Genomic DNA, 72,089 nt, shown 5'->3' with positions numbered 1-72,089 from the left:
ATTACATAAATTGTATTGCCTGGTTCAAAAGTTTACACAGATTACTATATTTTCAGGCTGCACAGTAAAAGTGACCCCATTAGACTTGGACGCTCACATAGCCTCCTGCGAGCACAATCAACCGGAGACATCCACCCAGAAAGTACCGTGCGCCTTCCAACCTGTTGGCTGCAAGGAACAGTTTAGCAGCCGAGAGGAGGCACAAGAGCATATTGATAAGGAGACTATAACGCATTTGAGCGTGAGTATACCCTGCTATTTTTAGCTAGCCCATTTCGTGTTACCAAGTTGCAGAGCAAAAGTGACTATACTATGTTACGCAAAAATAGCTTTTTAAGTAAAGTCACTATCAGATATATCGGAGCAACCTGGGTGTTCAAAATGCACCTGTCCCGCTCCGATATATCGGATGGAAACTTTAAGTATGATTTCACATTTGAGCGCAAGTACCTTTATGTACGGTCAGCCAAGAAAGTGGTTTACCACTTTTCGACTCTATTTTTAAACCCAAAAGGTCGAAAAGTGGCAAACCACTTTTTTGGCTGACTGTACTCCCTTGCTGGACTCTAGAATTTGACACATTTGAATGTGCAGTAGGCCTAGCACATGATGGCCGCGGGAGTATGTCGCCGCGAGATAGACTACCCGTCCTTATGTCATTAATACAGTTAGAAGAAGACGTGGCATCTATCTCGCGGCGACATACTCCCGCGGCCATCATGTGCTAGGCCTACTGGGGAATAGATTTTAATGTCCTTCAATAATTCTTGCATGCAGCTACAAAGGGTCATTTGCTGTCGAACTTGAAACCACCATATTTTTGACTAAGTACGTACCTAAACACTAACTAGTTTTTTTTTTTTCAATTCCAGTACCTCGTGAACGCCTATTCGGAGATGAAGATATCCAACGACATGTCGAATGCCAACATCGACCCGAAAGAGCAGGAAGCCATGACATTGTGGGCTGCGCCAGACAAGGACGGCGAGAGCAAGCCGCCGCCGCTCACCAACACAAGCGCGCTTATACGGTAAGATATGAGGTGTATTCTTTCCTGCCGTGACTGGCGGTAGAATTCGACAGGATAGTTTCCTATGCTTAAAATAAAATATTTTATGCAGTGCACGAAATAAAGCACCACATAATTAGGAGAAAAATATGGACAGCAGTTATTTTTAAACGTAATTTCTATTTAATAAGTCAAAGAGAAAGATGTAAAGTAAATGAATTGACCGTGACGTTACTCCTCAGTATTCCATAGTAATTCCATATTAGCAAATCGTTTTGACAGTTCATAAAAAGAAGCTGATTTGACTAGAGTAGAAACTAGCCTATTGTGATGTAGACAATGAGCTAGCAACCTGCAATATCAAAATTTCAATTTCTTTCAACTCCTTATTTTCAAAGAGTGACATTGAAACATGAGCCGTTTCATGTGCTCTATTTTTCTATGTATAAATATTATAGGATGTTCCAGGCTGCGAACAGCGCCATCTAGTTTTAAGCCATAGGGGCATATATTTCAAGGGTACGCTTTCTTGTATGGGCTTTGTCAATCCAGTATTAAATAAATCGTTCTTGCCTTATACTTAACCAATATCTTTAAAAGGCCTTACTATTCGGTATTACCTATTAATTAAACAAAACTAACCATTTTCTATTTCAGTGCATTATACGAACGAGTAGTGGTATTAGAACAAAGAAATCGCGAGCAAGACATTGTAATAGGCAACATGTCGAAACAGCTCTCCGCTTTGACCGTCGCCAAAGGCAAGCAGAACAACGAAATGCTCCTACGATACTGTATGGGCAACTTTATATGGAGGATCGACAATTTCAAAGCGAGATTGGACGCTATGGTGAATCAGTCGAAAATGGTGTACAGTCCAGGGTTTTATACGTCGCCTAATGGTTACAGGTAATTTGATCACATCATATAAGTTTACTTAGTTGTCATTTACTAACTTGACATGGCAATAGAGGCAGGGGCGGCTCACTCCGCGATTGAATCGCCGCGCTAAAGACTGTATCGTTAAGTATGAAGACAACTTTGAGTAGCCGTATTTATTTGCTATTAGATTTTTTTCTTATAACAAGACATGGGCTTAATAAGGCACATAATAAGGTACACATTTTGTCCTAGAAGCTCGACGTAAAGCATATGGTTTAGACAGTATTGACTTAATCCTCCCGAGTACCAATTACGATTCCGGACAAATGCTACTAGAAAATTCACAAAGTGCGTAAAAGACGATACGATTGCGAAAAAAAATTGTACGGTGCGAACCTCAACGACACATGATCCATAAAGCAGAATATCTGGACATAGTCTAGCCACTGTTATTAAAAAAAGTTCAGGATCTGTGTATGGCGGCCATTTAGAGAATGTGGCATGGTGCTTACTCTAACTCCGACTTTGATGTCGAATTTGACTATCATACACTGTTTATATTGAAAATGAAAATGAAAATGAAATATTTATTTTTCAAGTAGGCATATTACAATGCGCATATGAACGTCAAATAAAGCTACGCCGGCTCTAACCCTACGCCTCAGCCTCGAGAAGATTTCAGTCCCCCCTCAGTTGGGAGGGGGGTATCCACTATGGGACCGGCAAGAAACTCGGCGGGCAACTTCTTTTCAAAACATTACATCTTATAATTAACATGCATTAAATAACAACATACAATTTAACATGCAAAAGTATTCATCAAAGAATATGAACAGACTAGGTACTCTATGGAAATCAATTTCAATAAATTATATTATTGCTTAATAATACGTCGTTCTTCTTCAGAGAAAACATATCAAATTGTCATAGAAGAAAAAGATAATATGAATCTCAATATCATTAAATATGTAATTTACCTACACAACATAAAATATAAAATATTTGACGTGCTTTCTTATCTGAACTGTGTCCTCTACACCGTGTTTCACTTAACACTAAAAACCTGAAAACAGTTTGTTCAGAATCGAGAGTAGAATCGATTGAGCTATATCTTGATGGGGGTAATATTTTTATTTAAATTAGTATTATTAGTTATTTTTTACGTGCCCATTCTATTGTACTCGTAATACAACATTGTGTATATCGCATTGCTAGAGGTTGTTTACCTTTTTTCAGTATTTAGGGGTATTAATACTGGCCGGTTACTTGGACGATTATTTTTTCCACTACTAGTTTGACGTTGTTTGTCAGTTTAATCTTAATGTTTATCATAAGTCATAACAAATTGAACTCGTACCTAATTACAACCTTGTCATTTTGAATATTGAGTTTATTTGCTTACTGCGATTACCTGTCCAATTTGAAGTTTACTGTGACAAAGCTTTAAAGTGTTTTACAGTGACATCTTAGCTGTCTATTGGTAAACCTTATGTCGTTGCAGTAACGTACACAAATAAATAGTCTTATGGTTTATGATGGTAGTTAGCAATTATTTTATTGAGTGTAGAGCTAAAAGTCAAGTAGAGCTGTACAGAAAATTAAAAATTCAATTTAAAAAAAAGTAACGATCAGATTAAAAGATGAATACTCTAGATGAGTTTAAAAAAATAAAAATCAGTTAGGGTGTCTGAGGTTTTGAGTGATACCGGAAACACCGTGTATACATAATACAATTATTTTAATTGCTATTCGTTTTTTGTAGTTTCTGGTTCGGGCCATGCATGTTTGTCTGTCAAATAGTCCTCGACTCTGTAATAAGCCTTTAACATCAATGATTTTTTTAAGTAGTTCTTAAGAGCTGGGAGAGGTAATCTCAAAGCAGTGTCAGGTAACTTATTATAAAAATGAATGCATTGCCCAACAAATGACTTCTGTACTTTACGGACACGAAACTTCTTTATGGCAAGCTTATTTTTGTTTCTAGTGTTATAATTATGGATATCAGAATTCTTAGTGAAACAGTCTAAATTCTTAACAACATAAATTATACTATCATAAATGTATTGGGAAGCTACAGTTAAGATATTAATTTCTTTGAAGAGTTCTCTTACTGATTCACGTGTTCCTAAGTTGTAAATAGAACGAATGGCTCTCTTTTGTAATACAAAGATAGTCTGTATGTCAGCTGCTTTGCCCCAAACCAGAATACCGTATGACATTACACTGTGAAAATAACTATGATACACTAGGCGAGCTGTCTCAACATTAGTCAGTTGCCTGATTCTCCTAACGGCGTATGCGGCTGAACTTAATTTGCTTGCTAGTTTCTTTATATGAGGACTCCATTGTAGATTTTTGTCCAATGTTAAACCAAGAAACAGTGTTGTATCTACCATCTCTAAGCATTCATCATTCAAAAGTATTTTTGTATCGATTGGTTTAACATTCGGCAGAGAAAATCGAATACATTTGGTTTTCTTAGAATTAAGAAGTAAATTGTTGACAGTAAACCACTGCAGTACATCAGCTAACGTGCTATTAATTACATTGTAATCCGTAGATTTTCGGTCAACATTAAAAAGCAGTGATGTATCATCAGCAAAAAGTACTATTTCACAAAAGTTTTTCACTATACATGGCAAATCATTTATATAAACCAAAAACAGGAATGGACCTAAAATTGAGCCTTGTGGCACTCCTAATTGGACTACAGTCCCGCTAGAGCGAGTTTTGTTAACAACTACTGTTTGTGTTCTATTGCTAAGGTAAGAAGACATAAAGTTTAGGGCATTTATAGACAAACCATAATGTTCTAATTTCAAAATGAGCGTTCCATGATCCACACAATCAAAGGCTTTTGAAAGATCACAAAATATGCCAATTGCATCACAAGAATTTTCCCAAAAATTATATATATGTTTAATGAGTACCGAAGCAGCATCGGTCGTGGAACGGCCCCTTGTGAAACCGAACTGTTTGCTTGTAAGTAATCTATGTCTGTTGAAGTGTCCCAGTAGATCATTTAACATTAGCTTCTCAAAGACTTTACTTAGTACAGGAAGTATTGATATGGGACGGAAATTGGTTATATCACTCGAATCACCCGATTTAAAAAGCGGTATGACTTTGCTACATTTCATAAGATCTGGAAAGGTGCCTTGTGAAATTGAAATATTATATATTACGGCCAAGTAAGGTGCTATTATATCTATGACATGACTAATTACTTTAACTGATGTTCCCCATAAGTCTTCCGTTTTCTTTAAATTGAGTGACTTGAATGTTTTAACAATATTTACAGAGTCTACTTGACTAAATTCAAATGAATTATTACATTTCTTAACATTAGCACAAAGTAATGAATGGGCTTGAGCCGCAGAAGAATGTAAACATTTTGTGGTGTTAACGGCTATATTTGAGAAATAATCTTCGAATGCCGAGGCAACATCGCTGTTCGACACTATTTGTTGATTATCTGATACAATGTTGACTTGACAATCGCGTGATTTACATTTACCAGCTTCTTTATTTATAATACTCCAAGTTGTTTTCACTTTGTTGTCCGACACTTTCAATTTAGAACTAATAAAGTTTTTCTTGGCAGTTAAACACACTTTCTTGAAGATTCTTGAGTAGTTTCTTACATAGTCCAGGAATTCTGAATTCTTGTTCAGCTCTCTCTCACCATAAAGTTCATAAAGTCTTTTTCTACTTTTGTGAATACCTACAGTAGCCCATTCACTAAACTTTGTTTTAACTTTTGACCCACTAATAGATTTCACTTTGAAATTGTTATTAAATTGATTAAGAATTACATTGAAAACATCTTGATACAAATGATTACAGTCATAATGCGAAAATGGTATTATAGACAAACTATGTAGAATTTCATTTTTGAATGATTCCAAGCGAGATCCAGTAATGGGTCTATATGTTATTGTTTGTGGAGTATCATGAATAACGTTTAAGAAAGCTGCCCTTTGGCCGCTGTGATCGGAATGAAAACAGTTAAATAATTTCTTATCTATACATTCACAGTTACAAAAAATATTATCTAGGCATGTTGCACTAGTCACACCTACCCGGGTAGGTTCAAGAAATAAATTAAATAAATTAAATGATTTAAACAAACAGAACATTTTAACAGTATTACTAGATGACTCGAGCAAGTTAACATTAAAATCTCCACATACAATAACATGTTTTTGGCCCTTGCATACTAAATTCAGAACATTTTCCATTGTAGATTCAAATATGCTGAAGTCAGCTGATGGTGGTCTATAAACACATACAATAATATATCTGTCTAATTCAACACATGAAATTTCTATAGTTCTTTCTATGGAATATTTTACAACATCTTTGCGCTCTTTACACTTCATACAATTTTTAACAATAATAAGGGAGCCACCATGAGCAGCAGATTTTCTGGCAAAAAAACTAGCTAATTTAAAATTAACATAATCAAATATCAACTGTTCTTGTTTCAACCAATGTTCAGTAATACACATAACTTCAACATTATTACTATCTAAAAATAATCCTACTTCTAATTCTTTGCTGGAAAAACCCTGAATATTCTGGTGAACAACGTTCATATTCAGGTGTTTTTCCGCTGTCTTACAATCTAGTTTAAATGAGGCATGGGGTCCTTGGCTTTGTCAGCTGACTGAGATTGATCTGGTTTAGGCACTGTTCAAACACCATGAATGTCAATTAGACTTTGGCATATAGCTAATTTTTTTATCTGTTTCTCTCATCCTGCTCGCATCAAAAATTTACGGCAATCCGGAACGTTGCTCAAAATTGCGTTTTATTAATTTATATAAATTCACCGCATTTATTCTACAAGTACCCAATTGGAAAACCATGAAGAGGACTCATGAAATAAAACTATGGAAACGGATTAAATCGCGTATAATGAATTTAAAATACATCCCGACGTTTCGAACTCTTTACAGCGTTCGTGGTCAACGGGTGACTGAGGAAAAATTAAAATGTGCAAAAGCTACCCACTTACAAGAAATATTAACGAACCATGACCACAAATAATATAGATTTCTAAGGCAGGTTCACACACTATTAATAAAGCCAGTTATACAATATTCAAAAATTTTTTACCATTACTCTGTTAAAAAATAATTAATCAATTAATCTACACAAAATTGACAAAGAAACAAACTGTACCAAGGACGATTATAAAGGACCAGCAGAGTCCATACTAAACACCGTACCCCGTTGGCAGCCGTAAATCTATGTCGCTAGATGTCACTAAGAGTGTCATTTGAATAAAAATGTCGTTTTTTTTTTAAAGTACGCACGCGGTAGTTCAACGGCATTACAAGTGATACAGTGAAAAGTACATAGATGACGCTAGGGGCCCGTGTCATGTTTCGGTCCCTGTTTACAACGCAAGCCATCGTTCTTATTTTGAATTATGACAATCATGCAAAAGAGTACCATACTGTCAAATTTTCTATCTCTTTCATTTCAGCGTGACGTCAATGATTAGTAATATTACTTTCAATATATTTAAAATTTAGATTTTAATGAGGCCATTTCGAACGGTGTTTATGATAGATATCATGTTGACAATCAATCTCCTGACCGTCTCGCTCACACCAATCCTATCCTATATTTGAACAAGTGCGACCGAAACAGTCGAGTATTATTGAAGATTTTTGAATGTCTAAAATCTTATTGGTAGTTGTCGAAAACCCGCTTTTTCCATAAAGTGTTGGCGCGACGTCAAGTGGGTGATAGGCGTACGAGCAAGTACGCGTTGGATGGTCGACTACTATGCGCGGCGGTTTTTACGCGTACTTAGACCGTTTTCACATTATCCGATCCGATATCGGATGTCGGAAGGATTTCAATAGAAACAATCCAAGATGGCGCCTGTAATGTATGGATTATCGGTCCGATATCCGATATCGGATCGGATAATGTGAAAACGCACTTACGGTGACACATAATCGAAAAAGGTCGTCGAGCCATAAGTACGCATACTTGCTCGTATCGTACGTCTATCGCCCACTTCAGACTGCGTTTCGATCGGCGTTTAGCGTCAATGATTATCAGCTCGGCTTCATGGCTTTACGAACCTTAAGCTCGGACCATCGAATATGAAACTTATAAACTTCTTTGTACACAAGGATATAAAGAAGTTTATAACCAGGTGCTCCATGACACCATTGCACCAATCTGTCGCCAGCACCGCTACACTTCAACGGCCAAGTCACGTCAAGTATAAATGGGAAAGTGTGTGTGTCTGTTTGTTTGTCCATCTTTCACGGCAAAACGGAGCGACGTATTGACGTGATTTTTTAAGTGGAGATAGTTGAAGGGATGGAAAGTGACATAGGCTACTTTTTGTCTCTTTTTATATCCCCCACTTCCTTATAATGGAGGATGGAAGTTTGTGGAGAGATTTTCGAATTTAACGCGATCGAAGCCGCGGGCAAAGGCTAGTTAACTATAATAATAAAGAAATCGCAGTAAGGAACTTTATGTAGATTTCATTACTTTTTAGAGATAAACAAGCAGCTCCATCGAGACGGCTATTTTTTACAGAATGTTTTTGGTGGGATATACATAGGCATAGGTATATAACACTAACAAGGTATCTATTGTCTTAGTCCGTTTTCACATTATCCGATCCGATATCGGATGTCGGAAGGATTTCATTGGAAAAAATCCAAGATAGCGCCTGTAATGTATGGGGTATCAGTCCTACATCCGATATCGGATCGGATAATGTGAAAACGCATTAAATTTAGTCTCATTAATTATTAATTATGTCAGAGTTTAGGTTTATACGAGTACCAAACGAGTAGTATACGAGTAGAAAATATATTACCAAAACAATACAAACTATCATTAATTTATTATAAAAACGTAATCCAAAGTGCCACACCTAGTCGGCCAGTGCATGGCCTACGCTGCCGATGGTCAGGGTGCTCGGAGTGACATACAAGAAACGCTGAACTATCCGCGTTGTGTCCAAGACGAAGCCTGACCGACGAAGCTAGCAAGTCTCTCTACATGTTAGCTGAAATACTGTCAAACCGTTCACTGTGATTACTCAGATTATTATAAGCAAAATGATCTTCGAATGAACTTTCTGGACAATTGAGATGCATGGGCGCAGTCGAAACCAGCTCGCCCCTTCAGCCGTGTCCCGTTGAAAATCGGAAAGATTCTTTTCCTTAGCACATTTAATGTTTACAAATTGGATTCGCCTTCTGTCACCTAAACTGGTAAATTTATGTATGAGGTCATTGGTCATACAATTATTAATTTATACCGTTATTAATTCTGTATCTCTACTCGCATTGCTACTGCGATTCTAAAATATTTAATATCCATATTATGAATATTCAATAAATCATACAATGACATTTGTGATGTGACATGGATGTCAGATGTAACATCTGTTGGCACAATGATTGCGTTTTGTTGAACGTATTTGAGCTCAACATATAGGTTTATTATCACTAAGTATATTATATTAATGAACAACGAAACGGATGTGACATTTTCCTAGTCCACCAACGTCATCTAGTCATTTTATTTGGCAATAATTAGACAACATGCGAACAAACTTAGCCAGCGAAGCGATCACAACTACGTCGAGGCCGACCAAAAAATATAATTTGTAAAAATTGTGTTTTGAGCCAATATTTTGATATTAAAATAAAGTTTTTTGATAGTTATTCATAGTATAATATAAAAACAAGTAAAAATATGTGTGAAAATATGTTTTTTTCCACTCCCGGGTTACGAAACAACGCCATCTAGTTTTAAAGCAAAAACTAAGCTTTTTTCAGGGGTACGCTTTTTTGTATGGGCTATATCAGTCTAGTATTAAATGGTCCTTGCCAATACCTTCAGATCATACTCTCGGAACATAATAATACAAAATTATGCACATGTCAACATTTAGACGAGTTTTGTTTTGTCCTTATACTTAACGATACAGTCCTTACAAGTACATGCTGGCGGCCGCGAGTTCGCGGCCTAATCAGGGGTGGCGCGCGTTCTCACGGAACGCACGTTCGCACTTTCTATTGTTACTTTACGTCGCGAGTTTTTTTTAAGGTTCATATGCGATTTCCACATGTGGAATGGCTAATAATGCATAGCTAAGTAGACATAATGAATAAAATAGGACCATCTTACACAGATCTTATTGATTAAGTCCCACGGAAAAGTTCAATAAGGCTTGTGATGCTGAAGGCTTAAACAAAAATATATAAATACTGTATATATACCTAGAAAGTACCCAAGACGAAAATATATTATAACATTTTATCTGAGAATTAATTCGTTTTAAACCATAGGCAACCCTATCATCCGACGCTGCGCACGTGTGGCTCGTTTCTTTGTTAGAATTTTGTAGGCATTTAAAAAGGCGGCATATCGTGAACATCAAAGCAGTGCGCCTTCTGTACTTGTACTATTATATATTCTGTGGTAGAGGGTTAAAAAATTGTATGAAGCATTTCCTCTTGACAGGGCATCAACTGGTAATAGTTTCCAACTCAAAGCTTTGGGGGCAATTTTTAAAAGGCTTATCCTGCTACGCCCTTTTGAAAATGCCCATATATTATAATTCTTAATGGATGTTGAGATGAGTTTCTGTTTTTTTAGGTTCTGCGTCCGCCTCAACATATCCCCTCAGAATCCGCTTTGCTTCGCCCTCCACGTGCACCTAGTGAAAACAGAGCATGACGAGTGCCTCGAATGGCCCTTCAACGGTCGCATCACCTTCGCCATGGTCAACCAATACGACCCAGAGCAAACCCAACGCGATACCATGATGTCTAACTCTAACCTTATAGCATTCCAGCGGCCGACGGCTGACATTTGCTTACGCGGCTTCGGATACTCTGAGTATGCCGTGGTCAGCGACGTCGTTAGGAATGGATTCGTTAAGGATGACTCGCTGGTATTTAAAGTGCATATCAAGTGTGTATGACATGAGGATTGACTTTTTGTTTTGTTCGTTTTTTTTTTGCTACGTCTAGACGTAGGGGGGTCCCTAGGGATTCGGAGAGTATTTGTGATGGCGTCTTTTTCAATACCTTTCGCCATGGTCAAACAGTATGACGCAGAGCAAACCCAACGCGATACTATGATGTCTATCTCTAACCTTATAGCGTACGTACGGCCTACTGTAGACATTTGCTTACGCGGCTTCGGATATTCAGAGTATGCTGTAGTGAGCGATGTTAAAAATGGATTTGTTAAGGATGACTCGCTGGTATTTAAAGTACATATCAAGTGTGTATGACATGAGGATTGACTTTTTGGTTCTTTCTGTTATGTGTCTATGTCTACGGATTCAGAGAATGTTTGTGATGGCGCAACTCTCTTAGCGACATCGATAGCGAGCGATTGGAGTTGCAGGCTATGGAGAAAGCCTACCACCAGGCGGGTCGCCCATATGCTTGTTTGCTACCGACGTATTAATAAAAAAAAGGTAGCATCACTAATATTCGCCGAATCCCAATACTGTGTATGAAGACTGTAGTTGCAGTCACAGCATAAGAATATGCATTACATGAAAGTATTCATGAAGTTAAAAAAAATATGGCGTGCCTTTTACGGATAGTCTACATTAAGTGATCTGTATACGTATTATCAAATTTACATTATTCATGTTTATCATTCGGACTGAAAGAGAACTTTTAAATTCTTATTTTATAACATTCCGAGACTATTACGTTATGTATCATATACACCTGCCAGTGTAATAACGTGTATAAGGGGAAAATCTACAAGACGATTGTGAGGCCTGTTGTATTGTATGGATCTGAATGCTGGGCGACAAAGGTGGAGGATGAAAGGAGAGTGCACGTAGCGGAAATGAGAATGTTGAGATGGATGTGTGGAGTGACCAGAATGGATCGGATCAGGAATGAGTATATTAGGGGAAGTTTGAAAGTTGCGCCTATAACGGAAAAGATGAGGAGTGGCAGGTTGGCGTGGTTCGGTCATGTAATGAGGAGGGATGAATGTCATATAGGCAAAAGAATGTTGGAGATGAAGGTTGATGGATGGAGAGGGAGGGGTAAACCCAAACAACGCTGGATAGGTTGTGTGAAAGAGGATATGAGGAAGAAAGATGTGAGTGTTGAGATGACGAAAGATAGAGGAGAATGGAAGAGGAAGACGTGTTGTACCGACCCCACATAACGTGGGATAAGGGTAGGAGGAAGAAGAAGAAGAGTCAGTACATATTAAGAATTAATACTATGTACTTATTGAATTGTGCTTATCAAGTATTAAACTCGTACATTCCTTGTAACTTGTCCGTCCAAATACTGAATTTAATATTTATAATTGAACAAATGTACTTATTTTATAGCTGTATAACATAGAATCTCTGAGTAATTATTATATATTGGGTGTCCGGTAATTCATAGAAAACTATCTAACCACTGCCATCGTGTCCTAGACTGGTTCAGAAAAACAACTTACTATGTAGGTTACTGTTTGCTGCTCTCACTATTCTAAGATGTTAATCTTATGTAGTCAAATTAGTTCTAACGGCCGCCAATAGTGTTAATATTTCTTCACCTGCTCATAATATTACGTCGTATTTGTGATAATCAGCCCCACCCCTTCACGGACGTTACGAAACTTACGAATAGGAATTACTTACCTTGACACTTAACACTTCCGCAACCAAGAAGTGCCCGGTGGGCACTCCTATACTTCAGATGCCAGAGAACCCACCTGGCGGGTTCAAGGCGGCGGTGCAGGGCGGTGATAACAAACGACCGGTTTCTGACGTAGTGAGCCGTTTTTGTCTGGTAGTATTTAAATGTGTTAAGCAGTTCCTATTTCCTAGGCTAGCCTAAGATGACAGTTAGTGGATATAAACTAGAAAGTTGTCCGTTAATTACAGGATACCCAGTAAATTGTTTATTTTATTTATGATTACTTATTTTATCACATTGTTAATGCATAAATGTACTTATTTAAGTTATTGAAAGTCATGATTATGAAAGTAATAAAATAAAACATTAACAATAGGTTTATAGTTTTATTGGTATGATGGTATGAATGTCTTACAAAATAACAAAGTTCACCTTAGGATACTCTTCATAGTAAAATACAGCTTATCATGTATAAAAATACATCTACACTTATTGTTACTTATCTAGTCTTACATAAATTATGTTTTGGTTAACGCAAACCTGTCCAAAATATAATTTACTACACCAAAGTTAAGCAACATCAATTTTCAAAATGTGCTATTTTTTTCCTGTGTGAATTATGGTCTCTCACATACAGGGTGAAATAAAAAGGACCAGCCATACTTTGCACAGCAACTTTTGAGGTCATAATGAGTTAATGAGCAACTTTTTAGTATGGGACCATTTGATAAAATCGCGAAAAAAAATGCAGTTCTATAGAAATGAACGACATCACGTCAGTCGGAATGCGATTTCAGCATTGGTTTCATAATAAAAGTTGTTCTTCATGGCCTGTAAAGTCACCATGCAAAGTATGGCTGGGGCCCGTTTCTCGAAAGGTACAAGCCTTCTATTACAAGTGCGCGAACTGTCAAACCGTATGGGTTTTCATGGAAACACACTTGTAATACAAGGCTTGTACCTTTCGAGAAACGGGCCACTGGTTTCTATTGTATTTCACCGTGCATATCGACGTTGATACGGCAAAAGGCAATCGAAAAAAAACTTTGTCTTCGCGAAAAATTGACGCCGAGGAAGTTTTCTAAAGACTATTGCAGATTTGACGTCGATATAACATGTGGGAAACCCTAACAACAGAACCTTTATGCCGCTTTTCCAATGGATCCGATAACATAACATTTGAAAAATAATTTACAATATCTATAAATATAATGCGTAAAGCATTTATGTATTGTTTCCACCGTATCACATCCAATCATCACATAATTGCAATCCGTTACAATGACTACCTCTTTATGGCTTCACATTCCGCAAATGCAATAAAACAGCTATTAAAAATAAATAATGTACAAATTGGTATAATAACAATAATTCCGCGAGGTTACAATTGAACAAAGTAAAATACATATTTTACTTGATAATATACGATAAGTATAGGCATTATCTATATGTGATAGTAGGTATAAAAATTGTAAAAAACTTTTTGATTTTGGTCATAAGTCAAAGATATTCGTAATTAGCCAGGTCTACACAGAGCGAGGCTCCATGCCTCGGCTCAGGCAGGTTGCACGGCCGAGCAAAACGCGCGCATTGCATCAGGGAAGGGACGTCTACAAAATTGAAAATTGCATAGGGACGTGCCTCGCTTTGTGTGGGCCCGGCTACTGAAAAGTAAATAAGCATAAACGCTACATAGTATGATTTATAAGTATGTATATGATTAAAAATTATGGTAACCAAACATTTTTATCGATTATATCAGTGATCAATGTGTACAAATTACATAACAACACATTTTTTCATTCACGCCATACACGTAATAAAAGAGAAAGATTCAAAAACGGAATCCACACTTGTCTTGTATCACAATATCCATTTCAATGCTCAAAATGATTGCGGTGATTTGCCCATGACGTCACACGCTAGTGTTTAGACTCCTTAGCTGTCAGTTCTAAAAAAGCCATCTATGAGACATATTTTAAAACCTAATTTCTTAATAACAAAAACTTTGGCCTCAAAAAAAATCCCTCGGGGTTTTGATATTGAAAAACAAAAAGATATCTATTGTGGTAAGAAACCGTTGATAGCGGTACACATTTACTTGACGCTGGATGCTGACGCTAGACGTATTTGAGGACTTCATTCGTATAGTATTCGGGTAGTTCCACGAAAGTTTTTTTTTGCAATCAGTAGTTAATGGAACAGTGTCTTCACCTCAACTCCCGTGGAACTACCTATACATATTCGTTAATTTTTATTAACACTTTCGCTACCAAGAACCCGACTGTCGGGCACACCGCTCGTAGAAGCGTAGCCGATTACATGGGTTTCCCCGTATGTAGCGAAAATGTCGTAGCGCCGCGTAGAGCCCGGTTTCGAAAGTGTTAATATATATTTAATTAGATAATTTAGAACCTAAGCTATAACGTCATAATACCTATTCAAATAAACCTAACCCTTTATAAAAGTTAAACAATAGATAGGTTACAATCTTCGTAGTTTATTGAAAATATAGTCACAATGAAAGCATAAACTTATATTAAAGTACAGAGCCATCATCTAGCTTTTAAATATACAGATGCCACTAGATGCTGATAGAGCGTGTGATTTATAATGATATAAATATTTTTAAATTTCATTACACATTTGACAAGCACAAATATTATATTCCTTGAACACCAATTAAAACATGTACCAATTCAACTAATACTTACTAACATTTACTAGAATTCTAATTTTAAATGCTTACTTCCTAAAGCTTATATCTCATAGTATAGCAAGATAAGTACAAAAATGTTGTTTTGGGGTTAAGTCGAAGAGCTAAGGATTCTAGAAGAGTTGTGAGTTTTCCCGCAGGCCGGCTTTCACAAGCAATATAGACGGCGATATAAGTAGCACTTGCAGTATGATTTAAGTATTTAGTTTAGTAGTATGTTGAAAGGTTCACACAAACCATAATTATAAATATGTGTGAACCTTTCAACATACTACAATTTTGTTATAAGCTAGCCTCTCCATAGCTATAACTATAACATTCATGACTCTTTTAAGTTTTGTAACTCTTCTACGATGAATAGCTCTGCGAATAATAATACCCCCATAGCACAAGGTGTATGAAATATAAGCCTTACAAATAAGTAGTCCTTTTCATAATTAAAACAAATAAATTACTTATACATATTGATATCGTTTGATGATCCAATTGGAAAGTTTTAGTTGTGAAAGGAATCATTAATAAGGAAGACTTTTGGCGGAAGATATTTTTTACAAGTATGACTTACAAGTTACATCGTACCTAGGTACAGTCAGCAAGATATATATTTATATGCATGAGTGCTAAGCTAATGGTTCTGCTAACTGTAGATGAACATGAATACGATATAGTAAAAAATGTACCTAATGTACGTAGTAATACATATCAACGTTTATCATACGAGTAATTTATCCGAAACCATCCGATAATCTGAACGTACTTCCTGCATTTATTGCTAATGAAGGAACTGTCTGATACCACGCTAGACAACACCGACAATGCATGGGTACAGTAAGTATCAAATATACTAAAGTAGCTAAGGTGGCACAAATAATTTGGCTGCCTAGTACATACAATTCCTATATTTGATTCTGACTGAAAATAGATACAGACACCGGCAATAATATCGCATAAAGAGGAGGCTGCAAAAGTATCCAACATAAATATATTTCAAGAGTCATAAGAGCGTGTCAGATACTTATGCAGTATTCTTTTCGTACGATGATTTGTCGGTGACTGTGTACCATCACTTAAGAAATTTACGTTATAATCCCAAAAACTGTATTAACCAAGTCGTGGTTATATCAATATTAGTATATTCCGTCAATGAATTTGAGTAGCTTGGAATGTATAAAATATAAAAATGATGTGATATAATTTGGTATGCTTGAATTAATTTAGCCGAGTCCTAACCTACAAAAGCTCTAATTTTACTTACATATCACAGTTGCAGTAAAACAAATGCATACAATTTGTTAACTCTTTCAGAGCCGAAACACTATCTCACGTGATATTTAGACATTGACATTTTACATGTGTAAAATGTTCACTTATAATTATATTGTAAGTGCGCAAGCATCTTTAGAAATTATTCGTATATTTTACTATTTGGACCACGCTTTCCCATGCGCCAACAAAGTGGGGAGAAGCGGGAGCGATGAACTTCAATCAATGCGGTTCTCCGCGATTTACCTACATTTATTCTTCAATGAATATAAGGTAATATTATAAAAACGCATTAAACCCATATAAAAAACTGAACTTATTAAAACTAAATGTAAAAATGTATGATATCAAACCAGTGAACTACTTAATTTTATCCGACGAGTCTGAAAGGGTTACACATGTGATGATAACAAATATAAATATCATGTTTCTAAAAGTATTTTAGCAAAACAATTAAAAACTACAGCCCTGTTTTAAGTAATAATTGTAATCTGTAGAGCAAACATGTTAAAAGCAATTAATTCATTACAGGTGTCAGAATGGGAAATCAGATATCCTTGAAACTGGGAGTAGGTTTGAATCCTACCGGCTGCGCCATGTAGGGAGATGTTCTGAGATGACCATTTTCGAGCACCAAACTGCTTTATTTATATATTGTGATTATCAAGATACAGATGTATTATGAAATGTTTCCTTTCACATTTTCACGCAAACTCACGAACGTGTCATGCGTCATGCCATTTCAGTCAGACTCAGTACATAGTACCAACGTTGACGAAGCTAGCACGACAAATACGAACGTACTTGTGAGATATATAGACATACTTTTAGAAACATAGATAACTTATATATTTTTTACCCCGAGTAACTAAGAAGCATTTACAAAAAATATATGTTTCTTAAATGACTATTTTCTATGCTCCCATATATTTTTTAATGTAAGACAAATTTCATTTGTTATCTGTGTAAAGGCCAAAATGTCATGTTGGGTAACCCATTATTTTTTTTAATATTACTTATTTAATAGCATTATATTTAATGAAACAAAGTCAGTTAATTGATTACCTAGATTATTATAGGACTAATAGGACTATGTGTAACATATTGAAGATCTTCATTTATATAAAAACTACTAGAGTCAGACCAAGCTAAGTTGGCAGTGATTTTGATAGCTAAGCCAGTCCAAGTGTTATTTAAAACCTCAAAATTCTAAAAATTAACACTTTCAACACCAAGAACCCGCCCGGTAAACACTAACTTTGCTCAGAAGCCAGATAACCCGCTCAGCGGGTTCTCGCCAAACAAGCCGTTTTTTGTATGGAAGTGAATGTGTTAAGACGTTTACTTAAGAATTGCAGTCAGTGCTATTAATATCGCTGCCAGCGTAGATTGATCTAATTATACAATTTTAAAACTAGGACTACTTATAATTAAATAAGATGCAACAGAAAAATCGGATGTTACGCAAAATTTCATCGCTCTTGCTCGAAAACCTTATCCTGCACAGCTGCATTGAAAAACAAAGCCATATATTTAGGACTGTTTAAGAAGCTATAACCCTCTCGGAAGTTATAGTTTGTCATACGCGCCTAGTTGGCAAAGTTTTAAAACCAATGGTTTGAAAACTTTGAAATATAAAATGAATTTATGATTTTTTTCGCTTTTTTCTTCGCAATTGTGGTAAAAACATTGTGCGTAACATCAGGGGTAAGAATATTGTAACTCGGCTCGAATATTTATTACCCCTTTTTACTATATTTCTCTTACCGCCTCGTAGCTCAATGTAGCATAGTTTTATGAGCACTTTGAGCACTTCGATTTTACCACGATTAACTATACTAGGTGAAACTGGTGAAAGGGCCTAACGCGACAGGCATTATGTAGTAAAATGGAGTCAATTCAAATATTTATAAATTGTATATTAAAGCTTGTTTGATTTTGACAACATGAAATTAATGTCCATTATCCAATCCATTCAATCCATACTAATATTATAAACGGGAAAGTGTGTGTGTCTGTTTGTCCGTCGAGAGTGTAAGGCCACTTTTTGTCTCTTTCTAACGCGAGCGAAGCCGCGGGCAAAAGCTAGTTTACGATACAGAACCTTCTTACAGAATCTTCTTTGTGACAAATAGACGATTCACCCAGTATAATCAAGCGAGTAAAGATATCTCACGATTATACCCTATTTCGTAATTACGTTGTACAGTCAACAACACAGCTGTGTATACAGACAAAGTGCCAAAAATATGTATACACACCTTTATGTACAGGTAATAAAGTTCTGTATACATATTTTTGGCACTTTGTCTGTATACACAGCTGTGTTATTGACTGTACATACAATGTGTATACCTAAGTGTAAGGCCTGAGTGAACGCTCAGAGCGGAGCGTTTGGTGAGGCGTGCAGCGGGGCGGGCGAGCGTGCGTCCACCCTATGCGGCGTCGACTTAGGACACTCGAATGAGCTTCAATTGTTTGACATGCATGCCGCACAGTACACGTCCAATATGAGCGTGCCAAGCCTTACACTAATGAATACCTATTCGATATTTTACACTGATAAACTTATTATTCTCTCTAAACGGTTTATGCAATCTAAAAACCTTCGGTTATTTCCTATTGGTTGATTTCTTCTTTTAAACTTTTAGGTACCTGGGTACTAGGTACCTTTAGTCCTTGGCAAGGCGTAGGATGACCTGTAAAGGAAGTTGTTATAAGTCGCAACCAAAAAATTGAGTGAGCACCTTCCGAAAAAAAATTTTTAATTTATATGTTAAATGAATATATTCATAGTTTGTGAAACTGAGTAGCACATGTTAATATATTTATCTTTTTATTAGAGATTCGAAATTGTTTTAGAACTTTTACTAAATGTCAGCATATTTTTTTTTATTTTCGGAAGGTGCTCACTCAATCCACACACACACGGTTTTTTTCATAGAATTAAATATAAATTATGAATTAAATTGTGGTGTAGGCGAGAGGCTGGCAACCTGTCACTGCAATGCCACAGTTTCGTTTTCTTTTAACCCCTTATTTGCCAAGAGTGGCCCTGAAGCTTAAGTAGTTTCATGTGCATACTCCTTTATGGAATACAGGCGTGATTGTATGTATGTATGTATTAAATATGTCAGAAACCAATTTAAACAATGTCGGTACTAACTTTAAAAGACAAATTCCAAAAAAAAAACATTTTAGGATAATAAATGTGGTAAAGAATACACATTTGAAGGTTGTTAAAAAATAGAACGTTGCTAAGGAATCGAGATCTCCTTTCTCAGGCTCGGTGTACCCTTCCTGGGGTCTAGGCTTTAACCATATATTTTGCGGAAAAATATTAAGTGACCCCACACTGACTATAGAGCAGGATCCACCCTTGATCTTATGAGTTATTAAGTTCGTTCTGTGCACTATCTTTAAGAATAATTCATTGAAAAAAACCTTATTGTTGTGGTAATGCTTTAAAAGCACATTAAAATACCTCAAGCTACATGGAGCTGCTGGAGTCTCCAGGGAAGTGCAGCAGGTTGTCGCCGCTGCAAGACGGCGTGGGCGATGAAGGCGGGTCCAGGGAGGCGCGAGATGCTGAGCTGAAGCTGCTGGAACTTAGTTCCTCTGGCTCGGCTTCGAAACGCGTGGCGGCTATAGCTGGAATACAATAGCGACAAATTCTAACCTCCTTATTCATAAACTAGTTATCAAGCCGATAAAGTTCGTGTGTCTCTTTCCGACGTATTGGTGTGTGTGGAAGGGGACAAACAAACTTTTATGGGCTTGATAACTTTAGTAAACGTTTATGAATAAGGAGGTAAGAATATTGACGATAAAATGTGCCATTTTCAATCAATAGAGTACTTGTGTACCAACAATAAGGCGCTATTTCCTAGTAACTTCAATATCCGATCTTATCGACAGCCAGTGTTCGTCTTTTCATTGAAAACGTCGCTAAATAACAACGCAGTGCGCTGCGATTTCATTCAGTTATATTACAAATAACATTGCATCTTCTATGTTATATTCTCATCTGTACTCGCTGCTCGCCCGCTACACGTGATTAAGGGCAGACACAAATAGGAATTTTCATAATTTTAGAACAAATTGGGACTTCTTGTTCTAAAATTATGAGTGCAAATCGTGTAGTTTAAAGGAATTTTCATTCCGATCTGTCACCGCCGATCACAAAAGGGAAAGTTGCTCATTAGCCTCATTACCTATGACAAGGATATTCGGTATATTCAACCCATTATTGCAGGTAGACTAGTTCAAATATCTTATAGGTATACTTACTTACTCAGCTGTATGTTATTTCTGATATATGGGGTTCTAAAATCACAAGACAGTTTAGTGGTTTTTGAATTCTCATTTTTATTTATCACTATTTAATTTTCTTAAACACTCCATAACATTATCAACAAAATCATAGTGATACAAGGCAGCCGAATTTACAAATATCAATTTGATAACACGCGAAAACACTGACTACAGCAAATTCGAGTTTTATTATTAGAGTTCTTCTATATTTATGTACAATAAAAACGCAAAAATATTTTAGAAATAGTAGATGCCTAATTTTTGAATCAATATTATATCAGTGTTTTAAGTTTTCCAGCTCAGACATCCAAATGGAGGGGTGTGAATGAGCATAAACATAATATATTGTATCGACGACAATTTTTGTACTTGTGGTATTCCTCCGTTTTCTTTTCTGACATAATATAACTATTTTTTTAACTGATATAACAATATAAATAAGTGAATAAAGAGAAATAAATAATGTAAATATTACAATGTCAAGTTCATCAATACTACATAGAATAAGCTTAGTTCAGTAAGTTGCAACTTCCGACTTAAAATGATATTCAAGCACCACTATATTAGGTGTCTCATTTGCAATGATCGAAAAAATGACCGCCATTTTGAAAAAAAAAACGAGTCTTAAAGCGTCCAACAGATATTACCTAATTCTCAATGTAAAGGATAAAATATGTCTCTATGATATACATAGGATTAGGACATAATCAAACATTTTAAAGACTCATTTCGTTTTCTAAATGGCGGGCGGTTTTCTTAGTCTTGCCCATTTGATAAGAGGGACAACCGCGATTGTATATCGCTCAAACAAGTAAGAGCAATAGATATACCCTCAGTATTTTTAGAGTAAGTACCAATTTGGCGACCACTGTATTTTGAAATACATATTCTCTTGCTATGAACTACAATAGTTTTTTTAGTGTATGTACAATAATATCTTTTTGAATTTTGATCCCGCTGAAGTATATTTGGAGATGTTATATGAGCTGTCGGAAATTTACGACGCACGAGATCAAAAGGTAACTCTACTTTAGCAGTGATCTTATAAATTTATGTATCTATGGCCGATAGTCAACTATCATGTTGGTCATCAGGCAACATCCCATTCCTTTTCTTCACGTTGGAGAAAAAGGGAGGCATACAGTACAGACCTATGATCATATTTCTATGATAAACATATGATAGTGGACTCTCGGCCTACGTATTAGTAATAACTGTTACAATTGCAACTTACTTAGCAATACATTGGTCAAACTATGGTAGGTACATCTGTTTCTTTATGTACATAAATCTATATTGTACTTGCAAAAAGCCAAAGTGATATAAATAATAATATTTTATAACTTTTATCTTGCCTACGTTGGAATTTACACACTAAAATAATACTAACATAGTTGTAATTATTAATTCAAACGGGTCTAATGACAACATTTAGAACATTTTGTGTAGATCGGCCGAGTTAGTAAAAACTCACTAAAATATCAAAAGCATTGCTGTAGCAATGAAGTCAAATTTTAAATTAATTTAAGAAAATACACATATCAAAAATAGTCCAAAAAGCGCTGCCTTAAAATTATACCTAATTCGAATTCGTTACGGGTTAATACCTCTTGGCAAAGGAAATGTTATTTCGAGTAGTGTTATATTTATCATTCACATCGGGACATTGTGAATGGACATGACTGTCGTATGAGGTTACGTGTTGGTTTCATGTAGGTTACCAGAAAACGTCTAACGAATCATATTATATTCGTGAAAATCGTGAATCTTGTGTTGTATTACAATAGTTAAACCAGTCATTATTGGTCAAAAATTATAACATTTTAAAGTTTTAACAATAACTACAAATGAATTTACAATACGTTTTTATTAAATTAATAAGAGATTAGACGTTTAGTGATAGGTCTTCCTATCAAATTATTACTTTAATTCTATTTAACTTGATTTTTATTACAACTATTGGAACCTAAGTAGCCGGTTGGCAAAGGACTTGATAAAACGGCATTACGTCAAGTTGTAAACCTACTTTAAATGATGCTGTTGTATTCAGTTGGTCACATAATTAAAATCTTACTTTTATAACCAAATTTTAAGCTAATGAGTAATACAACTGTTATGTTAGTCTGTGCAAAAACAGCTCGCTGCCCGCTCCTCTTTCCGCGGAGACTTTCCAATACTATTTTTTACACACTTGGTGATTTTTTTTTAAGTTCGTTCGTTCGACATAAGATACCATATTGTCAACAAAACAACAAAAGTTTAATCGATATCTCAGTTCAAAATGGTACACACATTATACTAAGCACACACCCACTGCTTTTATATTTCCTATTAAATTAGGTCACTTAAGACTTACTAACGTGTAAACATGTCATCACAACTTCATACATTGCTCGTCGCCGAAGGCCGCCAAAGATTCACTATATGCGAACCTTGTTGTCGTTTACACATGATTATTTTGCGAAATTTTATTTCAAAAACGATGAGATTGAAATGTTTTGTTTTTTATCCCGCTGCACAACATAAGAAATATTAACTTTTATTTTTCACAAGTTCAGCTTGTTCAAAGAATTGGCCTCAAGTCAGTAAAATACTAGTAGTTGCAGCGCTATTTATTTTTTCTTTTTATATTATGCCTTTTATTTCATCACTTCCAAAATAAATGAGCAAAATGTAAATAATTTCATTTAAGAAAGTGATCATGATTATAAATATTATGCACTAAAATTATTTACTAAATATCATTAAGTTAATTAAAAATCTACACGAAATAAAAGCTAAGATAGAAAAAATAAATATTTGTCATGATTCAACATAAAACTTAATATAAAAACAAAACCTCTAGATTAATACTTGCTGGATAGTTAAAAGTATTTGTACATAAAGACAGCCGTGTTTATGTGAAGGTATTTCATACCGAGCGGCTTGGTCACAAGCAAGTCGTGACTATGGCTGGCTTTAGTGTCACGCGGACCAATTTGTATTAGGTTGATGTTGTCGTCCGCGCCACTCTAAAACGCTCCCTGAAGTTAACACATATTAGTGTGCGGATCACTCCTCGCGGTCGGTCCGCGTGACACTAAAACCAGCCTATGAGGGCGAGTGGCCACAGTGGACAGATTTCAATAGCTAACTAGCTAGCGGGCCATCATACTCATATATATTATTAGCTTTAGAATATATTACTTTCAAATAACTGATATCTTTAGCAGCCATATTTGCTTCAAACGGCATAGCCTGTTTTACTTGGACCTAATCTGTTTTAGAATATAATTTGAAGATTGATTAATCCGGACATTGTGGAAACACCATTCATTGTGAAAACAATATATTATTATGCTACGGCAAGTTTTCAGAACTGATACATGTTAATATATAAGATTACTTGAACTCAATTTCAGAAGAGAATCAGGATTAGGCCATCAGTGAGTACGAGTAGATGGAGAGTTAACACTATCCCTCATATCAGCATTTATTGCAACGAATTAATAGTTGGGCAATACCCATGTCGCTCTCACACAGTCAACGCATTTTGAGGTAATAAAATACAATAAAGTATATCGAAATAGCGGAAAAAGCACACATTCGAGATTCTATTAGATACCAAAAAATAGTTTTTAAAATGGTAAATGATGAGGTACTTTCCATGTCGTACTGGCCGAACAGACACTAAACTGTGGCAGAACCAAGGTTACGTCATTTATATGCGTTGATGATGAAAGCAAAATAGTATCTAACGTAGTGTTCATTATTGAAGTTTACTACAACACTATGTACAAAGTAATTAAATAATCTACAAAATAAGTACTGTAGCAGCACTATTGCAATGCTTAACTAAATTTTCATGAAGATAGTTCGAAGCTGTTCAAATGTTTTTATCAAAAACTATGAACAAAACGCAGGATCGATCGCTATTTCAACTATCTTCATAAAGAAAACGTTAACAATATTTTTGTCATTTTCAATGATTTTTTATTTATTTTTATTTATTTATTTTTTTAATTATTGTGGCATAAGTAGATTTTTTGAAAATATTATGTTAAAAGTAAGCTCGAATATTTATGAGTTTTTGAACAGTTTATATTACAATTAGGTAGTAACTATGTACTTAGCATCAAACATTGATGTTTACGAAGTAACATTGTGACACTAATATGATATAAATGAAGCTAATATGGTTTTGAACACATACTTTAGAGTTACTTCTTCTTTCTACGCGACTTCTTACATTTTGATGGTTGCTTCGCGGAAGGGAGGAGCACGCTCGCCGGCCCGGTGGTACGTTTGTCCTCTTTGTCGCTGTCGGTAGACGCTAGGGGCGACACGTTGTCGTCGTCCGACGACTTCTCCATCGTTGAACTCTCCCCTTCTTTGCTTTCATCATCTATTTTCACCTCTTGAGTCGTAATCTTATGACTCTCGATAACACTAAAACCTTTTTCTTTCCTGGCAGGTACCTTCTCCAAGTCAACTAAATTAAAAGTACTGGATTCTATAACTTTGCTTGTAGTTTCTTTAATAGACGATAGAATATCGTCTATGTTTATTTTGCATATTGGGCTAGTGATTTTTGTATCGTTTACTTCCAAAAGACTGTCTCTCATGACTTCAAGTTTGTAGTCGTCCAAGCCAAAATCCAAGGGCTCTAACGGCGGCAGATCGTGTAGATCTGTATGGTGTTCTTCAACAAAATTAAGCTCGTTTGGAGCGTCGCACTCTGCAACCATGATGTCAGTTCTCTTGCAGAGTTCGATAAGTTTATCCTGCAAGGACACGCGATCGTCTTTGTGAGACTTCGGATAATCTAAACTAGTACCTACGTGAGGTTCTTCCCAAGAATCACGTCTTTCATATTTTTTCAAAGCCATGGTAGGTTCATCTCTTTTGTCATTTTTCGTAGCAGCTATGGAACTCCAGGATTTTATTGGCCTATCTTGAAGGATCTCTTTTTCTGCGCATTTTCTTTCAATTGGCTGAGGTGACTTCCGGGTTTTGGTGCCTCTTGTAATTTGAATTTCAGGAAATTCGTCTTTTGAAGAATCAATAATGTAGACATCTTTTTTCTCAGATTCAAACGCTTTGTCACCATGTTTCCTACTGGCATCAGAATATGGAGACAATGATTTGCTCTTCTTCGTTTTTGGGACATCTTTAGGCGAAGTGCATAAATTTTCACTAGTACTTAAAACATCCTGTTTTACTTTCAGGTGACTCGATGGTGGTTTTTCTATCGGCAATGGAGTAGATTTTTTGACAGGACTCGGTTCGGGCCAACCCTCTATGTAAGATGACACGGAGGAATTCTTTCTACTTTTCAATTTAAGAGAAGCAAGTTCATAATCGTCTTCAGGGAAGCATTCTATTGGCTTAACCTCTGTTTCATCATCTTTTTCAGAAGTGACACTCTTGGATGAAAGTTTCTTTAATTTTGCCAAATAAGAATTAGTTGCATCAATGTCCTCAAATGGTGTGGAGATAGATACCAACTCGCCACAGGAAGGAGTTTTAGCTTCATCGATCGCGTGAATCTCTATAAAACTATCTTCATCGTCTTTAGCTTGCTGATCTTCTTGCCCTTTTCTACCTTTACGAGTTTTCTTGGATTTCGGTTTCTCATCGAATTTGTCCGTTACAATAGTTTGTTGCGTTACGTTCAGCACTGCAGGCCTTTCGGTTTCGCTGAAAAGTAAATCCCATGCTTGTTCTTCTGCTTTTGCTACATCGGTGTGTTCAACCTTGATCAACTTTTCAGAAAATTCTTTTGTAACTGGTTTTATGTTTTCAACTTTTTTGATCTTTTCACGGCCTTCGTCAATACCTGACTTTACAGGATCAATTTGATTACCTTTTTTAACTTTATCGTAAATAACTTCTGTTGCCCCTTTTATATTATCTGCTTTGTCACTTTTTTTAGACCTATCACGACTATCTTTAGGCGGCGTTTCATTTTTATCCTCTTTTTTAGATTTATCACGATTGTCTTCAGTTACTTTTGATTTTTCACTTTTATCCAGATGTTTAGATTTTGTACGAGTATCCTCGACATCAACCGCAAAAGCATTCGTGACTGGAGCTTCCTCTTTAACAACCGACACGGCTCGTTTATCTTTTTCATTGTCAACGACAACAACTTCGGGCTCGACCTCCATCTTCCTAGGAACTCTCGGCTCCTTAGGCTTGCACTCGTTCCTAGTATCCCTACTAGCACCTTCGATATTCTTCTCCCGCTCTTTAATATCTCTAGGTTTTTCCTTAATTACTTCACTATCTCTATCACTAACTGACTTTGGGGTGGGAGATTTCTTAACTCTAGCTCGGGCGATCGGTTGAATATCATCCGAGGCCCGATTCGATTTTGGCAGTGATTCCTTATCGCTCTCGCGCTCGGCCGGGGCCGAGCTCACACGCGGGTCCTCACGCTTCCATACATCATTCTCTCGCTCGAGACCTATATCTACGTCGGGTTTAACGTGGACCGCGTCCGCGGGGACGAGGTCGCGGCGCCGGGCGGGCTCGACGGGCACGAAGCCGGCGTCCCGCACAGGCGCGCTCGCGTGAGCGCCGCGGGGATGAACGACGGCGGTGTTGAGCGGCACGGGCTCGTCGTCGGGCGTGAGGTGGGCGCGCGGCGCCACGGTCTGCACGGGGATGGTGGTGTCGCGCGGCAGCGGGCGCGCGATGACGTGCGCGGGCAGGGAGAGCGCGGCGGGCGCGCGCACGACGGGCCGGAAGCGGCCCTCGTCGGCGTTGGCCTGCGTGTAGAGGTCGGGGTCGGCGGGCTCGGGGCCGGGCTCGGGCTCGGCGCGCGGCACCACGGTGCCGAGCGGGTCCACGGCGCGCCGCACGCCCGCGCCCGCGCTCGCGCAACCCGAGCGCCGCGCCGCCCGCGCCTCCTCTCGCTCCCGCTCCCGCTCCCGCTCGCGCGGCCACCCTATACGAACCAAAGGCAACCACGTTATTCCACGCTTGGAGGAGATTTAGAAAAAAGCATTAGGGCCGGAAAACTATCGTCGACTTATCTGTTCGGGGTCAAAGTTAGTCCCAATCCTGCGAGCGATGGCGGAGCGAACTGAGTCAGTGGTAGTTAAGTCAGGTGTACGTTTTAGGTTCATCGCGCTTGCCCGAGTTGGTGGGATTAGTCTATTAATAGTGACGTGTGAAAGAGTAATAACGAGGGAACGGGGGTTGATAGCACACATGTAAATAGGGATAAAATAAAGTGTTATTAGTCACCGTCAAAGAAAATATTCCGACTCAAAAAAACTTGAACCGGGAATTGACAAAGGAAAACAAAATTTCAACTTGACTTCCATGATACACTGCAATTTAATAAACCAAATTTGATAACGTACGTTCCACACATCACAACTACAGTAAAAAGCTTAATTCTTTTCTTTGATGGTGACCACACAAGAGAGATTTTATTAGTTGAACAGATAAATCGTAGCCGATAGGATATCTTTCAGAGTCGTGAAGCCAATAAGGGATAAGATGGATGCCTTTGGCTGTATAGTTCATGCGTGCGACGCAATGCTTTCTTCTCTCCTCCGCTCTTGGCACTTATCACTTAGACACGATCAACTTTTGAACGCGATTGAAGGCTGAAGTTAGCGCGATTCCAAATTATAATAAAATAAACATTCATTTTATTTAACTTGTTTCCGGTTTCATCAATAACTTAATTTGACGAATTGAATAAAAAACGGAAACATTCAACCATTGCCAATTTAAAGTAATTGAAAGCACTTTTTTTTTTTTTTAAATGGGCTTACTCTTGACCACAGACTAGCCAAAGGCAAAGACGTGGCCTACGATGGAGTGAGCTCGCCCAGAAGATGCCTGTTCACTCTTGATTTGAAGGTTGCCGGGTTATATGAGCTTTTCAAAAATATTTAAAAATATTGCAATTCAATAAATTTAATAAATCAGAATGCCGATGCTAACATTTCCGGCTCCTAATTACTTCAGTAGGGTGAATATCAGAGTCGTATGTATGTTTTCCAAAAATTACTAGTAGCTGTAGTACTAGTAGTGTACTTTTATTTAAAAGTAACGCATCAAAATTTATTGAAAAAAAAAACTCATAAATGTGCAGAAAGAGTCTCTTTCAAAATCCATCTTTACTCAATACAATGTCTATCCAACGCCTGTTATGGGTATGTGAAGGGTACTTACCCTGGTTCCCCTTTATACCTTCGGTTTTCGCAGTCAACAAGCAGTGAGGCCAGTAAGTGGCCACATACTTCCCACGGAAGTACAAAGACAGAGTGAGGAATGTACGTACCGTGGTCCTCCTTCATGGCCTCGGCGAGGTCCTCACGTAGCTGTACGTCACAGACAGACGCGCGGCCGCTGTCGGCCAGCAAAGACTTGCGACGGAAACTGTCCGATGGGGAGTGCTCCAAGGAACCTGCAACAATTGATATCTTTCAGTTTGACAGTAAATTAATTGGTATGGGGATTAGTTGACGAAATAAGGGTGTATGTTAACACATTCCAAAGTATACAATTTGCTGGTAGAAATTACTAAATTCTCATTCCTATGCCACTGGCATATGTCTTCTTTATGCCAGCGGTATGGAAAAATGAACGTTTTGCACACAACTGCTGTGTCACCGGCATAGGCTGGTAAATTTGTGTGTCATTGGCATAGGAGTTCGATTGTTTTGATCACAGACCTTGTGTCACCGGCATGGGCGAAGGTTTATTTTTATCACAAACTTTGTGTATCCGGCACCAAATGTTTAAAATGTGTTAAAATGTTGATCAGACTAGCTAGACTAAGGGTCAGTTGCACCAAATCGTCTGTCACTGTTGAAGCATTCGTTAAATTTTATTGTATGGAAAGTTCCATAGACGTCTGCTGCGTGACGATGATGTTTCTGTCAAATGTGGTTGATGCAACTGGCCCTAAGTTATCTCTAGGTGTACTCTCTGGCGGAGCCGGAGTCGACCATCACGGGCACCACGGGCCGCACGCCCGGCATGTTGACGGGGTTAGAGCGCGCCACGCTGCCCGCTGCGCTTGTGTACTCTCTGCTAGACTAGATTATATCTGGGCAGTAAGGTGTACTCACTGGCGGAGCCGGAGTCGACCATCACGGGCACCACGGGCCGCACGCCCGGCATGTTGACGGGGTTAGAGCGCGCCACGCTGCCCGCTGCGCTTGTGTACTCTCTGCTAGACTAGATTATATCTGAGCAGTAAGGTGTACTCACTGGCGGAGCCGGAGTCGACCATCACGGGCACCACGGGCCGCACGCCCGGCATGTTGGCGTTAGAGCGCGCCACGCTGCCCGCTGCGCTTGTGTACTCTCTGCTAGACTAGATTATATCTGGGCAGTAAGGTGTACTCACTGGCGGAGCCGGAGTCGACCATCACGGGCACCACGGGCCGCACGCCCGGCATGTTGGCGGGGTTAGAGCGCGCCACGCTGCCCGCTGCGCTTGTGTACTCTCTGCTAGACTAGATTATCTCTGGGCAGTAAGGTGTACTCACTGGCGGAGCCGGAGTCGACCATCACGGGCACCACGGGCCGCACGCCCGGCATGTTGACGGGGTTAGAGCGCGCCACGCTGCCCGCTGCGCTTGTGTACTCTCTGCTAGACTAGATTATCTCTGGGCAGTAAGGTGTACTCACTGGCGGAGCCGGAGTCGACCATCACGGGCACCACAGGCCGCACGCCCGGCATGTTGACGGGGTTAGAGCGCGCCACGCTGCCCGCTGCGCTTGTGTACTCTCTGCTAGACTAGATTATCTCTGGGCAGTAAGGTGTACTCACTGGCGGAGCCGGAGTCGACCATCACAGGCACCACGGGCCGCACGCCCGGCATGTTGACGGGGTTGGAGCGCGCCACGCTGCCCGCTGCGCTTGTGTACTCTCTGCTAGACTAGATTATCTCTGGGCAGTAAGGTGTACTCACTGGCGGAGCCGGAGTCGACCATCACAGGCACCACGGGCCGCACGCCCGGCATGTTGACGGGGTTGGAGCGCGCCACGCTGCCCGCTGCGCTTGTGTACTCTCTGCTAGACTAGATTATCTCTGGGCAGTAAGGTGTACTCACTGGCGGAGCCGGAGTCGACCATCACAGGCACCACGGGCCGCACGCCCGGCATGTTGACGGGGTTGGAGCGCGCCACGCTGCCCGCTGCGCTTGTGTACTCTCTGCTAGACTAGATTATCTCTGGGCAGTAAGGTGTACTCACTGGCGGAGCCGGAGTCGACCATCACAGGCACCACGGGCCGCACGCCCGGCATGTTGACGGGGTTGGAGCGCGCCACGCTGCCCGCTGCGCTTGTGTACTCTCTGCTAGACTAGATTATCTCTGGGCAGTAAGGTGTACTCACTGGCGGAGCCGGAGTCGACCATCACAGGCACCACGGGCCGCACGCCCGGCATGTTGACGGGGTTGGAGCGCGCCACGCTGCCCGCTGCGCTTGTGTCCACTTCTACTGCTTCCGCTTCGGAGAGAGATGAGTTCGACCTAGAAGTGTGGATACGTTTAGCGATTTCATGAATAAAATTGTAGTTACCGCGTTAGAATTTAAAAATAAAACGTTCAAAGGTAGACAAGATTATATTTAGCATTGAGAATATTGAGATAGTGTCGCTAAAATGAGCATATGTAAATATGTGCGTGTGGTTCGTACGGTTCGTCAATCGTCATGTTTAGTCGAATAAAATGTACTAGTCCTAGTCAAAATACATTGTATTGAACCTTCGACCTTGTTCTTTCGTCGTTTGTTTTTCGACCGATACAGATTTTATGTAATGTTTTGTTATGTTCACGACATGTGTTTAGGCAGAATATTTTTGGCGATTTTGTGGTTAATTCATTTATATCTGCTAAATATTGTCTTCTTGTTAACATATATGACATTGACTAACTTTCAAAGAGTTTCCTTACCAGAAAAATAAATTAGTCACCACTGAAAATCCTCAGCATGGCAAATGTTGCGGCACATTGCCCGTACTTGGCTTTATTTATGAGTAACTTACCCAGTGGTGTTATACGTCTTGAAGATAAACTGGGGCCCCATCCACAATCTCCTGTGGGGCCCGGCATGGGTCACTATCTCCACTTGCGACAGCCAGCGCTCCTCTTCGCTCATGCACATGTCCGCACAGATTAACTGTGAAAAAATGACACTATGAAAATGTATTTCCAACAACAGACAGATCTATAATGATAATAAAATGGAAGCAAGTGCCTACACAGTACAAACATCAATTTGGTTTGATGAGTCGTCGTCACTTAACCAGAGTTCACATCAGGGGGGTTACCATGAAGTGCTAAAGCCGTTCAGTTTAGGTTGAAAGAAAGGGACGAAGCTATAGCAGTTCCATAGCTCCGTCCCTCTCTCTCAACCTAAACTGAACGGCTTTAGCACTTCATGGTAGCCACCCAGTACTGTTTATTACAGTTGGGTAAGTTTATCGAATAATAAAGTGCGGATCTCGAATAAAAACAGGTGACGACGCGATCGTCCTAAGTTTTCGGGGCGCACAGACTAATGTGTTCAATATTCTAGGTCTAAAGGTCAGATCTGAAAGGCACCTTCCGTGCACCTTGCAGGACGCACTGATCTTGTTCCCTATGGGCTACAGCAGCGGACTGGTGGGTGGCAGAGCCAACTCGCATACGACCAATATAAACAGGTTTTCAAATGAAGCATCCTGGTGGCACCTCGCGCGCGAGCAATTGAGTCCGAGATTTTGAATTTCGAACGTGAATGATTCGAAGTGAAACTACTGGGTCTAGTAGACATCTTCTTTATACTGTGTGTTCCGGACACACTGACCTTGTTCCCTATGGGCTGCAGCAGCGGGCTGGTAGGAGGCAGCGGCGCCAGCAGGTCGGGCGCGGGCGGCGGCGGCCGCGCTAGCGCCCACTGCGCCACGTGTTCCACTTCTACCTCTATTGGAGACTCGTCGCATACTTTTTCTTTGGGGATACCTGGAAATAATGCGAGTTGGAAAATATTTGAAAGGATTGTGATGTTAGCGGAACCCTGTAAGGGTTTAGTTAATAACATTTACAACGAAAATTACAGTGTCGGAATAGCGTGTTTTCTAAATTAAATACTAACCAGATTCTCAAAGATTCTGGTATTTTGGGCTGATACTACTCAAAATCAATCCTGGACTTTCCATTTTTGAAAAAGTATGTCCCAAAATTATTTTTTTAGGGCTTTTAATCATCTGAATAAAATCTGCTAGTGGGTTCGAGCTCAAAAAACTGAGTGAGAATCTTGAAAATTATTCGTCTTTTATTTTACAAAAAGTCCAAATAAGCAAATAATCTTACTTTTAGCAGGGCGGGCATGCAGTACTAAGTGCAACAAGCCGCCTGTGTGCGTGACGAGGTACAGCGCCGGCATGGCGGGCGCGCGCGGCGTTGCCGCACTGCACACCGACAGCCCGAAGCGCGCGCGAGCTGGCAATGGCGCGCTGTTGCAATCCTCGGACTGAGAGGACAAGCGTTGCCGGCCTGCAAGAGGAACATAATGAAATTGTGAAAGAAAAACTGACGACCGGTCTGACCTTGTCGGTGATGACTTCATAGTCCCAGGACTATGACCCAGGTCAGATGTCAGAATCCCGCTAAGGGGTTTTGTTTAAGTGATAGGCACAGGTATTAATTTTTTGGGGCATGGGTGTTTTCAGCTCCGAATATTGGAATCAATTTGGAGACCTTTATTATTAAGTTGTTATGAGCTGACCTGAGCTGGTGCGGGTGATGGTCCGCGTAGGCAGGTTGGCCGTAGGGCGCAGCTGGGCCAGCGGAGAGCACAGACACGGCAACGGATACGGCGGCAAGCGCGGGTTAGGGAACCATGCGCCTTGGCCGAGGCATTCGCTGACCTGCGAGGGAACAAATTCATTATTAACCACACAGTTTACAATGAAAAGATATTATATTGCATTTTTAACCGTCGCCTCATATCTCAAGAAGGACGGTTATCAAGTCGTCTGTATGTTTTTTTTTTTTTTTTTTTTTTTTTTTTTTTTTTTTTTTTTTTTATGTTTGTTCCTCGATATCTCCGTCGTTCCTGGACCGATTTTGAAAATTTTTTTTTTGATTGAATGTATATACATACAGATTGGTCCCATTTTTCTCAGAACCCAGTTCTGATGATGGGATCCTGGAGAAATCGAGGGAACTCCTCAAATCTGAAAGGCATACATATGGTGATTTTTGTGTTAATAAAGGAACAGCATGCATTTAGGTACGGAACAGTGACATTTGGTGCAGTGGAACTGCTGATGATGGCCAGAACGGAACTCTTCAAATCTGAACGGCACGCTTATAGTGACTTGGGTATTTTTATACGAACAGCATGCACTTTCGTACAGAACAGTGACATTTGGTGCAGTGGAATTTCTGATGATGGTCAGAACCGAACTCCTCAAATCTGAACGGCACGCTTATAGTGACTTTGGTATTTTTATAAGAACAGCATGCACTTTCGTCCAGAACAGTGACATTTGGTGCAGTGGAACTGCTGATGATGGCCAGAACCAAACTCCACAAATCTGAACGGCACGCTTATAGTGACTTTGCCATTTTTATAAGAACAGCATGCACTTTCGTCCAGAACAGTGACATTTGGTGCAGTGGAATTTCTGATGATGGTCAGAACCGAACTCCTCAAATCTGAACGGCACGCTTATAGTGACTTTGGTATTTTTATAAGAACATCATGCACTTTCGTTCAGAACAGTGACATTTGGTGCAGTGGAACTGCTGATGATGGCCAGAACCAAACTCCTCAAATCTGAACGGCACGCTTATAGTGACTTTGCCATTTTTATAAGAACAGCATGCACTTTCATCCAGAACAGTGACATTTGGTGCAGTGGAATTTCTGATGATGGTCAGAACCGAACTCCTCAAATCTGAACGGCATACTTATAGTGACTTTGGTATTTTTATAAGAACAGCATGCACTTTCGTCCAGAACAGTGACATTTGGTGCAGTGGAACTGCTGATGATGGCCAGAACCAAACTCCTCAAACCTGAACGGCACACTCATAGTGACTTTGGTATTTTTGTAAGAAAAGCATGCATTTAAGTTCAGAACAGTGACATTTATTTAGTTATGTTTGTTAAGCATATGTTTTGAAGTCAAAGTTTGTCAAGCTTCGATTTCTTATAATATAATCGGATTCATGAGGAATTGAGGAAACTCCTCAAACCTTAACGTTATACGTATATTCATTTGTGTTTCCATCTAATAATTAAAGCATTAAAAGCAGTTTTAAAAAATACTTACACATTTCTACATAATCCAACATTCGCAAGTAGCTTTCACCAGAATCCGAAAGGCGACGGTTTTTTTTTCTTAAAAATTATTTTCTACGTCTTCAAGTACTACGTACGTAAAACGTTTACGTATGTGTGCGTAAGCGGCAAGCGCCGCGGTACATATCGATTAACAACTCGAACGCTAGTCGGGAGTCATAGTTGCTATACTCACGGGGCTGCCAGAGCGCGGTGGCTGCGCGTGTATAGGGAGACCGGCGGAGCGCTGGAACCGCGACAGGCGGTTGACGACGCGCGGTTGCGTGTGTGTGCGTACGCCGCACGCGCCGCCGTACGGGCTGATTGCGAACACGTGCGTGGTACCACGGAGTGTGGTGATCGCTGTCCAGCGCGAGTCTGGAGATATCGCGATGTCCTGAAAGCAATTACTTATTTAGTTGATTTATAAGACCTAATATGTCTGCAGGTAAGACTTTGGCCGTAGACAATAGTCGTGTGTGTCGTGCCCTCGACGATCTGCAGTCAGTCAACTCAAATTCAACGCTATGAAGACAAAATTATGTTCTATGTTTTAAGATACAAAATTTACCTGCACTTTAGCCGTAGTGTCCCCCCTGTGCAGTATATACAGATGATGCACAGAGGCTAAACTCGGGCCACAGGGGTGTGGGTTGATACGGAACACATGGAAGTCATGCCCGCGCCGGTCCGCGGTTACTAGGAGCATCCCACTTGCGTCGAACTTCAACGCTATGATGGCTTCAGAGTGCGCTAAAAAGTGGGCCACTATGGGGTCGTATGGCTCTTCACTGTCTTGGCCGTCGTCGTATTCATTGCCCTGGAGAAAAAAAAAATTGTGTAAAGAAAAGATCGACAATATATGTGCTAAGCTGTGGGCTACTTTTCCTCCAAGACCTCGAAGGCCTTTCCTGAGCAACTTCACTGAGTGCGCGCGGCAGATATCGACTAATGCGAGTTCCAAGTTCGGGGCGCACTAGAAGGTATGTACTTATCTTTTCCGGGAATCTTCTAGTAAATGTCAGGAAAAGAGTTTTTTCTGCCTTCACACTCACCTCTATATCTAGGATGGTGACGACTCCCGCCTGCTGAGTGTCGCTATTGGGCGGCGACGGTGATTGAGAAGTGCTCCGCCCGCCTGCTAGACTGTGGGCCACACTCTCTCCAAGACCTCGTAGGCCTTTGCTGAGGGACTTCGCTGCGTGCAGGACAGTTGCTGTGTAGCTTGTTACTCCTTCACCTACGTAACAATAAAAAGTTTGGTTGTCTTAAGAAACTCAACAGGTAATGGACAGATTTTTTTGTCACACTGGTAAAACAGACCTCTTCTGATTTAGACTCATAAGGTATCATTTGATTGTAAAGTACATATAAAAGGTACAAAAGGAACCCTTCCTTTTGTACCTTTTTGGTACGGAACCCTAAATTGACCGCGACGAGAATACGAGAGCACATATATCCTTCTTGAAAGAATGCACGTTATGCACGAAATTACATTGGAAAAAATTACCATTTAATTTTTATAAGTCGTCTTAGTTAATTATAAATAGAAGCTTGGTCGGTCAATAACCTCTGAGATTGTACCTACATAGTTAGTTATAAACGATATGTTATCATACACTGACTTACGATTATAGAATCTGATATGCTAACTGTACTTTCGTAATGTGATTCCCGTCAAGTATCTTCATATGGAGCCCTTCATTGACTAGGCCATTTTACGCAAGGCAAAATAAAATATATCTTTAGAAAAGTACCTATACATAAACAGAGACGCGAGGGGTGAGTGGCCAAATCCAATAAGTTGAGCTTTGATTTGAAATTCGAACTATGTGCAATTTTCACAACATTCTTAATTCAACGAAAAATAATTTCGATTTATCGGGTTTGGCCACTCACCTCTCGGTCGGACGGTACTTTTTCATCGGATTTCATAGCAATTTTACATAAATAATAGCGTAATTAGCCAGTCAGAAACAAGATAACGAATTTTGACCCAAATGTTTTATCGCTGTCCGTATTTGACCTTGATTATGCCTAGTTAAGAGTCTATTGCAGATACTAGAATGGCATAGATACAGGTTCATTTGAATGCATGGGCGCGTATATGTAAATGCAATTGTTCGGTCACGCTCAACTTCTGTGTATAAGGCAGTGCAGAATGAATATATGTAAATGAATGTAATGATAGTATCATAGGCGGTTATGTTTTTAGCCAGCTATGTTCTAGCAAGTATGATATGTACCTATAGTATTGTAGGTCATTGACTCTTACGTCATCAATGTCATCATAGGAATTTAACACTCACTAAACTAAAACTCTCGCTACAGTGGTTTTCAAATCCAAATGCAAGAAAGTGTAAAACCAAGCGCGGATCCAGCTTCGTGCCCAGGGGGGGGTCACGTGGTAAAGGCCCGGGACCCCAGGGGGGGGTCACGTGGTCTATTTGTATGGCCAACTTAGGCTCCAGGGGGGTCATGACCCCCATGACCCCCCCCCCCCCCTGGATCCGCGCATGTGTAAAACGTACTAATTTTTAACCCCCGACGCAAAAACGACGGGGTATTATAAGTTTGACGTGTCTGTCTGTCTGTCTGTCTGTGTGTGTGTGTCTGTCTGTGGCATCGTAGCTCCCGAACGGATGAACCGATTTATATTTCGTTTTTTTTTGTTTATTCAGAAACCAAACAGTCACATAAAACACATTATATATTGGCAATACAAAAATGTACTGCAAAAAAAAGAAAATAGCTACAAAAGACCTGGAGGTTCAGGTTTTTTTGTCTGAAAACTGAGTTAGTCGGGAGTGTTCTTAGCCATGTTTCATGAAAATCGGTCGACTATGTAGCGGTTGGGGGTTTTTTCAAAATTTTAATTTTGTGGTTAGGTTATACATAACTATGTTCAAAGATTATGTTTATGAGTAGTTCTCTGACAATACGTTTATTTGGTCATCTGCAATAATTTACGAACTGAGCATTTTTACTATTAAACCAAGCCCGAACTCGCGATCATCCTACAGAAAATTTTAAGGTTGAGCAAGGTTAAACGATTTCGAGGTTGATGCCATAGTAATAGTTACTCAGTATGACTTGTATAATTATCAATCCTGTACATTATTGCAGGTGATTCAATAAATACCCTGTGTATGAACATACCTTCACATCCTCCGCTGCTTCTCTTCGAAGGGTGAAGCTTCTTGTCAGCATACACCAACCAGCGATCCCCCAGTGCCAAGGGGTTGATAGGCTGGCTGCCCCCCAAAGGGCAAGGGCACGGATAGCACGTCGTCACGGCCATCCGGTCTTCCAAAGACCCCGCGTCGAAAACAGCGAACCTCTCGGAGAAGGCCACGACCACGGAACGCTTGTTGGCCAGAACGTCGAGGATTGGGTTCTTGAATTTTATACTCTTCACCTGTGGAATCCATACTAATATTATAAATGGGAAAGTGTGTGTCTGTTTGTCCGTCTTTCACGGCAAAACGGAGCGACAAATAGACGTGTTTTTTTAAGGGGAGATATTTGAAGTGATGGAGTGACATAGGTTAGGACATAAGGTAGGTTACTGAGCATTGCGAGAGATTTTAACAGCATATTCCTGTTCCCATTTTAAGACTAAAATGTGATATTATCTATCTCATTCATATTCATATTTCTGGATTTCGCCTAGTTTCAGAAATAATACCAACTGAAAAAAAATCTTATTGTTACTGCGTACAAAAGGCTTTTTTAACGACGTTGTTGCCATTATGGAGAATAAGGTAGTCTCACTATCCTGATTGACAGATGTCAAAAAGTGAGAAGTAAAAGAAAAAAAAAAACGTCAAAACTTATTTTAAGTGTCAGTTTTATGAATAACATTTACTTTTTCTCAAACATGCAATGAAATATTGTCTTTACGTTCCTTAAAATGGGCTGGGAAGTATCGCTTTTTGGGCGAACAACTCGAGAGGACTGTAAAGGGATTTCATATTATTTTTTAGGCCTAGGCCTGCAAAGTAACTTTTTTTTATAAAATATTGTCATATATTGTCCTTTAGAGCATTTTTTTTTATTTCATTGTATGTTTGAGAAAATCACTATACATGCCTCGGCGTTCGGAATAAACGGATTCCCGGCCTCGTATCCCTATCCGGGTATATACCCACTCCGTATATATACACCTCTGATGTAATGTACTATTTATGCAAAAATACATTCAAAAATAGTGAAAAAAAAAATTGCCAAATTTCCTCATCTGTATTTAATTTTTTTCTTTCTTTTGGCCTCAGAATTACGTGGTTAAAATCTTCGCAATAGTCACGAGCACCGTGTATATTTAACGAGTGCGAAGCTGCGAACAAAAGCTAGTAGAGTATATTCCAGCAGGTACACACTTGCGTGTTGAAATAAGCATTTCGTGCTGTGTAGACTGATAGGACAAAGAAGCTAGATAATAGGCTTAGTCTGTGTTCACTTGCATTATCAGTACTGTTACATTGGGGTACTTTGACCCTACAAGGACATTGTCTGTCCATGAAAAAAGATTTAAGTAATTGAATTAATAATTTCTGAATAATGACATTAGTGACCAATCTAATTTGTGCCTTTAGTGATGTTTTAGACAAATATAATTTGATTAAATAGGTTTTTTAGTGGGCGAAAGTACCCCGATGATACAGTAATAAAAATTACCTAGTTACTGATCTTCCAAAATGGAAAATTAGTACTAAGTACCCTCTTTTTCATAAAACGTTACAAGCTTCAATTTGTCAATTTTATGTTCTTATGGCCCAGCCACGACATTGGTCTAAGCGCGAAAGCGGTGAGCGGCAGCCACAAGTGCGAATGGCCGCCGCTCACCGCTGTCGCGCGTAGACCAATGTCGTGTTAGAAATATAAACTGAAAATGACAGATCAAAGCAAAGATTGCTAATTCGGGCTAATCCATAATAATATTATAAATGGGAAAGTGTGTGTGTCTGTTTGTTTGTCCGTCTTTCACGGCAAAACGGAGCGACGAATTGTGATTTTTAATTGGAGATACTTGAAGGGACGGCGAATGACATAGGCTACTTTTTGTCTCTTTCTAACGCGAGCGAAGCCGCGGGTATAAGCTAGTATCACGTATATAAAATATATCCTTACCTGCTCCCCTCCTCTTATGGATATAAAGCTGAGAGAGCAGAACGTAGGTCCGGGGCTTGCGGAGTCACACAGGGCTATGAGGGGCCTTTTCGACGTGAAACAGTCGCCGTGCTGCGGGGTCGGCAGTATACGGAGCACCCTCACTGTGGTATAGAAAATGACATCTTTGATAAGAAGATAGAAGTTAGAACATAAAAGCAAAGAGAATAAGAATATGTCGGTGAGATGAACGTAGGTTTTTTTTTTCGCACATGAAAAACAGTAGTCCTAAACAGTAACCTATAGAATCATCTGGTATTTTTCTTGCCCTGCAAGAAGAGGAAATGTGTTTGTGGCAGCAAACGTCGAACTTAGACGAGCTTCGGCCGAGACAGGTCGCTTGACCAAGCAAAACGCGCTCTCGACGCAACCTCAAAGCAGTTTGTCGTGCTGGAACATTGCCTCGTAATGTGCCTCACTCAGTGTGAAGTGTGAACTCGCGTATTCGTTAACGCTCGGTAGCAAACGAAACGCAGTGGTAGAGAATCACAAAGCGTTGCGTCGTCATAGCCTAAGCCTAAACGATCAACACCTTTGCTAGGTACCAGTGGCGGCTGGTGAAAATTTCTGCTAGGCAACACAAAAGCAAAAAGAAACCTACCTTAATATTAGGTACTTTACTAGTAATCAATTTTAGGCAAGCCGATGGAAATCGGCTTGTATGGACCAGCCGCTGCTGCTAGGTACATACCTGTGCCTTGACGCCATGACAGAACCTCCTGCGCTTCCCCACTAGGCAGGGATCAGCCAGACCTGGACTCCGGAGCCGTAGCCCAGAATCAGCAGCAGGGGGGAAATGTCGGCGTCGCAGTCAGCTCATTTCTGTCTGCTGTCTTATAGCTACAGGTGCAAGTTATATAATACCTGTGCCTTGACGCCATGACAGAACCTCCTGCGCTTCCCCGCTAGGGGGGATCAGCCAGACCTGGACTCCGGAGCCGTAGCCCAGGATCAGCAGCAGGGGGGAGATGTCAGCGTCGCAGTCGCCTTCAGGCGTCGGCTCGTTTATGTCTGCTGTCTCGAACCTACAATGCACAAGTAAATCCGCTGTTAGAGCTACAGTTATGTACTTGCAATATGCAAGAATATATGATGTGACTTGCTATGTATGTGCCATCGAGACATTGTTGTTTTATCAAATTATCACAAAACTCATATGGTTACCTCCTGTCTCCTTCATCAGATTAGTTACAGGTAAGTAATGTAAGTATAGTAAAAGGCGATTTGGTTGCTGCCTGTATAAGTAAGTAGGTTTTTACTTATTTATTAAGATTATTTTTCTAAATAGACTGTAACGAAATGTAAATTTATTTGTCTTAAGTGAAATTATAATTTTCAAGATTTGTTAAATTTAAAATATCGCAAATGGAAATTCATATAATCTAGTCTACATCTACATATTTATTACATTTCTAAAGTGACCTTGATATGCCTACGCATTATCTGAAATTTAGTTATTGATAAGGAATTTACATATTATATTACGTGATATTATTAATGGTTACTACCTAGTATACTACACGACTCAGGACGCCTAAATAAGTAGGTATTTATACAACATTAGATTGAAATCTAGGTTTCTTGAATAAATTTCGAGAAATCCTTTGTTTTTCTTATATAGAACAAAGAAACAGCGTAATTCATTTTGTTTAACCAAATGCGCAATTATTGCGAAAAGCATAACAATTAAATATCCATCGTAGCAGATGTCTAATGATTCACAATATAAACATTTCAAATGCGAAATTCCATGACTTATTAGTACGTTATGATTATGGAAGGGGTATGGTTATCTACCTTAATAACAATCGAATGTTATAATATAAGAACAACTACAAATTCATTTTTATAATTTGAAGGGTTGCAGTAAGTCTCCAGGTCTCCCACCATACACCTCCGTTTAGAGCTCCATGCACCAGTATTTTCCCCCGTCATGTCATATCTACGTATATTGTCTAGTACATTGAGGGCACTGTGAGCGGTTCACACGCTAACTACGAACATGGAGTGACCAAACTTACTGAGCCGACTGTATGACGTCCTTAGGGTCCGCTGTGGAGGAGGAGGACAGCGTGACGTCGTTGATGAAGCCCGACACCGCGTCGCTAAAGCCGCAGGCGCTGTGAGCGTTTCACCCGCTGACTTGTATGGCCTGATCTATGAACATAGAGTAACCAACTTACTGAGCCCACTGTATGACGTCCTTAGGGTCCGCTGTGGTGGAGGAAGCCCTACACCGCGTCGCTAAAGCCGCAGGCACTGTGAGCGGTTCACCCGCTGACTTATATGGCCTGATCTATATAAAGGTGACGCCAACTTACCGAGCCCACTGTATGACGTCCTTAGGGTCCGCTGTGGAGGAGGAGGACAGCGTGACGTCGTTGATGAAGCCCGACACCGCATCGATGAGGCCGCGGTCGCTGGGCGGCTGAGCGGGCACCGTGAGCGGCCCACCCGCCCGCGCGTGCCGCGGGGACTCCGCCGACATTGCGTGGCCTGACCTGTTGTATCGATACACATTAACATCTAAAGACCCACCATACAAGCAAAAATGCCAATCAATTTTGAATCAATCAAAAAAAGAGTTGAATTTTTTTCGTTTATGTTATCAAACGAAACAATAGCAATTCTATTCTATTTAACTGAGACTCAAAATTGGAGGTAAATTGTACTAGTATTAGGACTTTGAACCCTAAAGGTTAAAATTCACTAGAGAACTAAATATTGAGTTACTCCAGTCAAAACTCTTTCTGCTGATCCTGTCCGCAGTCCACTATTATAATTGTAGTACAGGTTTTACAGATAAATATTATTTTAAAGTGTTATTTTAATGAGCTGCCACTATTGGTGTAAGTAGAAAATAAAAATGATGGGTTATTGTGCTAGATTGTGCTCACATATGCTAGTTATCTTTGCATATGAAATAGTAAACTATCGTTTTTATGTAGAGAAAAATATATTTTGTGTGGCAAAGATGGTTTATTCAAAATTTTGTTAAATGGTAAGCTAGCACTGGACAGAAACTAACCTGTTGTCTCAATAACTCACCAATATCATGTTAAAATATATGTCATCATCAATGTCTTATTTTCTATAAAGCCAGATTTAACTATTTAAGGTTTTAGTTAGTCTTGCATTGTGAATGTAGTATAAATTTTGTTTAAATATTTCATGATTGTCTTTTGATCAAAAATTGAAAAAAAAATCAATACAAACACACATGTTTGTGTTAGCCTTCTTAAGAGTTGGTACCACCACTTTTGAAACAAAGACAAAGAGTAGAAGATACTGACAGTGGATTATATATATAATAGTTATGGTTGCTATGGGTCGCAAGGAAATTTGTGGATCTGATTTTACATTAAAAACTAAGTGTAATAATGTTTTTGGCCCTTGACAAAAACTGTCCAATAGTTGGGTCCTAAAATTTGGTGGCTCAGGGCTGAGTCAACTTTTTTTATGAGTTACTACTGTTACTGATACAATAGAAAGACAGCTACCTATCTAGTGTCCGTTTTGATTGTATCAGGAATATTTTATTCCAGAGTTACGGCTGTTATGTATGTAGATGGGTATTTTCAGAATTTGGGCCCCACAATAAGCGAAAGTTGTTAACAAAAATTAACTCGATGTCAGTTGTGTGACGACAATTAAGCATAAAATCTGTCTAAAAATTTACTTTTTTCACATTCTGAATGTAGATTATCACTTAAGTTTATGTAATTAACATAAAAACAATATTTTTATTGAAATTTCGTGCTTAATTATCATCACAAAACTTACAGTGAGTTAATTTTTGTTAACAACTTACGCTAATTGGGGTGTCCCAAATTCTGAAAATGCCCAGATACTTATACAAAAAAATACATTAAGGTTTTTGTTTGTTTTGCTTAATTATTAACTAGATTCATCTATGTATATAGTTTCTAGATTCATACTTACATATTTTGAACCACAGTATGAAAGAACTTTGCTATTAAATAATATGCACTCAATTTAAATAATATTGTTTAGTATTGTTATATTTGGGTTATATATAAAAAGTTCATATAAAAACATAGTTAAAGATCTTGTTGACTAAATTATATATACCTATTAGATAAGAGAGATTATTGTAATATGGTTACCTACTGAGTTTGAAGGGCACAAAGATGATAGACTCAGCTATGAACATAAAAAGCAAATATAAAGTAACATAGGTATTCAAGAGTTACCTCAATGACCTTCTGAGTTATAAAAAAACTGCATTATAAATATTATGTTCATTTCTTTCTCTTAATAAAAGTAACTATAGAACAAAAAAAACAATTGAACTAGAAAACAATGTTCACCTTTCGTGAATCAGTCCTTGCAGATTACATAATTATTACAAGAAAAACAAAACAAAGTAAACTAAAACACCTTATGAATATTTAATTTTAAGCAAGGGATAAACTCTGTTGCTTCGATCAGCTGCCAGTTACAAATATAACTAGTACAGTTCTATAGCACTGATACCGTCCGAGGACAAAGGAAATCAATGCAATTGCACCACCCTTCTATGACCCTACACAACAAAAACACTCTACCCGACAACACCTGACGAAAATCTATCTACGTCTTATCAAAAACTCACCTTGTTTACGAAAACAATCCTCATTTTAAGTCCATTTTCGAAATTTTAAGTTATTGCGTCGTTTATACTGGCAGTTGAAAACAATGACGTCACAAGTAAAAAAAATAAATAAGGACCCAAACAAACATTACTTGATAACACAATCACTCAAACAACCGTTTTAAATTAAATCTAACACTCATCAATAAATAAATTGAGAATAAATTACGTTTATATACAAACTATAACAACAATTTATGAAAACAGATGTGAATGACAATACCCCGAGCTTGTTTCGTTTCGTAGTGTGCGTGATTGACTTGACTAGCTGACTGAGAATAGATTGGAAGTGGGAATGTGTGAGTTTCTCGTTTCGATTCGCTATAGCGGCGCATGCCTTCTCTTTTTATCTTTTAAATAATATTGCCAGATACAAAAACAACACTTGAGGCTCCATAGACTTAACAGTATTTTAAAATTGCATAAGATTTGATGCAAAGTTATTACTGAAAATAAACGCATAAATTCATTAAATTATTAATTTATTCAAATGCAGTGTGAATTGCAGAGTTTACATTAAAAGTAAGACGTATTTAACTTCAAGCCGTATGTTCTAATTGATAAGGTCTATATCTATCATGTAATAACTGAATATTTTCAAATTAAACTAGCGATATTTGTGTGTAGCTTTTATTCTGTATTGTTATTTTGGTTATACTAATTGTTTACTATGAAAACAACCTTACCATGACCTTAATAACTATTTTTTTAGGCGTGCTATTATTAATTTTAACTAGTACAAGCCTTCAGATTCAAAACAATTTCAACACAAACAAATTAACAGAAAATGTTTTGCTCATTATAATTGACGATATGCGACATCTATCGGACAAAAATGTCAAAATGCCTACCATTGAAAGATTGGCGGCAAATGGAGTAATTTTTGAAAATGCTTTTGCACAGGTATGCTTTAATTAACAGACAAGTAGATAATTTGTACCTAGATTGTAGAGTGGTAGATAAAATCGGTGTAATGATAGTTATTAATTCAAGTATTACGATCCTATACTAAATTATTTTTTTGCAGCTAACTTTAAAGCTTCATCTAATGAAGCTTGACTGATAATCAGTTAATTATTAGTACCAATGATACCTTACCCATTTCGTATTTCTTTTTCAATTCACAGCAAGCTCTGCGCTCCGAGTAGAAATTCGATGTTAACGGGGCGCCGTCCTGATTCGTTGCGTCTGTACGATTTCTATTCATACTGGCGAGACAGCGTTGGAAACTTTACTACGCTACCCCAATTTTTTAAACAAAATGGCTACGACACGTACTCTGTTGGAAAAATATTTCACCCAGGCGCCAGTTCTAATTTTTCTGATGACTTCCCATATAGCTGGACAGAACTACCATACCATCCTACAACTGATAAATATAAAGACGCCGCCGTATGCAAAGATAAAATAACACATAAACTGCAAAAAAATCTTATATGTCCAGTTGATGTTAATAACCAACCTGGTCATACTCTGCCGGATTTACAAACTTTGGATTACGCCGTAAATATATTACAGGAACGAAGGAACAATAGTCGTCCATTCTTGCTAGCTGTGGGATTTCATAAGCCACATATACCTTTAAAATTTCCACAGGAATATTTAGGTACGTTATTCTTCCACCTTCATATTTCTCACTTATTAGGTTTGAAATGGTACCTACTTACCTCTTGAGTATAGTCCTGATAGCTCATCCATACCTACTAATATTGATAATTTCAGCCTTAGGGAAAATAGACTTTTTATATTTTAGAATAGAGGGAGATCCTAGTATAGTATCTGAATCGACTAAGGGCGCGCGCCCACTTGCTGGTCTGTCCACTTTCATACTATCCCATAGACAGACAGATATGTGAGCGACAAATAAGTCGCCGAGTAACTTTGTCGCTCATGGACGCACCGTCGCACCCTCTTATATATAGCCTTATAACTTGGCAGTATTAAGAGCCGTTTTCGTACTACGTCCGATCCGAACCCGTGAAACTAAGATTTGGATCTGACGTAGTGCGAAACCGCTCAAATTGAGCATTCCAGCTTTTGAGTGCCGTGTTTAATTTCAGAAAGAGTACCAATAGACAAAATACTCCCGCCCAAACATCCAAACCTACCAAAGGCCATGCCAACCGTCGCGTGGCATCCATGGACCGACGTCCGACAAAGAGACGACATAGCCCGACTCAACATATCTTTTCCCTTCGGCACAATGCCGCTTGAGTGGACGTTGGATATAAAACAGAGTTACTATGCCGCTGCGACTTATGTGGACGATTTAATTGGATCTCTTCTAATACGACACGTCGATTTGAAGAACACGGTCGTGGTTCTAACTAGTGATCATGGTGGGTATATATTACAAATGGCTATATTTTAATTTAAGGCCCGCCCAGACAGAGATTTGGTCAATATCATCGATCTCATTTAGCGTCTGCACCACATTTTATAGCGGAATCTGCGAAAACCACTTGATTTAATTGACAATTTAATTTGATCGAACAATATTGTCAGATCTGGACGGACCTTAACACAAATTTCAATGCATTGTGTCCAGAGTATAATATAATTATAGGTAGCGTATGATATGTAGCACAGTCGTGGTAATTGACCTATAAAAACTTTATTGTCTGTTTCAGGCTGGTCATTAGGAGAAAACGGCCTCTGGGCTAAATACAGTAACTTCGATGTGGCATTGAAGGTCCCCTTGATTTTCCTTATACCCGGAGTGAGACCTAACACCATTAATTTTCCTGTTGAGCTAATAGATGTTTTCCCAACTCTAGCCGAAATTACTGGATTGGGTAATGATATCCCTCAATGCACTAAAAAGCATGAAACTTTATGTTTCGAAGGCAAAAGCCTGCTGAGTTTGATAACACAAACTGAAAATGACATCGATGAAGAATATTATGCAATTAGTCAGTATCCACGACCAAGCGTATATCCAATGAAAGACTCGGACAAACCAAAACTAAGAAATATAAAAATAATGGGATATAGTATAAGAACAAATGACTATCGATATACGGAATGGGTGGCGTTTAATAATACGCTTTTTACAAAAGACTGGAATAAATTGTATGGGTTGGAACTTTATGATCATATGACAGATCCATATGAAGCACACAACGTTGCTACTAAGCATAAGTATCGCCAGATTAGGAAACGTTTATCTAAATTACTAAGGGAATCTGTAGGTTAAGACGAAAGAATTATGATTATGATCTCATAGCCCTCGAGAGATCTCATAGCCATAGTTGCATGGATGTCTATGTACTATATACCTACACTAGTTATTAATAAATGGTCAGCAGTAAAGATGCACCTTGTAGCCTTAGGTACCTACAGTCACCACAAGGGAATTTTGAGCCACTTGTAACGTAAGATACATATTTTGACTGCAAACTTTTCATAACACCATACTGTATAGCAAAATAGAGTAGAAACAAATGGGGGCGCCACCGTCTATGTAAAACGTTTTGCATGTGGCAAATATAATACGTAGGTACTTTTGTACGAGAACATTAAGTGTTGCTATGATAAAAAAAATATTTCTACTCTATTTTGCCAGGCTGTAAATAAACATAAGTAACTAGATACATATAATATACATATGTAAATTGCATTGAATTTATTACGATATGAATAAATATATTATGCAATAAATTACAAGTTCAACATACTATCAGTCTTGATTTAATCACACTAACGTCTTCCTATCTTCGGGTATCGGTTTTCTAGAATGTTCCTCCATTTCTATTTGCTTGAAACGAGCGTATAGCGCGCTGCTGGCTAGTACTATGATGTTTGACGACCACCATAGTGTATTCTTGGTTTCGCCGTACCATTGGGTCGCCATGACAGTTTGCGCACAGGCTTTCGCCGTGCCTGAGATGTTGTGCGTGAGGGGTGACGTCACCTGAAAATCATATTTCAATGCAGTTATTGATGTGAAGCGGAAACCGCGGATATTGACACAGTACTTAGAGGAGACAGATCATTAAAATGATAAAATTATTATTGATTTTCAAGAGATAAAAAACAATTTTGAACAGCTGAGTGCCGCCAATCGCCATTGTTGTCGAGCCGGCTCGGGTGAAGCTAACTTGCGCGCATGCACGTACGTATTGCGCGTGAGGCTGCTCGGTCAGTGTGGACCCAGCTTTTGAAATTGGCACTTTTTGCTTGGCACTTGGAGACCCCTGAGTTCTAATATTCTAAACCAATGTAGGTATTTATTTCAGAGCTAAGCACTAAGAACATATATTGCGATAATGGCCATATAAATTAACTTTTTATTTACTTGTTAAGTACTCTTTTCGAAAATTGGGAACAAGTTACCTTTATCTGAAGAGATGTGACGTATCCAATAGCAAATCCGCAGATGCCACCTATGACCATCTGCACCCAAAAGAATGTGCTGTCGAAGTTTGTGAAGTTACTTAACGCTTGCAGTTCTCCATTCATCACCATTAGAGGGAGAAAGAGAAAGATAGAATAAGCGTTGTTATAGTAGGAAAGCAACCATACTTCTTGATTGACATGTGGCAGCACTTTTTTGGTGAAAATTGAATATAGAGACAGCATCAGTGAGCCGATGACTCCATATATTGTTCCGATGAGGGAAAAGGAACCTGAAATTGAAATTGAGTTTTTTATATAAACACATTTTGCATATGAGCAGCTTTGAACTTTTGAGTATAATAGTTCAGACTATGAAGCTCCCTCTGCTGGCTTGAAATGTATTCTCTGTGTTGGGTTAGGGACTTCACATACTTCTTTTATTTTTTGGCATATGATGGCTCAAGATAGAAAAGTAGTTCACGGTGTATGGATACTGTTCAAAGCACTGTTTTTAATGTATTCATATATAAATTCATTACTTCATTTGAGTTGACTTAAATTTAATTTGCTATCATGAGTTCTTCTCACAGGTCAAAGAAAATTCAAATCATACCTAACAAATTCTCCTGATCTACACCTAGGTAGAACCCAAAGATGATGAAGGCACAGCACATAACACACCGCGACGAGGTTTTCTGCCCAAGCAGTACCCATGTCAGTAAAACATTGAATACTGTTGTTAGAGACCGTCCAATGTAGTAGAATGAAACCTCTACATACTTCAGGCAAAGGTTGTTGGTTGCTATCATCAATGTGAACATTATTGATAGCGGGATTACCTGGAAATCAATAAAATGAACTTCAATTTTCGTTAAACATATTAGGAATTAAAGTAATTCACAATTTGTTAAGATATAAATAGAAACACCTCCTTAAGACTTGCAGATTTCAAGAATTTGGAGAACAAAAATTACCTATCTTCATAGGTAGGCATACACCTATAGAGGTTTTAAGGGGGTGATTAACCATCATACAGCTATGTTGATATTACATATCAACAATTAGAAACAAAATTGGATTGCTCCAAACAAAATGATCTGGTAATCAACTAAATCCTTGAGTTTATTATCTCATTAATGGATGTGATTAGATTGATTAGTGATAAAATTTCAAGTGGTTTTATACTTGTAGCCTTTAATGAATAACAGGTAGCTTTGAAAATGTCAAAATTTGACATGAAAAATATATTCATATTCATTTATTCATCAAATTAAAAATATTACATATCAAAGGTACAATATACAGCGCCGGCCCGTGCACTCGATCAGGGTAGAGCGAGTTTGAGTTTCAGCGCCCTTCCTGGGAAGAAGTTTCACTACGTAGGAAAATAAATCGCGAGCGTAGCGAGCGCGAAATTTTTTTCATAGTAATGCCGTAATTTGAAGATTAACGCAATGCAGAATTTATGGATTTCATCATACAGAGTGCGAAAGGGACAAATGGTTGAACTTTCGTAGTCGCACCCTAAAGACTGTATCGTTAAGTATGAAGACAACTTTGAGTAGCCGTATTTATTTGCTATTATTTTTTTTTCTTATAACAAGACATGGGCTTAATAAGGCACATAATAAGGTACACATTTTGTCCTAGAAACTCGACGTAAAGCATATGGTTTAGACAGTATTGACTTAATCCTCCCGAGTACCAATTACGATTCCGGACAAATGCTACTAGAAAATTCACAAAGTGCTTTACGCAGACGATACGATTGTGAAAAAAAATTGTACGGTGCGAACCTCAACGACACATGATCCACAAAGCAGAATATCTGGACATAGTCTAGCCACTGTTATTTTAAAAATATAAAGTTCAGGATCTGTGTGTGTATGGCGGTCATTTAGAGAATGTGGCATGGTGCTTACTCTAACTCCGACTTTGATGTCGAATTTGACTATCATACACTGTTTATATCGATCTGGTTTAGGCACTGTTCAAACACCACGAATATCAATTAGACTTTGGCCTATGGCTAATTTTTTTATCTGTTTCTCTTATCCTGCTCTCATCAAAAATTTACGGCAATCCGGAACGTTGCTCAAAACTGCGTTTTTTTTAATTATATAAATTCACCGCATTCATTCTGCAAGTACCCAATTGAAAAACCACGAAGAGGACTCTTAAAGAATATATTTTAGCAGCATATTAACCTTTGTTTGTTGAAATCGTACAAAGAGTCATTGAAATATTCTCAAAATAAGCCAGATAGGGGTTGTCCGAAATTTATTTGCTAGACCTTAATGAAAGTACCATAAAGTCCCTAAAATAAAAAAAATATCAGACCTTCTTATATTAAATAGTGCTTACCAATACCTTCAGATCATACTCTCGGAACATAATAATACAAAATTATGCACATGTCAACATTTAGACGAGGTTTGTTTTGTCCTTATACTTAACGATACAGTCCTTAGTATAGTTACGTGTGGCTGAACGTGGATATCATGTACATAAAATAACAAACAAAATGGAGCACTATAGTGGCCATGTCAGGAAAGCAGATTCGGAATTTGTTCTAACTAAAAGAGAAGATAATTATAAATAGTAAGCGCGAGCGAAGCGAGCGCGATTTTTTTTCCTATTGACTCGATTAAAATTTAACCCTTAAATGCATGAATTTTTCTTTTAACGAGATATTAATATATGTTGTAGACAATGGTTTTCTGACACTGGGAAAAATAATTAAAAAAATATTTAAGATCGATTTTTATACTAAATCAGTGTTAGAAGTTAAATAGGCCAAATCTTATTTACATAAATATATCGTAATTGGTGAGTTTTATTTAAAAAAAATTACTACTATTAAAAAGGTACACTATTTATGGAACCTCTATGATAAAATGTTTAAACATAAACTAATTACTAACTCCGAAAAAAACAGCCTAAATCACATACTAAAAATCGCCATTGTCCTGTTTTTCACACTTTTCCGCCATTTCATCTTAATCCTTAAATAATAAATAGTAAATCATTAAATTATTTAATTTATTTAATTGTTTATTAAATAATAATAAATAATTAAGGAATAAATGTGATTTTGGATAGCTACATATCGAGCCACGGGCCATCAAATATATGATGCATATATACCTACATCACCATGCATTTAAGGGTTAAGACAACACGTCAGCGGGGAATCCGCGAACTTTCAAGCTTTTATCGTCTGCAGAGCTGCGGTCTTTGACATATTTTGAGGTATTTTGCGCGCCTATGTTCCCGACTTTTAGGCCTTATATTTCGCCATCACTATTATTTTTATAATACTAAGAGTTAATTAAGAGATTAACTGCGGACTCGATCGTCACCGTCGGGATGCCCAATTGCCCATTTTGGTATTTTGCCACTAAGTGATTTGAGTGCTTTGAAATTCGCTCACCATCTGCTGTGACTCACAAAATTGCGCCTCTCTGAGACGTTTTGCGCCTTTGGCTTTATGAGGAACTACGCTTTGGACTATCGGGTAGACTCCTATTTTTGCATTTGGATAGCGACGTAACTTTGCCATTCGCCGCACAACAACGTGGTTCGTCAAGGGCTAGAATCCTCCTTTTACGGCGCCCTAGCAACAGATTTTTCCACATTCTCGATTTTGGCGCCCCCTTACCATGTGGCGCCTAGAGCGGCCGCTCCACTCGCTCTACCCTTAATCCGGCCCTGACAATATACATGCATAATATAATAATACATTGTTATATTTGTTATACAATGACATGACTGTAAAATACACACATACTAGGCACCAGTAAAGTTTAATTAGCAATAGTCACAAAACTGATGGTGTTAGTGGATAAATCTGACTGAAACAGGGCATATGTTGCCTTTGCTAAGGTCTGACTCTGACTGAGACTATGGCCGGCCAAGATTTCATACAACTTAATTCACGGCCAACAATCTCGGTCAGACCTTAGCCTTTGACACTGCTTTAAGTAGTTTCTCCCAAGACTAAGCTTTTATATTAAGATTACCTTTTTGACTACATCCCAATTCCAAGGTGAGCCCTTAGGAAATGCAAATACTCCAGGAATGCCTCCAGTTTTGGCCAAACTTGAACAGATTGTGAATGAAATGATGCATTGGAACCATGTGATGAACAGTGGTGCTTCCAGAGGCACTGTCTGACCACTCAGCAGGGCTTTGTTTACAAAAACTGTTACTATTGATACTATCCTGAAAATATACAATTTATGTACAGACAGTAAAGTACCTTTTTACTTATCTAAATGTTTATTTGATATTACAATGGGTCTAACTAATCAATTGGTTCTATTACTTACCAATAGCAAGAAACTACAATGAATATTTTTATGTATCGGGAACATAAATCTGAGCGTTGCTCTTTCATCCTTAATTTTGTTCTATTCATAAATATAGAGAATCAGTAAGCTAGAGCTAATGTATTATAAGCACATTGCACTGTCTTTTCTTAGTATCATACGAGTAACGGAAGTCACACTGTAAATCGTGAAATTACTGAAATAAAATAAGACCAATCAAACGCAACCAACACAGCAAACCGGCGGTGATGTATTCGATATAGCTAAAATGTTTATTCATAGATCGATCTAATATGAATAAAATTATTTCCGTTTCATTCTAATACACTGATATTGTGCTTTGTTAAGTGAGAAAAAATATAAAGTAATACTTCTTATTGACACGGAATACGGAATAACACTGTTTCCAAGTGTCATCCTCTCTGTCCTGACTGACAGTGACATCTGTCAGTATGACAGCTATGCCAGAGCAGAATGAGCCATAGATTTATATATTATTAAGCTAGATTGAGTTGTTAGGCCAAAAAGTGTGTCCACATGAGAGGGTAAAGTTGGGGCTGGTGTCCCTCTCGCACTTATTGCCACTGTCAAAATCATTTGAATGACGTCATCGCTGTCATTATTTGGGGATACCAGTAAATATTCAAAGTTACTACCAAATCTACTAATACCGAATTAAAGGTTTTTGACGTGATAACGTCTAATAACTCGTTACTACGGGCAGCATGCACGAAAAGATGACGTCATTGTCCCGTTTCCCAATATAGCTTAAGCGCCATCTATTGGCGTGCGTAGGAATTAAGCGGCTGATCGATGCGCTCGGTATGGTTGTAGCGTGTGGCCTGAGTAAAGCACCACAGGAGAACTAGATTGGCGGTTGAGTGTCGATAGCGGGTAGTTGATCGTTAAAAATAATTGTAGTTTTTTGTAGTTTTTGGAAGCGATTCTGATTAAATTGCATTAATTACTGTTGATAATCCATTTTGATAGTGTCTGGCGTAGCGGTAAGTGTTTTGTGTTTGTGATTAGAAGTAGTTTAGTAATCATAGTAATAAGAGGGTAGTTTCGGGTTACCAAATCAGCATCCTCATGGAGGAGGGTGCTGGTTTGGATGATCCTGACGATGAAAATTGTAGCTTAGTGAACTTTAGTAAATTCACTTTGTCCCAACACGAGGATTTTGAAAGGTCGCAGGCACATGCTACAGTTTTCTCTACAGTCATGGGCAGAAAAAAGAAACGTGATTTAGAGAAACGTAAGGAACGAGAACGGCAGGATAATCATAAAAAAAATAATGCATCCCGCTCGAGGTCTCCCAGTCCGTCTGGGAGCCGATCTGATCAGTCAAGCCATTTGAGTAATTCAGATACACAGATACCCCCAGGACAGCAATCGCAAGCCGAATCTCAGACTGCAACTCCGCCGGCACATTTGATAATCGACCCGCAGGAGAATGTGACGCAGACTCAGACGCAGACCCCTAGTACTCTTTTTACCCAAATAGGTCGTGACAAATATACAGATAGGGACCAGGGACCTTATGTAGTCCATGTTCAAAGAATTGAGTCAGCCCCGGACTCGGGAATTTCCTTGCACCCGGTAGCTTTTGGTCGTTTCGTTCAAGATAGGATAAGGGAGTTCCCAAATATAGTGGCGGGCTCCATTAAGAAAATCGGACGTAACCGTGCTTCTCTGAGTTTCCATTCAGCAGAGGATGCCAACCAATTCATAGAATCACCCACTTTAACTCAAAACAAGTACAAAGCGTTTGTTCCGACATTTAATGTTACGAGAATGGGGCTGGTACGTGGAGTCCCGGCTGACTGGACGCCTGAAGAGGTGTTGACGAACATTCAGGTGCCAGCCAATTCGGGGGGAGCCACTCCCATTAAAATTAGACGTCTAAATTATAAAAAGACCAAACCTGATGGTTCTTACGTATGGTTACCGTCTGAAACAGTGATAATAACTTTTGACGGGCAAACTTTGCCAAAAAGAGTATACTTGTGCTTAAATTCATTAATAGTAGAGCAGTATCAATACCCTACAATTCAGTGTTTCAAATGCTGTCGTTTTGGGCACACTAAGGAAAAATGTAGGTCGCTCCCCCGTTGTTTCCGTTGTGCAGGGTCCCACACTGGGGACACATGTGACGTTGAAGATGATTCTGGAGCTTTGTGCTGTAATTGCCCTCAGGGATTGGGGGCAGGACATAGGGCGAACAGCAAATCATGTCCCGAATATATTAGACAGTTAAATATCAAGAAAACCATGGCTGATGAAAATATTTCTTATAATGAGGCGTCTAACCAGCACTCCAAGGTCAGAAGTAAGTCGTACGCAAATGTGACGGCTTCATCCCCACAATCTCCAGTCACTCAATCATATGTAAAAACTGTATTTCGGCAGCCTCGCCCACCACCTCGGCTTGCTAAAGGGTACGACAGAAAGGCCCACGAGGCTTTGACTAGGGACCCCGTAGTTGAGTCTAGACCCGTCTATCCTGACCAACAACAACACAAAGAAAACAATTTAATTTCTGATATTATAACTTTGATCACTTCTTTTATTAAAATATTTTCTCCGGCCACCCCCGTAAACCCTTCTCTGCTGTCCCACGTTGCGCCTATTATTTCATCTCTGATTACATCACATTATGGATCAAACAGTTCTTCAATGGAATTGCCGTAGTATCTCTAATAAAAAACATGAATTACTCTTCTTGGTCAACAAATTCAACCCTATAATTTTAGCCATATCAGAAATATGGCTCAAAGACAACTCAACTTTTAAAATCCCAAGTTTCTGTTCTCTAATGGACTGTCGCGCAGATGGCCGAGCTGGATGCGCCTTGTTCATTAGAGACCATATTCCTTTCCAGAAAATTCCTTTACCTAATAATAGTCCTCTTTTTCATTCCACTTGTGCCCGCCTAGAAGGTATTACCTTTTTATCTTTATATATACCGGATCCTTCCCCTCATATTTTAAAGCTACTGAGAAAGCTAATAGAATCCCTTCCCCAGCCCGTTATGATTCTTGGAGACCTTAATATCCATCATACTTTGTGGGGATGCGATAAGAAAGACGACGGTCTAGGTGATACTTTTTTGTTAGATATCATGGACAAATGCAACTTATGCCTACTGAATACTGGTGCACCTACGCTACGTTCTCTCCCTAATCACGCAACTAGTGCAGTGGATTTATCTCTGTCATCTCCAATTCTCGCGTCTCGTATAACTTGGTCGGTCTTGGATAGTACACACGGAAGCGATCACTTCCCTATTTTATTAAGTCTTCCTCTAGGAACCACTAAAAAACCTACGGAAAATAGACCTCTATTAAAATATAATATCAACGGAGCGGATTGGGATTCGTACAAAAAAGCTCTAGAAGTTGAATCTAAGGACTTGCCTCATATCACTCTAAATTCCATAGATATTTGTTCAGATGCTCTAATCTTAGCTATAAAAACGTCTGCAGATAAGGTTTTCCCTCTTAAAAATGTAGCCAAAGGTAAATTGGCTTCCCCTCCCTGGTGGGACAAAGAGTGTACTATAGCTGTCAGGAGTAGAAAGGTAGCAGAACGGTCATATGCCTCAAATATGTCGACCGAGAATTTCAATGTTTTGACTAAGGCTATGGCAGACACAAAAACATTGCTCAGTAATAAGAAGGCTGAGGGATGGAAATCCTTTTGTTCGGCTTTAAGTCCTTCTACTCCTGATGCAATAGTATGGAACAATATACGAAAATTTAGAAAATCAGGTAACCCTAATAACTGTCCTTTTCCCACTTCTTTGCAATGGGCTGAATCTTTTCTAGATAGAATCGCTCCTCCTTATGTCCCTGGAGTCCTTGATTCTCCCATTGGACTGCTTAATAACCAATCGACTGATGCCTTGGATCAATTATTCACCATGTTGGAGCTAAAAAACGTTCTAAAAGCAGTCAAAGACTCCGCCCCGGGACTAGACGGAATTCCATATTCATTTATAGCCAAAGCAGGAGATTCATTCCTTAAATATTTCCTCGATTTGATTAACTGCATTGTACTTTCCGGCCATCCTCCCACATCGTGGAAATCCCAACTGATCATGCCCATACTTAAACCCGGTAAAGATCCTAACGACCCTCGGTCGTATCGCCCCATAGCATTATCGTCAGTTCTAACAAAGATTCTAGAGCACTTGATTAAAAACAGGTTAGAGTGGTATGTGGAAAGTCGAGATATGTTAGGAAATTCGCAGTTCGGATTTAGAAAGGGAAAAAGTACAACGGACAGTCTGGCCATTTTCACATCCGACATTCGCCTCGCATTTTCAAAAGGAGCTTCGGTAGTCGCTGTTTTCCTAGATGTCGAGGCTGCCTATGATAATGTCCAGCTCCCTATTCTCAGGGAAAAATTCCGCAAGCTGAGAATCCCGGTGAGGCTGGCCTGCCTTATAGGTAACCTCCTCTCTGAAAGACAAATCATCTTTCGGGGTACAGATCCCCAAATTCACCCTTCACGACTGATCTGGCGCGGACTACCTCAGGGCTCTGTGTTGAGCCCCTTGTTATACAATATATACTGTAAGAGTGTCGGCCTATCGGTGGAGAGCATCCAAACATTTAAACAACGCTTTGAATCAATATTTTTTTATATTTTAGGAGCTAAGTACAACCGTTCACTCTCAATCGCTGCTTCTATATGAATGCCCCATTGAAGTGTCTGTTTTCCTTGACGTTCTTATACTGTTCCAATTTTAAATCAGGGACTGCCAGTCAGCGACCATGACTGCTGTAAAAGGTTTCATTCTGAATGCGAAACCTCTTACATATCCCTCCCCCTTATGTTAGAAGCAGCCATTGTTCACAATACTACACCCTATCCTATCCTATTCTACCCTAACTACCGGTTGGCCCTACCTAAGCCAGGCCCCCCTACACACAAAAAAAAAAAAATCTCCTAACACCCAATAGTGACAGCCTCATTCAAGGTAGCCAACATCTAACGCTCTTTGCGTGGTTGCCTAGTCCACGGTTGAGACCGCCATAATTTGGATAGTTGGACTATAGCCAAGGTCCTCGCAAATTAGTCAGATATGGACTATGGTTAGGAAAACCAATGGCAAAAACCTAACCCCTGCCCATCGACTAAACCCTTTTATTTTGAACTTTCTGACAGCTAATTGTCTGTGGCCATGACTAGATGACATTGACATGACAGCTGTTAGCAAATTCACCTAACTTCAAGTAAAAAAACAAGGCAAAACGTTTATTTCACATGAAAAAACATAATAAATTTTGAAGATGCCGATTCTTGTTGGCGGTGGCGTTGAAGTGGGGGCTTCTCATGGCCGCCAATCTTCCCGCCGCGCCGGTTGCGAAGTGAAGTGGAGCCCGAACGGCTCATGAAGATTGCTGCAGCTGCAGTGCGCTGCACGTTGGTGATGACGACGAAGTGGGGGTTGCATATGACCGCCAGCCATCTCGCCACACCGTGAACAGCTGGATCAACTGGTCATCTAGTCGGCCTTGTCTTGATACATGTAAAAGAAATGTGTATGAACATTGTTCTTTGTAGTCAGGAAATTATAAGGGTGTTGTGACGTATTACTCTATAACTTTAAACAATTATATCTATTTATTAAATATTTACAGTTTGGGGTGTGTTTTATTCCGCAGTTTACATATTTTCATATAACTTAACCTTATTGGTAGCTATAGGAAAACATTATGGAATAAATAAGCCTATCAAATAGTTTTTATTCTAATATAAACATTGCATAAATAATATGTATGGTATTCTACATGTTATATATTGCGCCAAAATAATTAGTTCTATGTGGTTATTTACAAATAATTATCCTTTTTAACATTAGGGATAGGCAAATGACATTTTCTGTCACAAGTCGTTTTTCCTTTGAAATAATGTACATTTTAGTTCACTAATCACAATTATTCCGTAAGTTCTACAATATAATGTATAATTAAAAGATTGAAACTAAATTTACATTGCCTATCTAATGTAACCTACATATCTAGGAAGATTTACTGCATATGTGTATGATTAAGTATATAGGTATGATGGAGCTGATGTTCACGCAATTTGCGTCGACGCCCATGGTCACCGAAGAGGAGTCGTAGAGTTTCTTGAACAACACAATCTTGAGCGCCCGTTGCTCTGTTGAATGTCTCGCATTCCATTTTTACGTCAATTCTGCACAGCTATATTTTAACTACGGAATGGGTGATAATGAGTATTAGATAATAAGAAATATATCACCCGGAATAGCTCTTCGTATTGGCGACGATGGTCACTTTGCTTTCCTTCTTCTTAAAGCGCGTTTGGCTTATCGCTTGGCATGCGCTTCCTCGCGCTGTGAGGTCGGGGTTCGTTGTCTGAAAACTCTGAAACCGAAACTAGGGGAAACTTTCAGACGTTAGCGCCTCCACCATGTAAGAGTGTCGGCCTATCGGTGGAGAGCATCCAAACATTTAAACAACGCTTTGAATCAATATTTTTTTATATTTTAGGAGCTAAGTACAACCGTTCACTCTCAATCGCTGCTTCTATATGAATGCCCCATTGAAGTGTCTGTTTTCCTTGACGTTCTTATACTGTTCCAATTTTAAATCAGGGACTGCCAGTCAGCGACCATGACTGCTGTAAAAGGTTTCATTCTGAATGCGAAACCTCTTACAATACACACATGACTTAGAGGAGTGCGTCTCAGACTGCCAGGTGCTTCAGTATGCTGATGACTTGCTAGTTTATTCTTCAAATAAAGACATAAGTACAGCCTGTGCATTCATGAATAACTCCCTCATGTCTTTAAACAACTGGCTCTTCACACATGGTTTGTCTCTTTCTCCCGCCAAAAGTTGTGCAGTCATTTATAGTCGAAAATTAGTTCTGCCAAACATTAATTTAACAATCAATGAAGACAAAATCCCTGTCCGTTCTTCTCATAAATTTTTGGGGGTTATACTTGATTCAAAATTAAGTGGGTCTTTGCACTTTGAATTCCTAATTAAAAAGTGCGAACGTGGGCTTAACACTCTCAGATGTCTTTCAGGAGTTTGGTGGGGTGCTCATCCTATTTCTCTTAGACTGGTATACAATGCCACTGTACGCAGTATTTTAGATTATGGCACCCACTTATTGGTGCCTGCAAACAAAGCCGGGTTGACTCAGTTAGATAGAATACAATCAAGAGCTTTACGAATTATCCTGGGTGCTATGAGATCTTCCCCTATCAAGGCCATGCAGGTGGAATGCGCCGAACCACCTCTTAATTTGCGCCGCCAATTTCTGGCCGACAGTTACTTATTTAGATCCCTACAATTTTCATATCATCCCATTATCCATCGCTTATATGACCTAAAAGCAGTTTCGGTCTCGAACTGCCATGATAAACTACCATGTCTTGTGAATAGTCTAGCAAAATTTCAGTCTATAAGAGACCCAGTTTTTCATTCCTCTCGGCTTCCTCTGTTTGAATTTGACTATGAGGTTATTATACACCAACCTCGTGTTATCCTAAATTTTGACATTTGTCGTGATGACCCACATGCCGATGATTACATGTCCCAGATCCTTTCCCTCGAGTGGCGTGATTGGAACACAATATACTGTGATGCGTCTAAAATGACTCCGACGGGGTGTGTAGGAGTAGGTCTTTATCACTCCCAGTATGATATTGTTCAGAAAATTAAGTGCCCTCCTGAGACATCAGTTTTTACTGGGGAATGTATTGGTGTATTGGAGAGTGTAAAATATATTTTATTGTTTAAGTTACGGAAGACTATAATTTTCTCGGATTCCCGTAGCTGTCTTCAAGCATTGCTAATGAATCCTTTCGCGGTTCGCTTCCACAATCCTATCATATACCAAATTAAGGAAAACCTTATAAGATGCAGAGAGATGGGGTTTGAGGTTGCCTTAGCTTGGATCCCAGGTCACTCGGGGGTCTCAGGAAACGAGCGGGCCGACCGGATCGCCAAGGAGGCCATAGTATGCGGTGACAAGGTCCCGTTTAGAAACTACTGTCATGATTTGGTTCCTCTGGCGGCCAGGATGCTAACCCGGGCTTGGGCTGCTGACTGGACTGCCTCCAATCGGGGTAAGTCAAAACATTATTTTCTTGTGCAACCTACTGTATCCAGAAAACCCTGGTTCTCCAAAATTTATATTGAAAAACAGTTTTGTTCTGTTATTATTAGATTGAGGCTTGGCCATTGCTGTTCCCCTGTTCACTTGAAGAAAATACATATTAGGGATTCTTCTTTATGTGAGTGTGGATTGGACGACGGAGACCTTAATCACATATTTTTTGCGTGTCCATTATATAACCATGACAGCTTTTTTGAGGATCTTTTAAAACTCAAAGTCTCTTTCCCCACTCATATTTTGGAGTTAATCCATGTTAAGGATAGGGACATCCTTATGGCCCTCACTTCTTTCTGTAAGCTTAATAACTTAAAATTTTAATTTTTATTGTTATATTACATGTTAATACAATTTTTTTTTTTGCTTTCTATTTCTTCTCAATGTCTAATATTACTAATCCAGTAGTTGTGTTTCGTTGTCATCTAACTCTAACTAACCCCACTAAATTTTAGAACTGATTAAATTTATCAAAATGGATTGATAGCTATTACTTCGAACAAAATTTATTTAATTAAAAAATCGACATGACACTGGCAAATCATTTGGAAGCCAATAAAAAAAAAAAAAAAAAAAAAAAAAAAAAAAAAAAAAAAGCACCACAGCTGCGACAGATGGCGCGTCCGTGTTTATTATTTTTGAGTGGTTGTAATTTAAAAATATGAAAGATTGCATTAAAATAAGCATCTTTTATAGAATGAAGTTGTTTGAAAAACCTACTTATTTAGGAGTTAGAGCAGTACGAAGTTGCGAATTTTCCCATAGTATTTACTAAGGCGCCAGAGACTTAATAAATTTACGATGATTTTTTTTACCAATATAACCTATGTTAATATTGATAAATCATATAGAACACGTTTAAATAAGGATGTTTGTTATATAAACTTTTTCTTCTCCATTAATATCTACTGAGATATTAGGGTTCTAAGATTAGTAAATGGCACTAGCACTTTAATAAAATTAACGCGTGTCTCGCAAACGGTCTAGGATACAAAATGACGACTTTTATATAGGTATAGGTTAGGTTCGTTAGGTATCTTCAAACGGCCGAAGGCTCCTATTCTGTGCAGTTTCTGTAATAAGCGGGGCTCCGTCGATATCGCTTTCTGTCTCTGGCGCCTTAGTAATGCTACGGGAAAATTTTGCAACTTTGCACCACTCTAACTCTTAAATTAGTAGGTTTTAAAAAAAACTTTAATTTATAAAAGATGCTTATTTTAATGCATTATTTCTAATAAGAACAAAACACTATGCTAGAAAGAGTGCAGAGGAAGTTCTGTAGGCACATTTACAAACGACTGTACGGATATTACCCATATATGTATCCATCTCTATTCGTAACAGGAATGGTTGGTCTTCACACTCTAGAAACCAGACGGAAACTGCTGCATATTATGCATTACCGCCAACTGTTCCACCATAGAGTAGATGACGCATCCGTGCTTGAGAGAATGGGGCTGCAAGTGCCAAGAGCGAACGTGGTGGTTGGCATGCCGGGCGCGGTGCCGGCGCGGCGGCGGCGGCGCCTGTTCGCGGCGGCCGGCGCACCGCTCGAGCCCGAGCTGCTCTTAACCGCATCATGTTGGAGACAGACGATATTGACATATTTGCTGATAGTGTTGGTGTGTTTTACAGAAAACTCTTAAGGTTCATAGACTCTACACTCCTTAGGTGATTAATGTAATAACCATAATAGTTTAACTTTTAAGTGTGTTTGCTTTTATTTATGTCAATTTAACATGTACATAATTATATTACCACATAAGTGCTTTGGTGAAATACTGTTAACTAAATAAAAAAACGTGAAAAAAGTCCCAGAATCGGGCCCCTTTTGCTATACTCTGACCGCCCCTGTCTATACTACTGTAATGTTTGACGTTATCACGTTAAACTACCGTCCGTAAATCGACTTTACAGACAACCAATTTTTTTTAATTGCGCAAATCTTTGGTTTTATGGCTTCATAATAATGACTTACCAATTCGTTACAAGGTATTAATATCCTTGCCTCGATATAATACAAAAATAATATAAGAAGTTTATAAACTTAGTTATCATACAGGTAAAAATACTACTACTATAGTAATCTCTTTAACACTGGTCACACGTGCGAAAGGGACACCAGCCCCAACTTTGACCCTCTCATGTGGACACACTTTTACTAGTCTAATAAGAACGCCTTTCTGCACCGGTGATAAAGTTCAATTTAGTATGGCATAAAAAGTGTGAGCTCAGTCCCTATTGAAAGTCCATGGAATGAGCAGATCAGAGAGAATCAGAGTAGAGAGAGAACACAAGAAATTCTTGAGAAATTCAGATGGAATCCAGCGTACAAACACCGCAATGTATAGTAAATCGTATGGGATTATAGATTATAGGTGAGGTTTGTAGACGCCCCATTGTTTATAGGTAGAGCTAGTGTCAGTTTTGTTTTTGTACCTTGCAACTTTTATCGCTGAAGTAATCAAGTAACGCACGCTGACGTCAGTGTCTTGATGATTTTCTGAATTTACTGCTTACCGTTTGGCGGCCGAATTTATAAAATTTACAAAAATACAATAAAAACCCGGTGTACCAAAAGTTAATTTCAAGCATTTTACGCTACAAAAATGTCATCAGGACCAGAGCCCAAGACCGTGGAAACGGAAAATCAAGAAGCGGGATCCAGTATATTTACCGATATAATTTATAGCCCCGTTAATTTGCTATTGACTGTAAACTGTGTATTTATTGTTGTAATGATATACAAATTGTTAAGGAGTAGGTTTTCTAAACAGTCGGCTGAGGCTGCGACGCCAGAATTGCCTAAAATTCGTAAGGATATGACGGTGGCGGAGTTGCGGCAGTTTGATGGGACCCAGCCGGACGGGCGCGTGCTGGTGGCTGTAAACGGGTGGATATTCGACGTAACGCGGGGACGCCGCTTCTATGGGCCCGGTGAGTGCATTGTTTTATTAATAGCTCCGCATCATCGCGATTGACCCGGTAGATTTGCATTCAACGTACTCGCGTCTCGCGTGTGTCATAATTATCATTAACGCCTTTATCAGAAGACCTTGTTTTGGCGACCTTCTATGTGGTTTGTTTAATAACAAAGGCGTTAATTATGACCTAGTATTAAATACTCCCATACTTTGTATAAAGTATTGAAACAAAATAATGCATACCAAGTTTGTAAATATAATGCAGAAGGTTGTTATGTTACCTTGCCTATATTCTTAGTCACTAGTTATTTTCTGTATCTGTTTATTTTTAAAGTGAGCAAATAATCCAGCTTTAGTACTGCATTGGCTTAAATTGTCTATTCTTAAATATAAAACATAACAAGCTTAATAATTTATCAAAAATGTTAAATATATGTACTATAATGATGTTTGAACTCTTGACTCTTGCACAATCAGAATGCCTCATTAACTATGGCAAGATAGAGTTTCAAAGGGCTGCCAAGATAAACTTGGTAACTTATATAATATAAGGATTGGATATGGCATAACAATAGTTGTTATACAGATGTATATCTCATAACCAGAGGGCGGAATTGCTCATGGCAAAAATCAAACGTCAATAGAGGTGGAACGTTAAATTTTATCGACATTTTCAGCTATCGATAAAAACAGTCACCTTTTAAATTTCTGCCTTTATTTGACCTCTGATTAGCTATTCGACCATTTGATTTTGACCTCTTTGACTAGATTAAAAGTAAATTGTATAACATTTGATTGCCATTTTTGTCACTAGTCCTCTTGCAAAAACGTTTGAAAAAAAATGGTTAATCTAAAACGAAAAACAGTCAACAAATGGATAAAGAAGTATCCTCGTCTTACTTACGACGAAAACAACTCAATCAGTTCTTCTCAATCAATCACTCATTAATTTCAGTTCAATCGATAGTCAATAAAATTTAACGTTCCAACTCAATTGACGTTTGATTTTTGCCATGAGCAATTCCGCCCTCTGCTCATAACAGCACACATTTTTTAAGTAGGTGGGTCCCTCATGGTATGGTACACCACATAATTATGCTAATAAATATTTTTACCTAGGTAACAAGCAAACCACAAAACAAAACATCATCAGGTTCTATGTCCCTGGTCAATATAAGTCTGACGAAGTAATGAAACTATCCATGAACTATTCAAAACTCTTATATTTTTTTTAAGACTGTTATTCATAAACATTCACTAAGTTATCAAACTGATAGTTTGTTTGTCCCTTAGGCCGTTTTCACATTATCCGATCCGATATCAGATGTCGGACCGACATCCTACATCCGATAAACGCTTCCGATAGTGTTGGATGTCGGTCCGATAAAATGCATTGTTCCAAATCAATGAAGTATGATTTTGTATCAAAAAATATTTAAAAAATGTTTTATATTTAATAATTATAAGCACTATATCCTAAATATTATATTGTAAAATTAAAATAACGAGCATAAAAATACTCAGAGTGTCAGGCAAAATAAATAATTTTACATTCAACTATATCTACTAAAAGATGAAAAAACTAGTATCGGCAATTCAGAATGCATTTCAACCTTCTTTTTTCCATGGAAATTGTCAACTATTTTTAATTTCGATCATTAGCAGCTGTTTAATAGACGCCATTTTTGTCACGCATACTACTACAAACGTATACACACATTATATACGCACACAAACAAATATTATCGGCCGACAACTGGCGGGGGGTCCGGCATGCCAAAAAATGTCGGAAGCGTCCTGCCGATATCGGCAATTCGATGGTGCCTCGGACAAAAACTGTTGTAGGAAAGTGCCATCGGCATTAAATCCGCATTTTTTGAGTTTTATATCGTTTTTTAGTAATAGTGATCTATTAAATACATAAATGATGACCTGGAAGCGCATAAATCTTACATTTTACATCCTTCCTACATCCGATATCGGATCGGATAATGTGAAAACGGCCTTACTATCACACCAATACGTCGGAAAGGGACAAACAAACTTTATTGGCTTGATAACTTTAGTGAATGTTTATGAATAAGGGGGTAAATCTATATTTTGCAGGCGGTCCTTATGCTACATTTGGTGGGAAAGATGCATCCAGAGGTCTGGCTACATTCTCCGTGACATCATCAGACAAAGAGTATGACGACCTTAGTGATCTCAATTCTATGGAGATGGAGTCAGTTAAAGAGTGGGAGGCTCAGTTCAGAGGTATGATATTTTATAGAAGACATAAAGAGATTAGGGTGAGTTGAAACAGACAAGTTGAAACAATGTCAAATTTGGCACAATTTGTTGTGTTATTGAGCTGAAAAAATTAGTTATTATTTCCTCATTATGTTTGCCTTAAACCATGAAACCATTGTTTCAAGTTACCTTATTTTCAGCTCACCCTAGAAATTAAGTAATTAGAACAAGGTTCTAATAAACTCATAATCATTTTAAAAACTATGTAAGACATCCACGCGGACCACGCGGGAGTTTTAGTTGGGCATTTGTGGAAGGATAATCTGACAACCGGTGTGGCCTAGCGCGTAGTGACCCTGCCTGCTATGCCGCGGTCCCAGGTTTGAATCCTGGTAAGGGCATTTATTTGTGTTACGAGCAAAGATATTTGTTTCTGATCCATGGACGTATTCCATGTATATATGTATTTGTATATGTTGTATAATTATCATATATATCGTTGTCTGGGTACCCACAACACAAGCCTTCTTGAGGTTACCGTGGGGCTCAGTCAATCTGTGTAAGAATGTCCTATAATATTTATTTATCATAATATGTCCCCTGGTTGGTTAAAAGTATGATGTCCGATTTTTGGGTAAAAAAAGCACTGCAGTTTATTGATTTATTGATTGAATACAACTCTTGCGGGCTTACAGGTGATCCCAAAACGCTCACAAGATCGTGCTTATTTAAATACCTATTCTAAAAATCTGCGACAGTTGCGAGCTTGAATTAGACAAAAGGCTGTCAGAAATCCAAAACATTCGCATGAATGTGTAACTGAATAGTCTAGAAATTAACATTCAATGCAATGCAAAAACATGTTAATTTACTTCACATGGAGAGCACATGCAATGAGGTGATGGCATTAATTGTTAGGAAGTAGCAATAAAATGAATTACAACTAGAGTTGTGCCGTTCTCGAGAACGTTCTCATTTTACTATGGAGAATATTCTCTTGAGAGAACATTTCCCATACAAATGGGAGAACATTCTCGGGAATGGCACAACTCTAATTACAACTAAGCTTGTACCTACTGCACACACTGCAGAGTACATAAATGCTTATGTCCATATGAAGCAATTTAACTTTTTTCATTACACTCGCACACTAAATGTACAGTCAGCTGTAGAGAAAAGTAAACCCCCTTGCATACAAATTTGTATGCAGGGAGGTCTACTTTTCTCTGCAGCCAAAAACGACGGGGTGGTATAAGTTTGACGTGTCGGTCCGTCTGTTTGTCTGTCTGTCTGTGGCATCATAGCTCCCGAAGATGAACCGATTTAGGTTTAGTTCTTTTTTTGTTTTAGTCGGGAGTGTTCTTAGCCATGTTTCATGAAAATCGGTCCACTATGTCGCGGTCGGGGGTTTTTTCAAAATTTTAATTTTGTGATCAGGTTAGTTTATTTATCCTAGCACGAATATCATGATACAAACTGCAAACATGATAAATGCGCTATCAGGCGCAATTCATTATTATTATCAATGTCAGGTGATGTCTAATCTAAACGGAATCTGCAACATGTGTTACATTATCAAATATATTAATAACAGGCATTTTTTTAATGTTTACAAATCGTTAATTACCTGTTAGGTACGAGACATACACGCCCTGATGAAAAATAGTTCGTCTAGTTAAGCAATATATTGTTAATTCTAATAATAATTTATTATTATACAATTTATACATATTCCAAACAGTTCTTGCGTAGTACATTTTTTGATGAAATTATTATACCTTCGTGAGAAAAAAAGGGTTGACTAGACGAAGACATATGTGTACGTGAAACAAAAAACGAATTTATTTGAATTTTAGGTTTTTGGTTCCGGGATCCGAAAACCGCTCTTAGTAACTTTTGGTAATTATTGTTTGCTAAGTTTTTTATCAATCGGCACATGTTTGCACTACACGTGTAAAATTTGATAAACGATGCTCCATGCAAAAAAAGGATTTAGCTCTGCTATTTACCTGTATAACTTGATTTCAATGAATGACTAACCACACCTTACTTGGTGGATATTCCACGAATCCGCACGAAGCGCTTTGCTTCTTCTTTTCTTATGCGCACTGCCAAGGAGTGGAATTCCTTGCCGGCGGCTATATTTCCGAGCTCATATAACCCGGCAACCTTCAAATCAAGAGTGAACAGGCATCTTCTGGGCGAGCTCACTCCATCGTAGGCCACGTCTTTGCCTTTGGCTAGTCTGTGGTCAAGAGTAAGCCCATTTATAAAAAAAAAAAAAAAAAAAACATAGCACCAGTGTAATATCTAACACTGTCTAACCTTCACCTACAAATTAAATTTGTGAATGTTTTATCTATTTCCAGAGAAATACGACCTAGTCGGGCGTCTCCTAAAGCCGGGAGAAGAGCCTACGAACTATTCGGACGAGGAAGGAGATGACACCGATCCACCAACCGCCAACTCCGTCGACAAAAAGGATAACTAACTGGCAACTTATTTTTTTTATACATCTATTCGGATTAAGGTGCCGGTAGATTTAGGCCTTCACTTGTAACGCGAAGGGTTCTCTGTTTTTATAACTCCGATCTTTAATAACAGTTTTATCGGCCAATCTGCTCAAACCAACTGACATTGTAGCAATGGACTGACGAACTGAACTGTCAATTTATGTGGAGATTGGGTTATAAAGACAAGAGTTTAAATACCTACTTCACTGAAACGATGACGCTGATTCTCGCTTTCTAAAAGTCGGCACACAATCGCGGGGGTTGTGCGACTGCTGTAATTATTGGCTACTCTTAACAGTAAAATTTGTTACCACTTATCTGTAAGCTCTTTCTGATTGTTGAGTAAAGATATAATTACTGAGTAGTGGTCAATAACTATAGCAGTAATCCTAGATTCGCTTTATTTCTATCATACGCGGAAAGACTTATTAACAAACAGTTGCTGAAGAGTTTTGTAGAACACAATTAATCTGTGTGTCTATAAATGTTGAGTAAAATCATTTTTGGTTACAAGTGAGTGTTTATATTGATAAATGCGCCTTAACTACATTGGCTTTGGATACCACTTGGATGTAAAGGAAGAACATGAGCGTATATTCCTTGACGATGTTTTAAATTCCCAAAATTCTAACTTGACGACGAAAAATGCATTTCTAATTGTCATGTAATCGTGATCGGAACTCGTATTAACCGCATTAAAGTAACGTATGAAGCACACTTTCAATATTCACGACGTCGACACTTAACAAGGCACTTGCAAATAACCTATTTCATCCGCCTAACACGCAAGGTAAAATTATTTATAATTACCCAAATGCCTAATAATTAGACCTAGAGATTTTTCTAGCACAAACGCTACAGTTTAAGTCCTTGACATAAAAAAAATCGACAATCCTGTTATTTTTTTATCATTTTCTATTAACATCAGTGGAAGTTGGAAAATATTTCAGTCAAATAAAGTGATTTTTTTTCAAGGAGGGAAATGAAAAGTGACTTAACATCAAAAAACAGGTTACTTCCAGAATAGTTTTAAAGTATGAAGTAATTGTGTATATGTACGAGCAGCGATGCAGTAGAGTTCGTCTAGACCTTCGCAAAAAAAATCAATAAATTAAACAAATGTTATGTATTAATTTACAGTAATCGGAACTTAATGAATTTGTGTTGATCGTATAATACAATGCCAAAAGATGTAATTGTTACAAATCAACATTAAATTAAATAGTATAGTGTGTAAGTTTGTGAATAATATTGGTTCTCATCTCGAAGGTAAATTATCACTATTATCAGTACCTTAAGTACCTACATACTAGATGTGTTGCTTTCCTTGCTATTGTTTTTTTTTCCATTCTGCATCTATCATATTCCTACCCATAAAATAAAGAAATAGTATTTCTTACTTTCAGTACAAATGGTGCTTCTTGCTTTAGTGTATACAAATGAACTGACTGACTGACGAATACATATGCGTCGGGCTGCGTAGGTAAATTATTAATAAATCTATAGTTTCGCTATTATTTTTTATTTGAACGGGCTTATGTTCTTATTGTTACGATATATATTATGGCCGCTGTACACATATGGCCAACGGTTCCACCAACCCTTTGTGAAACCCCTTGGCCAAGATAAGAGCCGCTGTTTACACATTAGCGAACCAATCACTTGGCCATTGCCAATGCTTGGCAGAGCCAATGCTCTTCATGAAAGATGGACGTGGAATGGAAAAGTCTAGGAAATTCTAGGTCATAGACGTTGACAGAAAAATTTGATTAAAAAATAATAACCCCGTAGTAAAATTAAATTATTAGAAATATTAAAATTTTTTGAATATTATATGATAAGAACATTTATCTTTTTTAGGAAATACATTAAACATTTGCAAGGTTATTTTATTTCCTAAAATCTACACTATTATTGGCATAGATAAACTTATTATTTTCGTAAATATTTCACTACTGTCCTCTCTGACGGCTGACGACCAACTGAATGAAGCGCCAACGTGTAAACGCAGTTTGGCGCCAAGATCCTTTGATGTGTGGACAAAAAACCGACACCAATCGGTTGGCCGGCAAGCGCAAGCGCCAACTGCCAACTTACGGCCAAGTAGCCCTCTACACGCTTGGCCAAGGGGGTTGGTGGAACCGTTGGCCATATGTGTACAGCGGCCATTAGATATACATAAATTGAATATCGAACGGAAGTCACTGGCATTCCCTTTTGTCCCTATCGTGCTAGGAAAATCTAGTTTTAAAAAGGCAAAAACATTGTATCAAATGGGTAGCATTTATTAAAAAAAAAACTAATTTAAATTGTAATGTTCACGGTCAATTAGCTTTAACTTTGCTTGATAACTTTCAAAATTCTAAATTATTTTTAAATTAAGGTTATTTTTTTTATGTCTATAAAGTTAAATTGGTATGTTATAAATATTACTTGATCTCACACATTCGGATCAGTGTTATTATTGATTGGTGTTACTATTGGCATACCTATATAAGAGACTACTGTCATAATTTCATACTCAAGTCAGTTTGGATCAGTCAAACATCATATTAGGCTAGTTTCCTACTAGTCAAATCAGCTTCTTTTTAAGAACTGTCAAAACGATTTGCTAATACGGAATTACTAT

The 72,089-nt window shown here is 38.5% G+C and overlaps 5 protein-coding genes and 1 long non-coding RNA gene across 10 annotated transcripts in view; 4 read left to right on the top strand and 2 right to left on the bottom strand.

Moving 5' to 3' along the window:
• The window catches only part of LOC125228817 (TNF receptor-associated factor 4-like), a 12,178-nt gene extending 1,264 nt beyond the window's left edge, over positions 1-10,914 (top strand). Inside the window, exons 4-7 of the mRNA XM_048133503.1 lie at positions 57-241; positions 873-1,030; positions 1,667-1,918; positions 10,544-10,914. Coding sequence (XP_047989460.1) covers positions 57-241; positions 873-1,030; positions 1,667-1,918; positions 10,544-10,871 — 923 coding nt within the window. The 3' untranslated portion in view covers positions 10,872-10,914. The remainder of the gene's footprint in view (positions 1-56; positions 242-872; positions 1,031-1,666; positions 1,919-10,543) is intronic.
• A 4,032-nt stretch (positions 10,915-14,946) lies between these two features.
• LOC125228921 lies at positions 14,947-18,516 on the top strand. Its single transcript, XR_007177345.1, has 2 exons — positions 14,947-15,499; positions 15,564-18,516. It is a non-coding gene; the product is annotated as an uncharacterized LOC125228921 (long non-coding RNA).
• Positions 18,517-20,880: 2,364 nt separating this feature from the next.
• Positions 20,881-45,261, bottom strand: LOC125228918. Of its 4 annotated transcripts, none has more exons than XM_048133633.1 (15): positions 45,189-45,261; positions 42,633-42,812; positions 41,176-41,336; positions 40,273-40,415; positions 38,302-38,560; positions 36,198-36,382; positions 35,714-35,962; positions 35,339-35,539; positions 33,580-33,721; positions 33,165-33,347; positions 32,659-32,813; positions 31,856-31,989; positions 31,204-31,340; positions 29,136-29,261; positions 20,881-27,782 (listed from the first exon to the last, which is right to left on the bottom strand). In XM_048133633.1, the coding sequence occupies exons 2-15, from the start codon at positions 42,797-42,799 to the stop codon at positions 25,051-25,053; spliced, it is 4,974 nt and encodes a 1,657-aa protein (XP_047989590.1). In that variant the 5' UTR covers positions 42,800-42,812; positions 45,189-45,261; the 3' UTR covers positions 20,881-25,050. The 4 variants fall into 4 exon arrangements, with proteins under 4 accessions (XP_047989590.1, XP_047989589.1, XP_047989591.1 ...); XM_048133632.1 differs by having other exon boundaries at positions 44,927-45,230; XM_048133634.1 differs by lacking the exon at positions 45,189-45,261 and adding an exon at positions 44,643-44,895.
• Positions 45,262-45,728: 467 nt separating this feature from the next.
• On the top strand, positions 45,729-48,628 carry LOC125228919 (iduronate 2-sulfatase). 2 transcript variants are annotated; one of them, XM_048133637.1, is made up of 4 exons: positions 45,729-45,868; positions 46,093-46,571; positions 47,026-47,304; positions 47,596-48,626. In XM_048133637.1, exons 1-4 carry the CDS (start codon positions 45,855-45,857, stop codon positions 48,159-48,161), a joined length of 1,338 nt encoding a protein of 445 aa, XP_047989594.1. In that variant the 5' UTR covers positions 45,729-45,854; the 3' UTR covers positions 48,162-48,626. The 2 variants fall into 2 exon arrangements, with proteins under 2 accessions (XP_047989594.1, XP_047989593.1); XM_048133636.1 differs by lacking the exon at positions 45,729-45,868 and having other exon boundaries at positions 45,943-46,571; positions 47,596-48,628.
• An 11-nt stretch (positions 48,629-48,639) lies between these two features.
• LOC125228920 (GDP-fucose transporter 1) lies at positions 48,640-54,008 on the bottom strand. Its single transcript, XM_048133638.1, has 5 exons — positions 53,635-54,008; positions 53,326-53,527; positions 49,917-50,142; positions 49,301-49,593; positions 48,640-48,878 (listed from the first exon to the last, which is right to left on the bottom strand). The coding sequence occupies exons 1-5, from the start codon at positions 53,721-53,723 to the stop codon at positions 48,660-48,662; spliced, it is 1,029 nt and encodes a 342-aa protein (XP_047989595.1). The 5' UTR covers positions 53,724-54,008; the 3' UTR covers positions 48,640-48,659.
• Positions 54,009-64,256: 10,248 nt separating this feature from the next.
• Positions 64,257-71,242, top strand: LOC125229057 (membrane-associated progesterone receptor component 1-like). The gene is made up of 3 exons (XM_048133834.1): positions 64,257-64,728; positions 66,822-66,971; positions 69,317-71,242. Exons 1-3 carry the CDS (start codon positions 64,401-64,403, stop codon positions 69,436-69,438), a joined length of 600 nt encoding a protein of 199 aa, XP_047989791.1. The 5' UTR covers positions 64,257-64,400; the 3' UTR covers positions 69,439-71,242.
• The last annotated feature ends 847 nt before the right edge of the window (positions 71,243-72,089 follow it).

Source organism: Leguminivora glycinivorella, chromosome 8 (assembly GCF_023078275.1).
Source record: "Leguminivora glycinivorella isolate SPB_JAAS2020 chromosome 8, LegGlyc_1.1, whole genome shotgun sequence".
Lineage (NCBI taxonomy): Eukaryota > Metazoa > Arthropoda > Insecta > Lepidoptera > Tortricidae > Leguminivora > Leguminivora glycinivorella.
The sequence above is the reverse complement of the archived record's forward strand: the minus strand, read 5'-3'. Positions and strand labels throughout refer to the sequence as shown.

Bases quoted from the DNA above. Each gene is read 5' to 3' on its own strand.
- LOC125228920 (XM_048133638.1), bottom strand. From the start codon at position 53,723: ATGAATAGAACAAAATTAAGGATGAAAGAGCAACGCTCAGATTTATGT. The intron at 53,528-53,634 runs GTAAGTAATAGA...GTATATTTTCAG, and splicing joins ATTGTAGTTTCTTGCTATTG to GATAGTATCAATAGTAACAG. The intron at 50,143-53,325 runs GTAATCTTAATA...ATTGATTTCCAG, and splicing joins ATTGGGATGTAGTCAAAAAG to GTAATCCCGCTATCAATAAT.
- LOC125228919 (XM_048133636.1), top strand. From the start codon at position 46,052: ATGATACCTTACCCATTTCGTATTTCTTTTTCAATTCACAGCAAGCTC. The intron at 46,572-47,025 runs GTACGTTATTCT...GTTTAATTTCAG, and splicing joins ATTTCCACAGGAATATTTAG to AAAGAGTACCAATAGACAAA. The intron at 47,305-47,595 runs GTGGGTATATAT...TGTCTGTTTCAG, and splicing joins GGTTCTAACTAGTGATCATG to GCTGGTCATTAGGAGAAAAC.
- LOC125229057 (XM_048133834.1), top strand. From the start codon at position 64,401: ATGTCATCAGGACCAGAGCCCAAGACCGTGGAAACGGAAAATCAAGAA. The intron at 64,729-66,821 runs GTGAGTGCATTG...TATATTTTGCAG, and splicing joins ACGCCGCTTCTATGGGCCCG to GCGGTCCTTATGCTACATTT. The intron at 66,972-69,316 runs GTATGATATTTT...ATCTATTTCCAG, and splicing joins GTGGGAGGCTCAGTTCAGAG to AGAAATACGACCTAGTCGGG.
- LOC125228918 (XM_048133633.1), bottom strand. From the start codon at position 42,799: ATGTCGGCGGAGTCCCCGCGGCACGCGCGGGCGGGTGGGCCGCTCACG. The intron at 36,383-38,301 runs GTATGTTCATAC...ATTGTTACGTAG, and splicing joins AAGCAGCGGAGGATGTGAAG to GTGAAGGAGTAACAAGCTAC. The intron at 31,990-32,658 runs GTCAGTGTGTCC...ATTTTTTCACAG, and splicing joins TGCAGCCCATAGGGAACAAG to TTAATCTGTGCGGACATGTG.